Source organism: Lygodium microphyllum, chromosome 21 (assembly GCF_053477565.2).
Source record: "Lygodium microphyllum isolate KBCC chromosome 21, Lygodium_microphyllum_v1.1.10, whole genome shotgun sequence".
Classification (NCBI taxonomy): domain Eukaryota; kingdom Viridiplantae; phylum Streptophyta; class Polypodiopsida; order Schizaeales; family Lygodiaceae; genus Lygodium; species Lygodium microphyllum.
In genome coordinates, this window is record NC_141155.1 from 96,893,019 (window position 1) to 96,965,107 (window position 72,089).

Genomic DNA, 72,089 nt, shown 5'->3' on the forward strand with positions numbered 1-72,089 from the left:
AACGTGCTTTTTATGCAGTGTGCCTTAGCAAGAATATGGTTTGAAAAATGTACATCCTATCCATTCATACATGATTTGAGAAATATGCAATAATGGATCTATGATATGCACCCAATCAATCAATGCTCACATGAAAATTATGGATACACTGAAGAATTATGCCTAGCCTATCTACACATGATTATGTGTCATGCATAATGCAAACATAGTTCCTTGATTATTTAAATCCCTAACCTCACCTCTCAATTCTCAGCAAGAAAATATGTCATGCTCCACTCCACCCATCCAAAATTTCACAATCTATCTAGAATTTATGGTCCTCAAGATGTTGACCAGATAAGAGCAACCCATCTCACAATTGGTGGAGTCCTTCATGACCCTTTGACTCACCCAACCCCCTTACACACTCATCCAGAGGTTCCTAACTTGGTGATGAATATCCCAAATATCGTGTGTGCAAGAAATGTGTGTGCTCAATAACAGGTGCTCTCTCAAGTGTACGTGTAACTACGATTTATTGCGTATAACTGTAGCAGGCCTCATGCCATGAAGTTCTCAATGATGGTGCAAAATGTGCATTCCCAACCCATGGCATGGAAGTATTTGATAAAAAACAAGAAATGACCCCCGAGTATAGTACATCAACAAGTGCAACGTAAAGTGCTCGTGAACCCATAATCCATGTGATGTGCAAGAGTCTCAGCAGCAAGAAAACAAACCTTGTTCCATAATGTTCAGCAGCTACTAACAAAATCCAACTCCAACCTGTCCAAAATATACCAAGCTCCACCAAGGCTATCAAGTTTCATACTCAACAAATCAAACAAAATGACAGAAAAAAATCCTAAGCCTAACAAACGCAAAAAGTCCAACCACAAAAGAACAAAACAAACTATCACGTAGACAACTAAGCTAGCAGAAATCAAACCTAACTACAGTTTGACTAGGGTGTTTTAGTTTTCAAAAAAACACTCAACAACGTGAAGGTATTGGACTATGAAAGTAAGCAAGCAAGCAATGGGCAAGAAGTTTTTCCAATTTCTCGATTTTCCTTCAGTTATAGCCAGTGCAGACTCTTGAACACCATATCCCATAAGTTTGGGACACGTGGTCAAATATTTGGATTTGTCATAACTTGAACACTATAACTCCAAATTGAGCGCTCTATAGCTCAATAAATTCCTTTTGTTAAGCACTTTTCAATGATAGGTTATATCATAAGGTTTTGAGAAACTTATGGGCATGTTATCCGGGTGCCACCTTTTTAGTATTCAAAAAATGGGAATTGGGAGATTCCCAAACTCACTAATATTGTGTTCCTGATGCTTGTAAAGCTATAGTCTCTGATTGCAATGAAACTTGGTAAGAAGGAAGAATAATGTATATACTGCAAACATGTCCTTTAGAGCTTTCCAGCAATGATTTTTGGCATTTGAGATCATTTCGGTCTCTATTCTAGACATGCAAGTAGTTTCAACAACAATTTTTGGATACAATATAGTTTTAGCTATATCGATCATTTATAGATACACAAGTTACAGATTTTAAATGTGTAAGAGTTTAGGTATTTGTGAAAAGCATGATAGGCTATTTGCAAAAACTTAATATCCCTACTATTCTACAAAAGAATTTGGCAAGGTTGTTCAAAGTAAACACAAAGGCCAGAAAGCTATAACTCAAGTTACAGCTAAACTACGTGAAAAGAGAGAACATGTCTAATAATGATTATGCCTCGAAGATCAAGAGTATTGTGAAAGCTCTTGGATCTATTAGTGTGGTAGTTGATGATGATAATATTGTGTGTGTATGCTTAGATGGACTTAGAGATGATCATAAGAGCTTGAAGTCATTTATGAATATGAGGAATGATATCCCTAATTTTGCAAACATAATTTCTATGTTGCTACTTGAGGTGAAGAACCTTCACCTGGATTTCTCTTTTTCTCAAAGCAAGAACAAGTCTAAATAGGTATTTTACTCTATTAGCTGTATAGTTAAGAGATCGTGGCAAAGGCCAAGGTGGTGATCATGGTTAAAGTTATGATGCACAACAAAATAGAGAAGGACAATCTTGATGAAGGAAAAGTCAAAGATGGCAAGTTACAGATTCTAATAGGCAATATAATTTTAGTGATAATAGAGAGTATTGACATTATGGCCTAGGGGGTCCACCTTATAGAACATGTAAGAAGCCATGTGAATTCAAAAGAAAATGTATTATATTTAGTAAAATTTATTGAGTTATATTTATAAAAGTTTTTTTAATTATAATTTAAAATTTTCATAATTTTGGTGAAGTAAAAGGGACCATTTTAAGGCTTTATAGCATATAAAGAAAATGAATTTCTTAATTATCTTTGAGCACATGTTATATAGATAATTTCTTATAGGTGGACCCCCTAGGTATCATGGTCAAAAAGGTAATATCATTAAAATTTTCTTTAAAAAGAAGACTAAAATTAAAAATGAAAAAAGAGTAGCAAGGTAATTATGCATCTTGTAGTAGAAACAATGATGATAGAAGTGAACAGTTGTTTGTTATACAACACTTTATGAATACTACAACTCTTGATGATAAGATATGATACAACTCACCCCATTACTCGTATTCGAAATATTCATATGAGTATATAGGATGTCAAAACTAAGTACTTGGTTGATGTGTTATATGTACCAAATATTACAAAAATCTTGGTTTCGTTAGTCATATGGTAGAACAAGGATTACAAGTTCAATTCATACTTGATGGTTATTATGTAGAAGATTTAAAAATTTATTACAAGTTTATTGCAAAAGGAAAACATGTTAGTAGATTATTTACACTTGATATAAGTCTAGTTGAAATGGATGCTACCATATTTACATGAGGTTTAGGTGTTATGGCTAATATTAAAATCTGGCATGAAAGAGTTGGTCATGTAAATGTGCAATGACTAAAAGATATGTACTCAAAACAGATTAATGATGGCTTGCCCAATCTTTGGGTTGATTGGATGCATAAAGTATATGAATCATGTCAATTTGGAAATTAAGCAAGGCATGTGTTTCCACATGAAAAGCATATGTGCAAGAAGCCACTTCAATTCATGATGCATTCTGATATCTGGGGTTGTATAAAGACTACAACTTTGATTGGTTACAAGTATTATGTTTCATTTATTGATAATCATATTGGTAAAGTATGTGTTTACTTTATGCATAAGGAAAGTGATGTGTTAACTCACTTTAAAACATATTAAAAGGCTTTGGGTGAGAAGGAGATAGGGTCACATATTAAAGGCCTAAGGTCGAATAGAGAGGGAGAATATTCTATCCAATGAGTTTTTTAAAATTTTTGCAAAGAAATGATATACAGAGATAGCATACATGTAGATACACTCTATAGTAAAGTTGAGTTATTGAGCAAAAAAACTAGCATATTGGAGAGATGGCTCATGCATTGATGTCAAAAAAAAAATTTGACCTCATTACTATTCGATTGAAGCACTTGCTACTACTGTATACATTCTGAATAGGATACCCACTATTGCCATATGTGCTATAACACCTCAAGAGATCAAGTATATTGGTAGAAAGCCAAATTTATCCCATTTGAAATTATTTGGATATATTTCTCATGTGCATATTGCTAATGAGTTTTGTAGTGATAAATAGATCTGAAAGCACAAAAGTATATATATTTTGGATATTATCTTGATAATAAGGGATATAGATGTTATAACCCTATTATATGTGAGCTGAGAGCTAGTAAGAATGTTGTTTTTTATAAAATGAGTAGTTGGTACAATAATGTGCAAAATGTAGTTGGGGTCACCATCAATTTGAGGGTGATCTACACTACTTAGATTAAGCATTTTATCTAACCTTTTTAATAAAAGTCTCCAAAAATGGCTATTGAACTTTTGATCATGATCGCTGATGATATTTGTTGGTAATCCATAGAGATAATAAATATTCTCCACAAATATTTGGGCTAAATCAAGAGTACTTTTAACAAAATTTCCTTATTGAAATGAATATACACATCTTATTGAGTCTATCTACTACCACCCAAATGGCATCATGACCACAATTGGTAGTAGGAAGTCCAACAATAAAATCCATAGAGAGGCTTTCACACTTGCCATTAGGAATCTCTAAAGGATGTAAAAACGCATCCGCCTTCAAGGGCTCAACTTTACTTACTTGACACTTTTGGCATTGAATAACATATTTCTCTATATACATATGTATTCCAAATTAATAAAAGTGTCTACCTACATGGGCATACGTCTTTTGCATCTCAGATGACCTACACTATGACTATTATAACACATAAATAATTTGGCATTATGTATCTAAGTATGAGAATACACACACTTCACCTTTGTGAAGAAAGAACCCATCATCAATAGTAAAGTTCTTTCATTGATTAAGATCATCACTAGTAAGAGAGGAGCCATTGTGTGGAATTCACATCTTGTGCATGAGTTGGTGATGGATCCCTTTGTTTAATCACATTCCACACCTTTTCATATGATTGATCATGCTCACATTTGACTTTTGGACATTATAATATATCACTCTTTAATATTGTAAATGTGAGAGTATCAATCTTAGGCATTCTGCTTGGAACATCAACTACAACATTATATCAGTACTTATGATATCATAATGTGTAGTCAAACTCCCAAAGAAATTCAACCCATCAAGCCTTTCTTCCTTTGAAATCTTTTTGGATAGTAAACAATTTGATACTCTCTTGATCAAATGCTACCTCAAACAGAGCTATATATAAATAATATCCCCATTTTTTCAAAGCATAGACAATTGTATAGAGCTCATGTTCATAGTCAAAATAATTTTGTTGAACCTTATCTAGATTTTTACTTTCAAAAGCCATAGATTGACCCTCTTGGAGGAGGATGACTCTAATGGCTATGGCACTAGCATCATGTTCTACCAAAACGGTTTGTGTGAATCAAGTATAGCTAAGATTAGAGCAGTAGCAATAGCTACTTTAAGTTGATCAAAACGATGTTGTTGTTCCTCACCCAAGAGAAAGTGCAACCTTCATCTTTCAATTGATTTTTTATAAGAATAGCTATCTTAGCATAATTTTTCATAAACTTACGATAAAGTCTTGCTAAACCAAGGAATATATATAACTCCTTTAATTTGTAGGATGAGGTCATTGTAAGTTAGTTTAAATCTTTTTTCGATCCATTCTATTACCTTCTTCAAATTTGATAAGCTTGAGGTAGTGAACTTCTGTCTTTAAAAATTTGCATTTAGTTTCCTCGCCGGTCTGCTACAATGGTATTGTGAACTCCCTAATGTTTTGATGCAATCTCACTCTAAAGCACTCATGGGAGCCATACCTTCAATGAGCATAGAAGTTCGAAATAGCTCAATTAACCTCCCATCCACTCAAGGCGATAGCCTCTTTTAGCACCACATTGCTACCTTTAATTAGATCCATGGACTGTTTTTAGTCCCCGAATTTTAGTGAGTCTATTTACACTATTGCCTATCCTTTGACCCTGTGATCCATATACCTACTATTAGCTCTTTTTTGATGAGTCCATTACCTACTATTAATTTCAAGAGCATATTGGTCTATTACCTATTGTTAGCACTAAAGTTGAGCTATCCTATAGATTGTGTCCACTCAGGACCCTTGTCTTGAGAATGAGGGTCCATACAAACCTGTTTTACCATTTTTAAGTGGCACTTATTTATTCCGATCATTGCACCATTGCTACCTTTTTTGTGATTAGTAAAATGTCACTCATGATTAGTGGAGATACTATTTATATTTTTAATAAGAGTTTGACCAAAAGATTTTATTTCCTCTAAGCAAAGACAATTTGGTATAAGGAAATTTTGACAAAGCCTATTTTCTATTATTTTTTCTCTTATTAGATGTAAGAGACTCTTACTTTGCTCTTACTGGATGTTCATTACTTCTTTTTGTTGATTTTACCATTGGATCCATTATCTTTAAATTGGAAAGAGGGGGAGGTAGCTGGTACCTTTGAATAAATGTGTTTGACAATAGCACTAACTTCTGCTAGGATAGTGGTTTTGTGCTTGTTGGGAGGATGAGCACGTAATGATTCCTTTTCTTGTGTCATTACTACTTCCTTAGGATTAAAGTTAAGGTCATAATCATTACCTTCCATTTTTTAGTCTAAGCTAAATTTTTTAATGAATTGAGAACCGCCTACAATTTCTTCCTTGTCGTCTGAGGAGACATCAACTGTGGCATTTTAAGTACATTAGGGATATCTATAGGGAATTTCCCTTCCTCCTTGTCCTTGAGATCCTTCTTCGATGTGAAGTCTTTGAGGTTGGCTACATCAAAGAGAAGAGGGGAAAACTTGTTCCTATATTTTTGTTGTTAATGTCTAGATCTTGCTAGTTTAGGGTTTTTGGGCTTATGATTTTCCACTATTTAGAAGCCATCCCCAAATGTTTGTGGACTTTCTCCCTTTGTAAGTTCTGGAGGTTTGAGTTCTAGGAAATACTTAATGAAATCCTCCTATTTGTAGCATTTAAAGAAAGACTTTAGTAGGTTGTTGTAAATGACTAGCTGATCCACTACGTATTCGCCTAGATAATTAGTGATTACTAGCGTATTTTTGAGTTACTATGTTGGATCTACATGGACGTGTACATGCGGATGCCATCAAGAGTTGACTATGTCTATCGATCTCTACCTTGATATACAACCTATGGGGGCACTTATTTCTCTGAGACAAGGGCGCAACCACATGGACAAGTTTGGCAACTTTACCCACATAGATGCCTTGGTAGGTTTAGGACTATGTGGGCTAAGAGTGGGGGGCAGTTTGATTAAAATGAGTGGAGAGTCTCGCACCATCCATTGTCCTTGACTTAGAACTTTGAGTTCTAGGGCTTCTAAGTCAAATAGAAAAATAAAGTACTTATTGGGGAGGTAATATACCATCCTAGTTTAGGGCAACAAGACACTTACCTTTTGGGCAAATGTTTTGTCCATTCATCTTATGAGGACTGGTAGTGCCTCCTTGATTGTTCAGTTGTGGCTAGTGACATGAGTTGCTTGGGGATACTTCGATTTGCTATTTTTCCCAATTGCAATCTAAGATTCCTCCTTTATACTTGTTATCTCCATCACCACTAGCATCTCCTTGTTGACTGGTTCCTTCTTGATGAGTAGGAGTTCCTTTTTTAGGAGGAGAGCCTTTCCTAACCTTTGATGATGGACAACTAACTCTTTAGTTATGCCTGTGGAGAGTTCTAGACAGGGATGTTCTTGAATGTTCCCTCCCACATAGGATAGACTTCTATTTACTTGAGCCATGTTGGCACTAAAGTGTGGATAAGCCTCCTAATGAAGGTTGCTTTTGGTCACTTTAGGTGAGCTTCCGTTGTTGGCAGTGTTCGAGCTAAATTTTGTGTAAATATTCAAGTAGATAGGAATAGACACATGATAGTAGAATAGCTAGTTGCAATACAATTTCCATTATAACTTATCATTATGCGGGAAGAGAATGAACCAAAGTAGAGCTATGTACCTACATGTTGGAGTTAATGAGCATGTTCATGTGGAGATGACAAGTGTTGGTTTTTTGTGGGGGATAGTAACTTTGGAAAGAGGATCGTGTGTAGTTTTGCCATACGTGAAGGGGAGGTATGTTGGCCGCCTTCTTTCATGGCTGACATGTGGTAACATCAGTTGGTTTCATGAGGGGAAACATTTAGTTCCCTCGATGGAACTAGTCCTAAGGACTATTGTGTGACCCCTATGACACAGTACCATCTCGTTCTCTCTTAGTTCTATTGCATCCTCAAGATGCAGCCAATATTTTCATCATAGTTGCATGTCACTTTAATATAATCTAGATCTCTCTCTCATTTTCCACTAGGAGTTGCATGTTTGATGGTGGCCGAAAGACGTCACATCTCAAGAAGCAGGCATGGCAAGTAGGAAGCTAGAATATGTGAAAAATAAGATGGAAAATCTAAAGAAAACACTAGAGTATACACACCCTATCAGATCATGTAAGCAACTCAGTACATGTCAGTCATACTCTAGGCAACTGGCCTCTAACTCAATTCCTCTCCGAACAATCACTCTCAAGAGAACTTTGACTCGAACTTTTCGTCAAACACACATAAAATTAGTTAGCAAAGATCTTGACATAGCAACAAGTTCTTGTCATCTACATAGCTATCCTCTCTTCAAGCAATGTTTCTCATCTGCCTAAACAAATTGAAAACGAATACTACTTCCTAAACCAAGATCCCATAATTTATACTCCAATGGCATAAGGATGGGCATTTTGGATTCATCATGATGTGTAAGCACAAGTCACATAGGCTCAACTATCCTTAATCATTTTTTTGATAAAATACCATAGTATAACATCTATATATTTTACACATAAAAAACAATGCAAAAAAGTACCACCCATATTGAACAAGAGCACATGATCATCATCTAAGGAATGTTCTAATGAGATATAAGATCATGACGTATATCTAGCCTCTGAATGCTTGGTGCTTGACAAAAGATGTGTTGACTCTATCATTTAGAACTTGAACAAGCCTTGAGTGAGAACTGAGGGGTAATCATGAAGAGACCTATTGTCAAAAAGACTCTCTCAGTTGTTGATGAGACCAGCCTATTGGTGGGACAATTCATAGGTTCATAAAGACTATACCTTTGCCCAAAAATCCACACGGCCACCGTACTGCTATTAGCATCTCCTCTAGTCGGCTCCTACAACCTTCAGTCTTGATCTCCACCTGGAAAACTGGGGCTGACCATGCTTTCTTGTCCTCCTTGATTATGTTGGTCGATTCATAGGTTCATAAAGATTTGACCTTTGCCCAAAAATCCACACGGCCACTGTACTGCTATTAGCATCTCCTCTAGTAGGCCTAAAATTTGAAGGTTGCAACACCCTTCAAAGGGGGTTTTGCCCTTCTAGAGAAGGGTGATATATATATTACCCTTCAAAAGAAAGGTAAGAATTTTAGAAAAATAGTTATATGCCCTTCCAAACTCTTTAAAAAGAAAAGGAGAGGTCCTCTAAGACCTTCTAAATGAAAAGTTGGGTAACCCTTCAAATTTGAGGGTTGTCCTCTAGTCGGCTCCTACAACCTTCAGTCCTAATCTCTGCCTGGAAAAATGGGGCTGACCATGCTTTCTTGTCCTCCTTGATTATGTTGGTCGCCTCTACTATCGTGCTCCTCTTTTGCCCTAGAGTGCACCATCTACTTCCGTCTTAAACGATCTCTAGAAGAAGCCGTAAAAGCCTCCCTTTTCGCTCGAACTACCTGTGATCTCCCTCTTTGCTATTAGCCTTCGATGACATGTCCATAGCATGCACACTTCTTCTAAGAGAAGCCACACCTTCATGCAATCAACTCTTCAATTGCAGCAGTCTTCCTTAGAGCTCAATATTGAGTAGCCATGACTTTTCAAGTTGCCATATGAAACTTATAGCCCCACACCATAGTCGCGCCTCATGCAAGGTGATCCCTCTGCCTTTTTTAGTTCTTCTCGTAAATATCCCCTATTTTTTCTCCTCTTCATAGATGGCTAAGTCCCCCCATGAGGTGCCATACAACTTGATTAGCTTTTTCTCACATGTGCATCCCTTAGGCTAATTTTAGGCTTCCCTTTATCTAATAGTACTTCATTTTTGTAAATCACTATGAACCACTCCCTTTTCTAAGGTTCCCTCCACCTTCCTTTCACCACAAGCACATGGCTTTCCACACAATAGAGTGGCCTAAGCCCTTAACTATAGCTCCAAAGTTAGGAAGACAAAGGACAACGTAATGCAACATGCCTTGGCCACAAGTTATGACTAGGATAAGTTGGCACAGACATGTAGTGTACACTAATTCAAGTAAAGCCTCATTCAACCTTGCTATGACAACACCCTCTTTCTCCTCATACACAAGCATAAACAATCATTCTTTCACCAAGCTTTGCATATTTATGTGCATATACTATTCACTATGCATATTCTACTCACCATGATTAAAGTTTTATTGTGTCCCTCTCTTCTAATGACATTGTCGCACTGTCCTCATTGACACATGTGGAGGTTTCACATAGAGTCGACAATGATAGGCATGACATCCACTCTCACAATTGCTAGCCAATACAATTGGATTACCCTATGGGTAGTAGGGACCCTTTGCAAGCTTAGCTCTTATTGGACGCCGCATTTTCCCAAAGACAAATCAAACGCAAAGCATCTATAAGTCCAAGCAGATAGATGAAACCGATTCAAGCCATGCACTTGATAGTGCATTATTTTGCCTCTTCGTCTACCAGCGTATAAGGCTTCCAATCATATCATGGTTGGAAGGTTTCATATTGTGGCACACAACCGCACGACATCGCCAACAAAAAACTTCAAATTTCCTTTAAAAGAAAAATCGGCTGGTTGTGTACGGACTGCGTGGGGCCCAAGAGAAAGACAAGACTGATCGTACGATGGTCTTGTCGTATTAGCTAACTGGCCAATGGCGGTGGCTGTTTCGATAATGGTGAAATCAAGTTAACGGATTGCACTGTGCCACTGGGGTGGTAGCAGGTACTGTTGCGCTTTCCTCATAGGAACAGAACTGGACTCTCAGGGACGTTGTCGTGACTCGTGACTCGTGAAGTCTTGCTGCTACGAAACAAATCAAACAAAAAAACAAACCATAGGCGGCAAGGCAAGGCCACTGACCACAGGCTATAGACCAAGCCGGATTAACGGATAGCCGCTTCTCGGATACTCTTTTGCCTAGGCGGCGCGCGCTCTCCCACAGGTAGGCCATGCTGGGAGCCTGACCGTTTGCAGAAAAGTGCACGTCAATATTTATCTATTTCTTTCTTTCTCGTTCGCATGTATTTCTCTCTCCGCAATGCGCCCGCGGCCCTGCCCAGTGCCACATATCTTAAACCTAATTTCTAACAGTGACTCATTTATGGTACATCCTTTCAAGTGAATGGCGGCCCACGACTCACGAGAGCGCGCATAATTACGCGGACATACTGAGCTCAGACGAGGGGATCAAAAGTCGAGAGAGAGAGAGAGAGATGGGCCGTGGCAAGGTCCAGCTGAGGCGTATTGACAACACAACCATTCGCAACGTGACCTTCTGCAAGCGCCGCTGCGGCCTCTTCAAGAAGGCGCGGGAGCTCGCCACTCTCTGTGACGCCGACGTTGCCCTAATCGTCTTTTCCAGCTCCGGTATCCCCTTCCATTACGCCAGCCCCAGGCAAGCTCTCTTCAGTCGTTACAAGATAACTTCTCTCCACTGCAGTTCTATGACAGTGTCCTGTTCTCGCAGAGGTATGAAGGAGATTGTACAGCGATACTTGCGTCGCCAACTAGATTCAGCATCTACAGTTCAGTCGCACATTCAAGATCGAGTAAGAGTTTCTGCTGACGATCTCTTCTTGTCTACTCTCTGCTTATGATTTCGTTCATACTTCAAACTGTATGTAGATACTCTTTTTTGAACGTACATTAATTGAACTGTTAGACGTACAAAATTTTTGTACTTGAAGTGCGCAAGGTCGAGGTCAGTACAGACGTAACCTATGCAACTAGCAACTAGCTGGTCCTTGCAGTGTGTCCATCTAGTTCTGTCACACTACATATATTTTTTAAAAATGCGAACAATTGCCTCTAGAAGAGTTTCATGTGAAGCTAAATTACACCCTTATAAGCAAGAATTGCCTCCAAGAGAGTTTTTTGTGAAGCTAAATTATACCCTCATAAACGTGATCCACCCAAACTAGGATGGCATAGATTAGGCTGCCCTTTTCTTTTGGGAGACTTCTTTCTCTGACCTTGATTGAAGAACTTGACCCCATCGATTGAAAGTTCCTTGTGTTATCCAAGCTTATATAAAATGATTCTAAGAGCTATTTGGGAACCTCTTTTATGAAAATTTACAAATGTAGAGACTCCTAATTCGTAATGAAAACCTAAGATTTGATCACTAATATGTTGTCTACAACTATCAACTCTTTCCTTGAAATACATGCATTACGTTCCATTTTGTTTTCCATATGAAGGCTAATAATCTTAAGAAAAGAACACAATCATTGTTCTAGTATGTGGATCCAGTACCAATAATATCCTTGAAACTTTGAAATCCAACGTAGATGTTCATAAAGATTCATACACCCCCTTTCTCAAACATATGTAGCTAGGAAGCAATTAAGCCCGCTGCAACATTTGATTAAGTTGCTCACTTTGAGTCTTTGTGTAATTTTGTTTCTCTCCTCTCTCTAGTCTCTTTTAGTCATGCTTAAAGCAAGTTTGCAATATTAAGTCAACGAGGGAATATAATTTATGGGTGTAACTATTTAATTTTGGTGGATGCCTCCCTTCCCCCCTACTACCCCACTCACTCATTAAGAATACTTAAGTTCTAGTAGGTACCATCTAGGAATCAAAAGACTTACGATGGTACTAAATAACTAATCATTCTAATGTAAAAGTTTTAAATTGAAGTGGCTATGTACTTCAATCTAAAGATAAGATATTTGGGTATGCTATTCATCTTTAGTGAAATATACAACAAGGAGATCATCATTAGTACCATTTATATCCTCTAATGTGAGTATACCACCTATAACAATCTTAGGGAGATGTTTTGTAGCTGAGCTGTGGTCATGAAATATAACTCTTTTTAATGTTGACTACAAAGCTAGCATGAGTCACATTCTAGGAGTGTGTTTTCAATAATTTGCCTATCATAAGTAAAAGTGGTATCAAGGCTTAAGGTGTAGAAGATATGCTTAGGTCTCTAGTTTTGACATTTGAAATAGTTAGCAATCTTTGAATATTCGATATTAGATGCTCACATGATCATTCTCCTCTTAAGATCTATGATAAGTACATGAAGCACATTTCACACATATCCATTTGTGATGATGATAGATTTCCCAATTTTTGTGTCAAGAAGTAGACTGGAGAGAGAGGAAGAGGAGAGAGAAAACTGCAGAAGAGAGAAGAAAGAGTGCGGAAGAGAGAGAAATAAAGTGATGTGCAGAGAGAAAGACTAGAATAGGAGAGAGAAAGATAGGAAAGAGAAAGAAGCCATTGAAGCTGTGAGGAAGATGAGAGAAGAAGGACAGTAATGTACTAATGTGTCAAAAAGATAGGAGAAATGTCCTCTCCATTTATACCAATGCCAATGTGACATGGCATATCATCAATATTATTCACATTGACAAGTGGACTAAAGAGAGAGGAAGAGGAGAGAGAAGATTACAAAAGAGAGAGAAATGGAGTGATGAGGAGAGAGAAAGATAGGAAAGAGAAAGAAGCCATTGAAGTTATGAGCTAGATGAGAGAAGAAGGACAGTAATGTATTAATGTGTCAAAAAGATAGGAAAAATTATATATCCTCTCCTTTTATACCAATGTTAGTGTGATATGGCATATCATCAAAATTATTCACATACTAAATCCTTATTCTTCCCAGCTTCTTACAAGAATAAGTAACCATGGATCACAAACACTATGTCATGTGGCAAATTGATGTTTGATTAACATTTTAATGTGCTTGTTGATTGGTAGATACGGATTATATTATCATAGGTTAGAGAAAGAGATGTTTTCTCAATCTATTGGGATTCTTCTACTGAATGGTTATTGTATTTAACTAAGTAACAATGGCATTCATGACCAATATGAGTACTATTTTTATCATATTGAATAATGATCCTAGGGATTAAAACCTCATTATGTTTATCAAATTGTAGCAGATCATCAATCACTAGAGTACTAAGTAGATTCCTTTTAAAGGGTTTTAGTAAACTAATACGAAAAGGGTTATGGGTTTGCCAATGAGGTGGGATTTCTAATTGAAGAGAATTATCATTAATGTTGTGAACAATTCTAAAACCTCCATAATATCGCCAAGCAAGTTTAATTTTGGGATATTGTTTAATATATTTCAATCTTTATTTCTCAATTTGAAACCATATCAAATCGTTTTCTTTGAATATCATAAATTTTCACTTTTTATTTTCTTGGAAAATGTACCACAATTATGATTGTTGACTCTTATCAATGACTTCATAAAATATTTTCATATGACTATTGGCTAATCAATTAGCTGTATGATTACATAAGTGAATATGGTGGACATAGGTGTAGGTAATTCCTTATCATAGATTACCTCAAAAGAAATTGCTTACATTTATGTCCACCATATTCACTCATGTCCACCTATGCCATCCATAGATGAAACTTTCCTACAACATAGACGAAAGATTCCTTAGCATAGGTGACTTGTTGTAGGAAAATTGAAGTATAGTTATTAGACCTTTGAAGCAAGAAAAGATTATACGCTTGTATGGATAGATGCTTCCTTTAAATTCTAGATATGGCAATCTTTCTAATGGCAAATGAAGTAGCTATATCTATAACTAGAATTTTTTAGCAATGTTATTAAAACTAAAGAGTTTACCTATTGACGTTACATGAATACATTATTTTATTGCAAAAATAATTATTTGTATTCTAAAATTGTCACAATACATTACCAAATTCATCATCAGATGCATATGTAGAATTCATTGAGTCAAAAGTTTGATTTTGAATAGTAGAAATATGATTGAAGTAGACATTCTTGATGTTATCAAGGAGAATTCTGTGACATGATGAAACATTGTCATGAGGTCTATGATTAAGTGTATCGAGATCAACATTAATGTGCTTAGGCTAGTACTAATTTATAGGATGAAAGCTTTATATAAATGAAGCTAATTTAGAAACTAGGAAAGCACATTTTTAATGGGACATTGGTTAGTCTTAATATGAACTTCAAATCCCATAAGATAATGAAGCTTTATATAAATGAAGCTAGCTTAGAAAGTAGGAAAGCATGTTTTTAATGGGACATTGGTTAGTCTTAATACAAACTTCAAATCCCATAAGATAATGTTTCCATATGTCTAAAGTATGCACAATAACTAGAAAATAAATTTTATATATTATTATTTGGTTCGAAACATTCACATTTTAATTTTCATAGGCAATAGGATAGTCATTTTGCATTAACTTATCTATGTTTAATCCAGTAGTGTCAATCTCGACTATAGAGAAAAATTGGTTTAAATCAAGCAATTAAAGTACAAGAGCATGGATCAAACAGCTAATCAAGGTATCAAATGATTTTTATTTGCTAGCCTTCTAATGGAAAACAATATCTTGTGTGAAAACAATGTTAATAGAAAGCTATCAAATCAAAGGTAGTTTCTAGATTCTCTTTATGCTAAATACCAACATATAATAGAAAAACACGATGATAGAATTATTTTTATTAATAAAGATTTTGTTTATGAACATAATAAAAGTTACAAGCATATTTCATAAATCAAAAGGCATTAGAACAAACTCATAGTGACCCAATTGCATATGAAAAATTATTTTATTTATGTTAGTTGAATCCATTCTAATTCAATCATGTCTAGACTTTAAATCGAATTTGATAAATAATTGGCTCCTTTTAAATTTTTGAGTAAATTATTAGTGTGAAAAATAGATATCTATTTTTTACCATAACATTATTGAGTATTCATGTGTTCAAAAGGGTGAAGAGCTTTGTCTAATAAGAGATGTTTTCAAAACTTTAGTGACATGTCTCTAGATTTCTTTTTAATATAGTGGGCTATGCCTATAAGGTGTTTTGTACAAAGGACAAACTCTAGGAAATAATTGTATCTTATGATCTAAGTCTACTCTAGAGGATGGCAATTCTAGTAGACAGTCCTCTATAAATTAATGTTTACATGTGTCTAGGAAACATTGTTGTGTGGGACTAAGAGTAGAAGATTCAAAGTTCTCAACTTGAGTCATATAAATCATGCAAACTTTATTTTGCATTCTAAATGCACATTTAGCCTATATACATATGATTAAAGGAAATAGTTAAAGCTCTAAACCGTGTTTGTAGAGTAATAGTTTGACCATGAAATTCCAGAAGTATTGTATGGGTGTGATAATCAATATCAAGGTTCTATTGATTAAAAAAAGGTATGCCCAATATAAGATCATAATAGTGTAAAACATCTATCAAGAAATCACAAATTTCTTTATGTAAACTATGGTTATCTCCCATCCTTTTATTTCTCATGTATAATTATATCGAACTTCTTGAAAAGAAGATGTAACGTTATACAAAGATTGTGTGGTTTCTAAATGTAGTGTTTTAACCAACATTTTAGATGTGAAATCGTGTGAGCTATCATCAGCATATAGAATACTCACATCAAACTTATTATTAAAACATTTTGTACAAACTAATGCATGTATGGAAATGGAATTACCTGACGATGGTTTTCTTCATTGGCTATCTCTTGTTGAAATGAATCTATTCATCTAATGAGATGTATAGTCTGATACCTCTTTTATATAATTAAGCTCCACTTTGGTAATATTCTTAGGAGACACCTTTGTGTGACAAGTATCACACACATGGAAAGGATTGATGCATTGGGAGTAAAAAACACAAGATTGCTACATTAATATTGGAAGTTTGAAGCTTATCCTTAGCTTTAGAGGCTTTAGTTCTAGCTCCATTTTGAAGTGACACATTTGTTGTACATGGAATTGTGCTTGTATCATTATGAAAAGAATTGAGAGACCTTTTCAAGGGGTGAGCATTACTTAAAAATCGATGCTTCTTTTCATTGTTATTTCAAACAAGATTAGCTATGATCTAGAATTATTTCTCCCTCATGAGCATAGAAGATAGTTTCATAAAGCAAAGAAGTTTGAAGGGTATGCGATTTTGTTTGAACTCCCAACTACAAATGATCTTCATATATTTGATGTAATATATCCTAAATAACATTTTCCAACACGCTACAATATCTCTGTCTTTCCATGGTAAGTGGACCTAGTTACATTTAGCCTATACATGACATTGTGGTGGTAGAAATGAGTCTTTCACCTTGGACTAGAAGTCATCCCATATAGTAGGCTTATCTATGGAGAACATTTCACAAAAGAAAACCTTTATTGAAATAATCGTCAAACTAACTAAGCCATGACAATATAACTTTGGCATCTTTATAGCCACCAATTTTTGTAAATTGAAAATTCATATGGCTAACTCCTTTCTCCTTTTGTGCTTGTTGTGCATTGTAAAAACTATGAAGAATGTGTTGTCAAGATAATGTGTGTGTATGCTTGGAAGACATTAGGTATTTGGTTGTGAGAGTAAAAAAGAGTAGTAATGAATAGATAGATATATAAGATGTTAGAGAGATTCTTAAATTAGGATTAACAATAGTAAGAGATTAGACAAATTCTTGTATGAGAGTAGAGATGATGATAGAGATTACATAGAGTAAAGACCAATGAGAGCTGAAACAACACACATGCAAGAGATTAAAGGCTCAAAGTATCCCGAAACCAATCCTTGATTTAGAAAACATGTTTACAATGAGTCTCCCATTCACTGTCTTTTGTTTCACCCTATTATACCCAAAACCTCGCACCAATTACTAGCTTATACTCTACTGCTCAAATGGAAAAGCACATGGTTTTGTTGGTTCTTAAAGGGGGATAAAACTCCATGTGCCTACTCAAAACTCTCCCAGATCCTTCTTCTCCCCTCCTCTCATCTGGAGTGTTGTTTGTTGCTTGAAAACTACGATCACACACCATTGGAATTTGAGAGCCCTTCTTTTTTAATGACATTTTTCAAAACTTGTTGAAAAGCCACTTGCTCTCTATATGTTACCCTATTCTAGAAGTTTTCTAAACCTTTTAAGGATATCTACAAGTAATAATGTCCAAAATATCAAAAAATAGGCTAAAATTGTTCAAAAATCTTGTCATTTTGAACCATCCATACTATGAACAATAACATAAGAAAGCTAAATGATGATGCACTCGAGGATTTTTCAGAGTGTCCGTATAGTGGCATGACATCCACCCCCTCCTTTGAATGTGCACATCCTCCAATATGTACCACCATTGCATCCACTTGGATCAAACACCCAAATACTGTTAGAGAGATTCTTAAGTGAGGAGTAATGATAGTAAGAGATTAGGCAATTTTTTATATGAGAGTAGAAATTATGATAGAGATTACATAGAGTAGAGACCAACAAGAGATGAAGTAACACATATATAAGAGACCAGAGACTCAAAGTATTCCAAAACCAATACTTGATTAAGAAAACCTATTTACGATGAGGCTTCCCTTCACTGTGTTCTATTTCACCCTGTTATATCAAAACACTCATACCAAATACTAGCTTCTACTCTACTACTCAAACATCAAATCGGGTGGTTCTGTTGGATTTGAAAGGGGGTTAAAATCCCAAGACACCTAATTAGAACTCTCCCAGATTTCTCCTTTTCTTCTCCTCCCATTCGGAGTGGTGTTTGCTGCTTGAAAACTGTGATCACGTGTGACACGAATTCACGTTTCCTTCTTTTTATATGAGGTCTCCAAAAGTGGCCGAAAAGTAACTTGCTTTATACAAGACACCCTCTTCTAGAAGTTTTCTACACATTTTTACAATATTTGCAAGAAATAATGTCCAAAATATAAAAAATAGGCTAAAATTATTCAAAAATCCCGTAAGTTTGAACCATCTATACTATGGACACTAACACTAATTACTTATGTTATATTCACTCTCTAGATTAATAAGAAATACGGATGATGATGCAATTGAGGGTTTTTCACAATGTGTCTACATAGCAACACGACAGTATGTTATGTAATCATCTTCATCTTGGGATACTTGGGTCCATTCTTGTTTATGTTCTTATAGAACATGTGTGACCTAAGTTAAATTATATTGAATTAAGTCGACTTACTACTAAAGAGTAACTTCTAGAAAAGAAAAATAGACTAATTAGTAGATGTTGGAATCCATATCTTGAGATTTTGATGTGTAACTCTTACTAGAAAAAATAGACTTAGTAGATGTTGGAATCCATATCTTGAGGTTTTGATGTGTAACTCTTACTAGAAAAAATTTCTTATCACAACTTGTAAAGATAGTGCAACAACAACAAATAGGCAAGACTTTGAGGTACAAATCCATGATGGTAAAGAAAATTATCACTTTAGACATAGATAAGCTCTTGAATATTCTTGTGTTTTGACAATTAAATGTCAAGCTAAATCAATCACTTGGTAGGTATGCTAAGTGAAAAGGAAGGGCGATAGAGGTCTTGAATGGTTATTAAATATAAGAATATAAAGTTTTGAGTAAGGAGATGGAAACCCTGATAAGATTTAATTAAGCATTTAGGCTTATAAAACATTAGAGGCTATTGCTAGTCACAATGTAATTAGAGTAGTGAGAAAATTATTTTTTTTCATTTTCTTCTGTTTTAGGATGAAGTAATTATAATGTACACCTTCTATAGACATACATATTCAAATTGATAGGTAAAAAATATTTAGTGAGGAGTCAAAGATTGCGCGCAATGCATTTTTCAATGTAGTAGCCTATTAGAAATATGCAAAGAAAGTGGGAGACTAGATATCCACATTCAGTCTAATGTCAATCAATAATATTTTAAACCCATCCAATTATTGATGACCCTCAAATTTGCTCTCTAGCCTTGAAACTTTAACCTCTCTTCTCTTCTCTCTCTCTCTCTCTCTCTCTCTCTCTCTCTCTCTCCAGCCCTAAAGGCTCTCAAACTAGAAAATCTATTTTCTTAATAGGAAAGAGAATGTGCCATGAGAATATGCTTTGAAAAGGCATCCATGGAAGTTAAATAAATTCTCTCCTTTCTAATAAAGGTAAGGAGACTTTGTCGTCATATAGAGAGGAGAAAGAGAGTGCTTATCCTTCAAGGAGATGAGTACAAGATCCAACTAAAGAGGAGAACAAGACATGGAATTAAAAAATGGATATTTGTGTTTGCAAAGTGGGAAAAAGCATGAATCTCTAAGAGTAGATATGATTCTCTATAACAACATGTCCACTAATCGGTGTTGAACTATGATACAAATGCTATTAATCCACCATAAACCAAAGATTGATAGCTCTCTTGCACAAAATTAACACCGTATACACAAGAAGAGAAGAAAATAGAAGGAAGGCATTTGACTCTTCTCCAGTCATAGGTACAATGCACTTATGACGAGAATCCAAGTTCCCATGCTTGAAAGCATCATGACAGAAGCCCTAGAGAAATTCAACCTAAATGCTTATGTTCGAAGAATCATCAAAACTTTCAGTAGCCAAGGCGCTAGCATCCAGCCAAAACCGGAAGGGGGCGAGTCACCAACTCCCACTTCTGAATCTGACCACATAATGCCTGCATCCAAAGCATCAACCATAGGGCTTGGGATGGTACTAACCACCATTATCCAAGAGGTGGGGGGAGAAGTAGAAGGTGAAGAGGAACTGGGGGAGACCTTGAGAGATTGCAACTCCACGAGCAGGATCAATCAAGCAAAAGAATAGTGAGCGAGAGTGGAGAACAAGAGACACCACCTCGGTGAGGTGGGCCAAGGACAAGCCCCCTTCATTTGGATAATTTACTTGCTTTGTTGTTGCATGAGGAAGTTAGGCTTGGCTTGAATAGGATTCTAGTACCTCTCAGAGTAGAGATAATGTATTCTACTTGAGTTAGCAAGCTAGAGGTGGTAGAGCTCATGGAGCTTTTCAAGGTCATGGTGACACTCGAAATACCTCTGGACAGCAAGAATAAAATGCACAGCAAAGTTTGAATGCACAAGACCAATAAGGTTCAAGATTCTTCAAAGGTAGGGGAAGATCAGCTAGAAATAGAGGTGGTTCTTAGCAATCCCATGATGAGTTGAATAGAGATAAATATTGTCATTATTGTGATAGATATGGACACATTGCAAATAACTATCATAAAAAGCAAGCTAACTTGAAAGCAACATGGCAACTATGCATCTTCTAGTAACACTTATGATGATAAGATAGATAAGTTGTTTGCTATGTAGCATGTTTCTAAGGATATGCCTAAGGTGTCAAGCATAATGAAAAGTGGTATATAGACTCAGGTGCATCCAATCATACGACTCTCCATGGTGAGTGGTTTTATGAGATGACTATAGACTCACATGGCTATGTATGCATTGGTGATGATACATAGCATGATATTGAACACACAGGTGTGGTACCATTATTTATGTATGATGGGAAAAAGAAGAGTTTGTACGATGTGTTACATGTGCCATCTATCACTAAGAATCTACTATCTGTTAGAATAGAATCTGCAAGTCAAACTCAATAGAGATGGTTATTTTATAGAAAAGTATGGAAACCGCTACAAACTAGTTGTTAAAGGCAAAAGAGATGGTAGGATGTTCACTTTGGATGCATCTATTCCTAGGTTAAAGGCAACCATATTTGCCCATGATAATGGAGCAATTAGAGAAGTCAAAATCTTGCATAAGCATGTAATGACGAGTCCGGTATGAAGATCGAGACAATAGGTATTCCTTAGGCATAGAGAGAGAGAGAGTGAGTGAGAGAGTAGAGCAGAGGGTGTGCACATTTTTAGATACAATGACAAGAGTGTACCTTTAGGTTTTTAGATAGATATATATATGTAAGTAAAAGTGCTAAGGGTGTGTTCACACCCGAGCACATTTAAAGGCACGAGGGCCTTTATTTCCAATAGCCTCCCACCTAAAGGCACTGTGCCTTAAGAGGAGAAAAGAATCAGCTAAGTCTAGGTATGTACAAAGCTAAAATACATATATCTATCCAACTCTACAGGCAATGAGAAAACTGCTCTGCTCGAAGACCCTTCATGAGAAGGTCTGTAGGATTATCGTCTATATGCGCTTTGACAAGCCCAATGCTCTTGCTATCAAGTACATCTCTAATGAAGTGATACTTCACATTTATGTGCTTTGTCTTTGCATGAAAGACAAGATTCCCTGCTAGCATGATAGCACTCTCACTATCACAATGGAGAACAGGTAACTCTGTGATGCCAAGCTCTCCCACCAGACATTGTCGCTACGCATAGGGTTAAAGGTCACCACAAGGGTTTGGCAAGAAAATTGGACAACATAGATAGAGATGTGTCTTCAAGAGATAGGTAGATTAGAGTAAATGTTTAAAGGTTCAAGAGGTACTTTACGATCAATCACAGGGGTTTGAGAGAGAAGAATATATGGGGATTCAAAAGCTTAGACTCTGAAGATGGTAGAGATAAGAGAAGGGTTGAAGGTTTCAGGCCAAGTTCTTGAAGATGTTAAAAGAGCTTCCAACTGCATGTTCTTAGCAAAGATCACAAGAGTATTATCTCATAAGTTCTAACTCAAATCAAGCTTGTTTTCTTAACTATAAGAGCAATCACCAATTATAAAATCAAGTACAATATGTAGTCATGTATCATAGACAACTGTGCATCCCATCATTCATACATGATTCCATAGCATGAATCAACTTTGCATGATTACATTCAATGTAGACTATTAGGGACAAAAGCTATTGAGTCAACTACGAGGCTTGTAGGGCAAAGAGACTTGCTTCAATAGAACTTCAAATTGAGTTCCTAATAAAGATAAGTTACCACAGCCAAGAAATAAGAGAAAAATCTTCTCTTAATTCAACTCAAATAATCTATGAATGATCTACAAACATTGCCCTGCTATAGTCGCATATTTTGACAAGGTGTCTTCTGTAGAGTAATAAATGAATTAAAAGAACACTACTGTAACTAATTCTCTAAATGTGGCTGAAATATTTCCACCCCAAATCAGCCCAAATATATTCTATAATTCACCTCTGATAATAGCTTAAACTTCCCCTAACATGGTGTCGAAGTGTTTGGTGTCGAAAGTCCACTATTGGGATAAGAGACATGATGGTGAAGGGAGATTCAGGGAGAGGAATAGATGGCAGAGAAGGGGTTTCAAGAATTAGAAGACATATAAGAACACTCCCAGAAAGAAATAGAAAATGAAGAAGAATACTAACTGAGATAAAGCCTCTTAGTTTATTTCAGCATTATGAGAAGATAAAACTCTAATAGACAAAAAGCTGTATAGAATAATATCTTCCTTGATGGTGCTTAGATCGCCAATCTGATGCTTTCATTGGCTCCGAAAGTGGGGTAAAATAACAGCACACCTAGCTAGAATTTTGCAAGATCACTCCTTCATCTCCCCCTTTGACGTGTTGTTCACTACCTGAAAGCAACGATCACTCATTGCACGATTTCGTAAATCTCTCTTTTTACATAAAATCCTCTCAAACTGGCTGAAAGCTACATGCTTTCTTTTACATGTCATCCTAATCTAGAAGTTATCTATATTTTTATAGATTTTTATAAGAGATAATATCTAAAATATCAAAAATGGGCTAAAGCTTGTCTAGAAATCTAATATTTTTGAACCATGGACACTAATACTAATGTCTAAAATGGCTTTGGCTCTCTAAATCAATAAGAAAGCCACACTCTAGATTTTTTTATACGGTATGTACATAGTGATACGATATCCACCCCCTCCTAACCTGCACATCCTCTGGCATGTGCTAAAGTCTTACAGATCTACACTGTCAGAAGAAGTATCTTCTGCGATGTCAATGTCTTCATCTTCTGCCTCTTCTTCTTTCTCCATGTCTTCATGCTCTTGAATTATATCCAAGTCTTCTAACTCATATGTTGAAATTTCTCTTCATTTGAATAGATTGATTCTTTTTGCAGCTATGAGTATCTTTATGCTGGTCCCATCCAATTCAGCCAATGAATATGTGGCATTGTCATGAATGACCTTTACCACATACAGGCCAAACCAATGCTTTACCATCTTCCTAGAAGCACTGCATTGATTATCTAGGCTAGTCTCATAGACAATCACCTAGTCATTTTCTTGGATAGCTCTTGCCCAAAGTTGATGTTGCCTATCAAATCTTCTTTTTTTTTTCAGTCTTGTTGTTTTTAACTTATTAATAGCTACTTTTACATCTTTAAGCCTTCTTTTTAGCTGCCATATGCACAAAGTCAGGAGCTCTTCTCTACTGATGCCTTCCTCCCAAGGTAGAAAACTCCATGTGAGAATAGATTCTTCAATTGGCATAATTGGTTGTTGTCCATGTATAAGTTCAACTCGCATATAGCCAATCACTTTACTGTGAGTAGTCCGGTTAGTCCATAATGCAAAAGGTAGCATTTTAGGCCATTCTTTGATCTTTCCTCTACAAGACTTTGCTAGAGCTTTAAGAATAGGTTGATGTCCTCTCTCACTCTTTCCATTGCCTTCAGGATTGTAGGCTGATGTGAAAGCCAACTTGATAACCAATTGACCAAAGAAGTTGCATGCCTCATCCACATCCATTCTCCTCTATCTGCATTTACCTTGCCAACACAGCCATATCTGCAAAATACTTCTTCAAGCAAAAAGTAAGAAATAGCTTGAGTGGTCTTGGTTGTTAAAGCTTTACCTTCAACTTGATTGGTTAGATCTTCTCTTGCAAGCACTAAATACCACATATTCCATATCCTTGTAGGCATGATTACAAGATCAACAACCCATCTATAATGTATAGACAAGGGATATGTTGGTTGTAACCTATCTCGATGCTTGACCATAGAATACATCTGACACACATAACAGGTTTCAACAAAATTCTCTATATCTTGATACATATTCTGCCACTAGTATTTTAATTTGACTTTAGCAAAGGTTCCCCATATACCTCTATGGGTAGCCCACAGGCTTTCATGAAATTCCTTCATTGCCTATAGTTGCAACCTTTTATTACCTGAAACTCAGACATGAGCTCCTCTCTTCTTATTTGTATACTTCCATAGATGCCCATTTTCAAGAAAGAAACCATAAGCTTTCCTCTTAATATGCTTGAACTCTTCATTAGTCCAAGTCCCTTTCTTCTTCATTGTGCTCAAATATTGGCCGAATCTTCTTCACAGAAATGAACTAGAACTTGTGCAATGCAATGAGCATGCTAGCTTCTAGTTGACCACCCTTCTTCCATAGATAAATCTTTGATCTGTGTTGCCTTATGTTGATTTACAACAATACCTTTTCTTGTTCTTACTGTACTCAATGTTGTACCATTAAAAAGATCAGCTTCACCTACAAGATTCAGCTTTGGTTTATATATGCAGCAACTGAAAAGGTATTTTCAGTAGCCATGGAATGAAATTCAGCAAGTCTAGATTCTTTAGCTTCATCTTCTTCCATCAGCTCTTCTTCATTGTCATATCTTGCACGTGATAGCATGTCAGCAAACTGGATTTGCCTTTTCTACAATATGCTTTAATTCAAGGTTGAGAGATTTAATATATGCAATCCATCTTAGTATAACAATGTCGGGTGTAGAGTAGTTGACAAACATACCCAAGAGTGGAAGACAATTAGTTTCTACCACTATAGAAGCACCTATAAAGTATTCACAATCACACTTTAATGATGTTACAACTCCCCACAATTCCCTTTTTACTTGTGCTTTCCTTCTTTGATGTTCATTGAGAACCTTTTCTCCAAAACGAATCACATACATGCTACCTTCAAGGTCTTCTTGGCCAACAGCTCATCCTATCCCAATGGGACTTGTATCCATAGTAAGAATGATGGGTTGACCATTTGAATAATCAACCCTTTTGAGAGTGGGAGCTGAAATTAACAACTTCTTTAGTTTGCGTACAGTGAGAGTATGCTCTTTCCCCAAGACAATCTTTGGCCTTTTCTTAATAATTGATAGAGATTTTTGGCTACATGAGCAACATGTGGTATCCATACGAGATAGAATACACATGCGCCAAGAAATCTTCTCACCTCTAAAATATTTGTGCACATTTCTTGCATTTTGCTGATGGCATCTATCTTGATTGGTGAAGGTTTACATCCATAGGGGCCACACAGATGTCGACCACTAGGACTTCTTCTACTCTAGAAATCGACTTAGCTCCAGAAAGGGTAAGATGTACCTCTTCTAGCCTTGTCAAAATCCTGTCACAATCATGAATATGGTTAACTACAAATGTCCTACAACCATCTTTATTAAGCTCCTCATTCTTTTCATTGACTTCACATCCCTTGATAGGTACATCATCAAGAAATGGAAGAGTAAGTTGTGGAATAAAGTCCCTTAAGACTTTGTGCATGGCATTCATCATATGGGCTACGGAGTTTGTTGCACCTTGTGGTAGAGTGTACATGCGGACCAATCCAAGAGGTATCTTGATTGTGGTAGAGCGTACATGTGGACCAATCCAAGAGGTGTCTTCATCATCCATAGAATAAATTGCTCTACCTACAAAAGCTTCAGCAAACTCATCAACAATTGGACCCGAACCAACATTTCGGATTGTGATATGATTAACAGGCTGTAGATCTTGAATGAATCATAAGGATCCATTTTTCTTGGGCACGATAAATCATTGATTTGAGTAAGGTGCTGAAGAAGGCTCTAAAATCTTCATTCTAATCTTCTCATTTAGAAGTTCCAATAATTTGGGCGAATGCGCCCTTGGAACGGGAATGGGCTTGAGATTCCAAGGCACATGTGGGACCGTAAAAATGACTATAGGAGCCACAATATTTGGATCCACACAACCTATTTCACTTGGCTGAAATGCAAGAGCTTTTCCATGTTTCATTAGCATTTGCATAAAAGAGTGTTTTTCAACCAACCAAAGGAATGAATTTTCACCTATTTTGAGCTCTTTTATATTTTCAGATGTAAATGTATGACCAATGTTGGAAGGATCATGAAGACTTGGCTGATTTTGTGCCCTATCAGCCACCCCTTTATTTCCAGGAGGCAATGGAACTACCACAGACTTGACTTTCTTATCTACCGTCTTGTATTTTGTCTCCACTTGTGCTTCATCCTTGTTGAGTAAACCAATGTCTTCATGCTTAACAAATTCTTGAATTGCTTGATAAAAATTCAATGTACATACTTCCATAGACTGATTTTAAGCAATCATTCAAATCAAAACATCTAACGTTCTAAAAACCCATAATTTTAATTCCTTGTAACGTTTCCCAACTCCGTACTGCAATTTCGTCGTTGCTTTTTAGTGTTTAAATACTTAATTCATTTTGCGAGTATAACGTCCTTTCTTTCTTCTTCTTTACTAAATACAAATCAGGATAAAAACAAGTACTCTCTGCACTCTAATGTAAACACATACATAGTTCATTTTAAATTTCCATATTTTCCTTTAATTTATCAGTTAGTCCTAGTGGCCCTCCACTCTTCCTTGCAATCATCAGATAATCATTTTTTTAAATTCGAACAAAATATAGATCCTAAATATAGATGCTGAGGCTTTCCCTCATGCCATGAAAATGATTATCTTATTAAGTTTCTTGATATTTGTAATTTAATTTAAGGTTATAATTTTCTTATCATCAACAAACATCATAAAATACTATTCTATCTCTCATTCTTACCCATCCCTGTGTTATATTTCAGCCAATGTGTCAGTGGTAATCAGACAAAAAAAAAAGCCCAAAATATCTTCATTTTTAGCCATCATGTCATAAGTTTTCAGCACCCTTTTTACATGGCATAAATATTTTCTTTCAACTTTAGTCATGACTGGAAGAGACTGATAACATCCCATACTATTGGCTATATATACATACAGATTTGCTAGAGACACAATTTCTGTAGCATAAGGAGGTTCAATATTTTTACATGATGCACTGCTATAGCCTTCTTTTACAGCAGTGCAGCCCGAAAACCCTTGAATTCTCAGGTATTAGGAGGCACAAGATAATCACGCAGCCGATCTCTGTTTCGATGATGGTTAACAAACAAAATAAAAATTTGGATAGCTCGTTCATTATCCTTGCTTTGGAAGAGCCATCTCAAGAGCTTTTGTTTCCAAGCAGGCTTCAGAAATGTAAGGTTGCTCAAGAATGATAGGGTAACTACAAGAGTCTTGAACAAAAAAGTGAAAATTGTCTTTTATGTCTCCAATAGTTACTTGCACATCAAGACATGCGGCATATAACTCTCTTGAAGAGTTGTTTGTAGTTCTCATTCGCCAACCTAGATTAACATCTATGGGCCATCCGCTACTTTCATAGATAACAAGAATCGCTTGATGGGGGGATTTGCTTGAGCTGCTACGCCAAACATACATTGAATACACAAGAGGAAGCTCACTCGAGGACATAAGAAGAAAGATGGAGGCTCAAAACGTTTTCTTGCTAATTTTTTCTTCTTCTTCCACACACTATATAATGTACACAAAGTATAGATAAGATACAACATAAATGAAAGTGACCTTCTAAGTCAAACAGTGCATAACTGACTACACTAATCGACTGACGCTATATCTTTGCCAGCTCTAGGTAGGTATAACAAGCTAAATATAATAAGTGATAAGTCAGTGGCCATGTGAGTGTCATAATGATCACCAATGTACTAAGAGTAGACCTGCAAACCCATCTAGCTAGGCAGTCCATCATCAATGTTTGCACCTATTGAGCTTACTAGCTCAATACTCCCCCTCAAGCTCAACTCTATCTCTGTAACTCCAAGTAAGCTTCAAAACTTTCAAAGCTTCTCTGCACCCAATGCCTTTGTGAAAATGTCAGCTATTTGATTCTGTGTGCTGACATATACCAAGTCAATCTCTCCTGCAAGTACCTTCTCTCTCACAAAGTGGTAGTGCACCTGAATGTGTTTTGTCCTAGCATGGAACACTGGATTCCTAGCTAGTTGCATGCTACTCATGTTGTCACAATGAATGACAAATGGACCATCTCCCTGCATGTCCAAATCACCTAATAACTTTTGCAGCCATAGCACCTCGTATGTTGCCAATAGCAGTACCTCTATATTCCATATACACTTCTTCTTGCAATTTGCCATACAAGAAGGCATTCTTAACATCCATTTGCTACAAAGTCCAATCTTTGGATGCTGCAAAGCAATCGCACACCTAACAACTGCCATCCTAGCAACTGGACTAAATGTCTCTTCATAATCTATGCTATATGTTTAAGCATAGTCTTTTGCAACCAGCCTAGCCTTATACCTGCTAAATGAACCATCTCCATTATGCTTGAGTTTGTAAACCCACTTACAGCCAATAGCTTTCTTACCCTTAGGTAAGGGTACCAAATCTTAAGTCTTATTGGCTTCTAATGTAGCCATTTGCTCATCCATTACTGCATCCCAATGAGTATGACTAACAGCATCCTAAAAAAAAGTGGGCTCAACATCCTCAATTAGTTTTACCATATAAGCATAATGGTGAGCTAGATAAACTTCAAAACCAAATCTTTTAAGAGGATATCTGAGCCTGCTAGATCTACGTATCACTGGATCACTCAATGGAGCCTTTACATTACTATGAGCTCTCTCTACACTTGGTGTCCTGACTGAAGGTATACGCAGTCAACACATCCAAAGATTTGGCACATGAACATATGCAACACATCCAAATACCTTCAAGTATGATGCATCGAGCTTCTTGCGAGTAAAGTATTCTTCAAGAGTCAACCCATGAACTGCAGTTGTGGAGATTATATTCATAATATAGACAGCGGTATGGACAACCTCACACTAAAAATGTTTGGGCATATTCTTTTTAGCCATTAATGCCCATGCAACTTTTGCAATTTGCCTATTTTTTCTTTCTACAACCCCATTTTGTTGTGGGGTATACCTGCAAGTAAATTGTCTCTTTATCCCATGAGTCCTCAAGAAGCCACTAAACTCACTAGAGAGGTATTCTCCCCCTCCATTTGATAAAAAGCACTTCACTTTTAAGCATGTTTCTATTTCAACAGCTGCCTTAAAAGATTTGAAGTGCTCAAACACGTCACTCTTTTCCTTCATGAAGTCTACCTGGAGCTTCCTTGAACAGTCATCAATAAATGTGATAAAGTATATTTTGCTGCCACCAAGAGATACATTCTGTGTAGGCCCCGAAACATCTGTATGCACTACATCACGTATTTTTCTACTCACTCCTCTATCATGCTAGAAGGGTTGTCTTACCTGCTTACCAAACTGGCATGCTTCACTGACTTTATGCAATTCTGCAACTCTAAATGAAGGCAACCATGTAGCCAATCCTCTAAATTGCATTAATTTCAACCTTTGTACATTTGCATGTCTAATATGTTTATGCCATATTTCAATATTTGCGACTACTCCTTTTCCTTTAGCATACATAACAACATCCATTGCAGAAATTCCAACATCTAAAGTGAACATGCGGCCAATTCTACTTCCTTTTGCAACCAACCTGCACTTATCATTAAAGTTTTTTTACAAAATAACGTTTTGTATTGAATTTGACTTGGAACCCCTGCTCTACCATTTGGCCAATAGACACTAGATTCCTTGTGATTGATGGCACATGTAATACGTTTGTTTGACTCTTTGTTTGACCATCATACAAGGACAAGGGAACCTTTCCAATGTGTGAAATTGGGTGACATGAAGCATCACCCGTGTGCACATAACCTGTATTTTGTAAGTCATGCATCTCTCCAAACCATTCAACATGACTGGTCATATGATTAGATGCACCTGAATCGATATACCATGCATCATCATGTGTCCCTTTCATGTAACTGCATTCATCATATGCTGCATAACAAACAAACGCTAATTTTTGTCTTCATTCTGTCATGAAGATGATGCATAGTTTCCTTACTGCGATTTACCTCTGCGAATATCATCCTTCTTAGCAAGCTTCTCTTGTAGAATGGAATCTGCAGCCTTAAGGAATAATTCAATCTTCTAACCTTCCATACTTTGTTGGTCTTCAGCATCCGGTTGTCTAAATTTACTTTCAAACTCATGGTATAAAGCTGTTGCAGCTAAACCTTTGTTGGGTTTGTCAACCCAATCAATGAAACCTTTCTTCATCATTAGGCTAGAGTCTTCTAAGAAGAATTCTTTGCATAGGGATTTTTTGAATGTAGTTGAATCCGCATCTCACTAAAAAAGACCATGGATTCTTTCTTGAAGACCATGCTTGGATAGTGTGGAAAAATAGCAACTCCATGCATATTGCGGTACACCAAAGAAGAGCATTTTCTCAACATACAAGCAAATAGAGAAAATTTGACCATTCAATTGTTTTAATTCCCGCCCAACTTCCTTGAGGGCCTTGATAGTTGTGGAATCAATCTTCTCTTTGTCTTGCCTTTGTTGTTGTTGTTGTAACAATTGGATTTCTTGTTGCTGAGTCTGCTGTAGTATGATGCACACCAACTGTTGTAGAGTATCTCTTGAAGAATCCCCCATCTTGGAGTTCTCTTACATCGACCTTCACGACGGGTTCACCAATGTCACTGCGCGTAGGGTTGAAGGCCACCACAAGGGTTTGGCAAGAAAACTAGATAAGATAGATAGAGATGTGTCTTCAAGAGATCGGTAGATTACAGTGAATGTTTAAAGGTTTAAGAGGTACTTCACAGTTAATCAAAGGGGTTTGAGAGAGAAAAATGTATGGGGGTTCAAGAGCTTAGACTCTGGAGATGGTAGAGATAAGAGAAGGGTTGAAGGTTTCAAGCCAAGTTCTTGAAGATGTTAAAAGAGCTTCCAACTGCATGTTCTTAGCAAAGATCACAAGAGTATTATCTCATAAGTTCTAACTCAAATCAAGCTTGTTTTCTTAATTGTAAGAGCAATCACCAATTATAAAATCAAGTACAATATGTTGCCATGTATCATAAATAACTATGCATCCCATCATTCATACATGATGCCATAGCATGGATCAACTTTGCATGATTACATTCAATGTAGGCTGTCAGGGACAAAAGCTTATGAGTTGATTACAAGGCTTGTAGGGCAAAGAGACTTGCTTCAAGAGAGTTTCAAATTGAGTTCCTAATAAGGATAAGTTACCACTACTAAGAAACAAGAGAAAAAACTCCTCTTAATGTAACTCAAAGCATATATGAATGATCTACAAACATTGCCCTACCATAGGGGCACATAATACTTGTATATTTTGACAAGATGTCTTTTGTAGAGTAAGAAATGAATTAAAAGAACAATGCTGTAGCTAATTCTCTGAATATGGCAGAAGATTTCAGCCCCAAATCAGCCCAAATATCTTCCAAAATTCACCTATGATGATAGCATAAACTTCCCCTAACATGGTGTCGAAGCATTTGGTATCGAAAGTCCACCACGAGGGTAAGAGACAACAGGGTGAAGGGAGATTCAAGAAGATGAGCAGATGGAAGAGAAGGGGTTTGAAGATATAGAAGACGTAGAAGAATTCTCCCAGAAAGAAATAGAAAATGAAGAAGAATACTAACAGAGATGAAGCCTATTAGTTTATTTCAGCATTATGAGAAGATAAAACTCTAAAAGAAAAACATGTGTATAAAATAATGCCTTCATCTATGCTGCTTAGATCACCAATCTGATGCTTCCATTGGCTCCGAAAGGGGGGTAAAATATGGGCACACCTAGCCAGAATTTTACCTGATCGCTCCTTCATCTCCCCCTTTTGGAGTGTTATTCACTGCTTGAGAGCAGCAATTGCTTGTCACACAATTTCTTCAATCTCTCTTTTTACATAAAATCCTCTCAAATTGCCTAAAAGTTACATGCTTTCTTTTACATTTCATCCTAATCTAGAAGTTATCGATAGTTTTATGGATTTTTACAAGTGATAATATCTAAAATATCAAAAATTGGCTAAAACTTATCCAAAAATCTAATATTTTTGAACCATGGACACTAACACTAATGTCTAAAATGGCTTTGCCTCTCTAAATCAATAAAAAAGCCACAATCTAGATTTTTTTACACGATGTGTGTGTAGCGGCATGACATCGTGAAAGCCATAAAGCCTCCTTGTGTGCCTTAGTGGCAGCCACATACTCTACCTCTGTAGTAGTAGACAATGCAAGGCACTTTTGTATCCTGGATATCTAAGAGACTGCTCCTCCTATGAAAGTAAATACATACGTAGAAGTGGACTTTCTACAGGTCCGCATGACTAGCATAGTCTGCATCCCTAAAGCCAACAATAGAAGCCTTCTACTTTCCAAAGTAGATGCAAAACTCCTTTGTGCCTTTGAGGTATCTCATAATACCTTTCATTGCATCCCAATTCTTCTTTCTAGGGGTTACCATGTATCTACTAACCACTCCTATTGCAAAGGCAATGTCAGGATGTGTAGCAACCATAGCATACATCAAACTGCCAATAGCTGAAGCATATGGTAACTTGGCCATTTCAGCCTTCTCATCATCAAATGTAGGGCTATCCTTCTCTGCACTGAGTTTTACATATGGAGGCAATGAAACCCCAATTGTTTTCCCCCCTCCATATTGAAACGCTCCAAAACCTTGGATATATACTCCTGTTGAGATAGATAGAGTAAGTCTTTTGATCTATCTCTGAGTATTTTCATGCCGAGAATGTGATTTGCATCACCAAGATCCTTCATGTCAAAGCTTCCATGAAGACTTTGCTTTAGTGAATCCAAGGCATGAGTATCCCTGCCATCAATCAACATGTCATCAACATACAAAGCCAAGATAATCAAGCTGCCTTCTGCTGCCTTCTTAGTATAAAAGTAGTGATCCACTTCACTTCTATAAAAACCTTGAGACTGCATGAATGTATCAAACTTATGCTACCATTCTCTTGGTACTTGTTTCAACCCATACAAACTCCTTTTGAGCAAAAAAGAAGAGTTATTACCATGTTGGGTCATCATATTTTCTTTTCCTTTTTTCACAAACCCTTCAGGCTACTGCATATATATGTCTTCATGCAGATCACCATGTAAAAATAGTCTTTACATCCTTTTCTATGAGCTCCATATCTTCACCTGCAAACAAGCCCAAAATGGTTCTCAATGTAGTCATCTTGACTACACGAGAGAAAATCTTATCAAAGTCAATTCCATGCTCCTTCTTGTACCCCTTTGCAACCAATCTTGCTTTCTACTTTGGTGAGGAACCACAAGTGACCTTCATCTTGTAAACCCATTTGCATGGAAGTTTTTTTTGCCCTTTAGGCAACTGCACCAAGTCCCAAGTTCCATTTTTCTCAAGAGATGGCATTTCTAACAAGATGGCTTTATATAGTTTCTTGATATCCATTACTTCCTTGAAGCAAGATGGTTCACTACACCTTGTCAACATGACATAATTAGCAACATTGTTTGCACTAGAAAAAAAATGTATCAGTTTGTCTATTAGCCATAGACGATCTCCTAACCCAATGATCATTGTTTACTGGTTGTTGAGCATTTTCAGCTTGTTGTCTTGGCATTTCAGTGTGCAAATCAATATTAATAGCTTGATGTCCTGGATATTCCTGCAAATGTAGTGGCTCATTATCATGGGAAATAGCTAGCTGATCATTTTCAGAATTATTTTTTGCATTTACAAGTTCATTTATAGCACGTATTTGCTGCTATACAACACGTACATTTTGTTGTTCAAAAGGTATTTCTTCTCGGAATACAACCCTACGGACCTCCTTAGTCTTTTTGGCCTATTTATGCATGCGATCTTACTGGAAGATAACATCATTGCTACGTACTTCTTTCCTTCTCTTGGATCCCATAATTTATACCCCATTTCACCCTTCTCACCATATCCTAGGAAAATGCATTTACAAGACTTTGGCTCAAGTTTGTTGCACTTTTCTTGATGAATGTGCAAAAAAGTCTCGCACCTGAAAACTTTAAGGTGAGCATATGAAGGTGGCTTGCCCCACCACGCTTCTTGGGGAACCCCCCAAAGGCTTGTTGGGTAATCAATTAATCAAGTGAATGGCTATCATAACAGCCTTTGCCCAAAAATGATGTGGTAATGCAGCGTGAGACAGCATCGTATAGACCTTATCTTATATGGTTCAATTCATACGCTCGACAACTCCATTTTGGGGTGGATTAAGAGGGGCAGTGAGCCCTCTCTTTATCCCTTTGCTGTCACAAAATGCCTGAAAGGCCTTGGACACATATTCCCCACCATTGTTAGAGCAAAGACACTTAAGTGCCTTATCTGTCTGATTTTTAGCCAATGCTAATAAAATTTTAAACTCGTCAAGCACTTTGTCCTTGCTACGAATAGGGTAAATGCATACCTTCCGTGTAGCATCATCAACAAAGGTGACAAAATATTTCTTTCCCCTTAAAGTTAACCGTGGGATTTGACATACATCTGAATGTACTAACTCTAGAGGAGAAGATTTCAAAGAAAGAGACCTTTTATGAGACGTCTATACATGTTTACCATAAATACAATGATCACAATGCTCAAAATCAGCATAACAATTAAGACAAGGCAAGTAACCCAAACGAGAAAGCACTTTAATTCTTGTTTAACTCATGGGTCCCAACTAGCCATGCCATAAAGAAACACATGGCTGATCGGCCATGGCAACAACATGATTACGCACACTAGATACATGAGGTGGATACAAAGTATCTCTCTTACAACCTCTGGTAATAACCCTAGATCCCTTACAGATCTTCCATTTTCCACCACCAAAGGTGTTATGAAAACCATAATCATCTAGTTGCCATGTGGTAATCAAGCTCTTTTTGAGCTGAGGTACATGCCATACATGCTGAAGTGTGAAGGCAGAGCCATGCTAAAAGTGCAACTGTACATTGCCAATACTTATAATGTCACATGCATAGTTGTCCCCAAGATGGACAACACCATATCGACCCCCTGTATAGTCAGAGAACCACTCACAATGAGGGATGACATGAAAGGAAGCACCTAAATCAAGAATCGAGGTATGCATGTCATCATCATCTGTGTCTGCAAGTAAAGTATGTGTACGAAAGTGTGAAGAGACAAAGAGTACATCACTCCCACTATCACTGTCATGAGTGACTACATTCACCTCTTTAATTTTGACACTGCACTTCTTAGGCTAATTGTCTTTCTTCTCTTCCTTGCTATCATCTATCTTCTTTCCCTTTCCTTTCTCTTTCTTCCATTTGTAGCAATCACATTTAAAGTGACCCTTCTTGCCACAATGATGGCATTCAACATCGTTGCCATGTAATTTACTACGTGCCTTGCTATCATATTTGTTTTTTTGCTGTGATTTGTCCCTAGTATGCAATGCACTGGAAGACTTACTGGATGCATTATTCTACTAATTCATTTCTTCCATGAGTAGAGCACTCTCTACATTAGCATACAAAAGGATCACATTAGAATTGCTTATAGCAGTCTTGAATGTATCCCAACTCTCTGGTAGAGTGCAAAGTAAGAAAGTAGCCTTAAATTCCTCATCAATCATGAACTTCAAGGCAACCAACTAGCTGAAAATGGAGTTAAACTCACTCAACTGAGTAGACATTGCCATATCCTCTTTCATATGCAAATTTATAAGCTTTTTCAGTCAATACACTTTGCTTGCAGCACTCTTCTATGAATATAGTTCTTCTAGCCGAGTCCATATAGCATATGTAGAATTCAAACCTTCAATGTTAAATAACAAGGGATCAAAAATTGATAGCTCGATGGTTGAGCCTGCAAGCTGATTTAACTCATCCTAATCGTCCTGTTCCATATCTGCAGGCTTTGTCCCTTGTGTTTTAATCGGGTTTGCCTACTTCTTTTGCAACAGGATATTGTAGCACTGCTTTTGCCAAACTGCAAAGTTATGTGCTCCTTCAAGCTTCTTTATGTGTATGAGATTACTGTTGTCACTGCTCCCAGCCATGATTTTAACCTAAATGTGACAAAAGAATCAACAAATGTAGCCCCAAACTGTCACCCAAGTGACCAAGGTACAAACAAGTACCAACCAACAATAAATGAACATGTAGAAGCACGGACTTTAGATTTGTAATTAAATTTTTAGAAGCATCAAACCATGTGCTACAACATTTCACAAATTGATTACACCTGTTCAAAGGGAATATACATCACATTACATGAGAAATTCCAAAATTTTAGTTGCAATTTTTGTTGTACATGTACCCACGGGCATAAAATTTGACACACGTGGTCAAAAGTCCCAAAATTTTGTGCTCAAAGCATCAACCATATTTGTATTTTCTTTGTCGTGCACAGAACATGCCAATTTTACCAAAAAAGAGCAATTTTAGTAAAACTCCCAAATTTTACCAAGTGTTGATGTCCAAATTGTTGCATGGAATTGAACTTGCATGTACATAAAATGACCAAATGCTACACAGATTTTACCCAAACTTCAAAAGCCCCAAATTTGACGAGGTCCAATGTGCATCAATGTCGAGAAATTAGATAAATTGTAGCCCAATTTGTGCATGTACATTAAAAGCTCCAAATGTCGAGGACAAAATGTCACAAATTTTTGCAATTTTTGAGACAAATATCACTATTGCATCTTTCTCTCACCAAATCTAGACAAATCTCCAAATTTCCAAGTCCTACGTACACTAATTTCAGTGAAATTGAAAGGATTTCACTAAAAATGTGAAAGACCTGAAAATTCCCAAGTAAATGTACACTGGCTTTGCAATTTCGGAGCTAGATTGTCTAATTCTGCGTTGAGATCCCTAAAGTTGGCAAAAACCCCAAATTTATGGGACTAAACGTGCACAGATTAGCACATTGTGCTTGTGTGCACGAACACCCGGAGGAGAGGAGGTAAAAGCAAACTCAAATTTTTTAAAAAGAAAAAAAAAGAAGGATTGCGAGTCAATGATGTCAAAGGGTTTTCGAAAACAAAGTCATGACCACAAAGGTCCTTGAGAAATTCCAAGACGGAAGATCAAATCGAGACACTTACAAGACGAGACTTTGATGACAAAGGTCCTTGAGAAATTCCAAGATGGAAGATTAGATCGAGACAGTTACAAGACGAGACTTTGATGACAAGGTTTAAGTGTATTACAATTTTGGTTCAAGTACAAGCGGCAAGATGGATTACAAATATAATGATCAATCAAGAGAGTCAATCCTCTCAAGAAAACCACATCAAGATCTATATCAGAATACCAAAGCTTCAAATATGTCACCCAGTCTTCAAGAGAATGTCTTCAACTCCAATAAATGATCAAGGCAAGAAGATCTTCTAATCCAACTGCTAGTATCTTCCAATAAGAGTATCCTCATTGAACTCGCTCTGCAGAGTTTTTCCAAGAGTCTTCAAGGTTTAATGCACTGCTTCAAACTCAAGAGTATTCCCCTTTTTGTAGATAGGCTGCAAGACCTACAATTCAAGAATACAGATTCTGCACACTGTTCTGAAGAGAGCAGAGACGATTGCGAAGCATTCAGGACTCCGCGACACAAAGCAAGGTAGCATTCTCTTTCTTTCTTCTGTATGTCGACTGATTGGAGGAAGTGGGTATTCTGTCTGTGCACATTGCGTGAGTCGAAAGCACTGAGATGCACTCTCTTGAGGCAAGATAGGTTGGCCATTGTGATTCCTCTGACAATGGTGGTTGCAAATTGAGAGGAATCAAACCTTATGAAAAAATTCCGTTGGCACCTGGATGGCACTTATACTACATAGAAAGTGGCAACATGGTTCATTGCAACATCTCTTCCTGGGGTTCCAGTTCTTCCACTCCTTAAGGACTACAGGTTCGACCTGGTATGCTTATAGCAAATCAATAAAAATTTTGGAAGTTCATCCAAGCACGTCTCTCCACCAGGGCTTTGTGGTTCAGGTGGACAGCATGCAGGTGGCCAATTCCAATTCCAATATGAATCCTTCATCCTATTATACTTCTCCTCGCTCTTCTTGTGCTACCTTACTGGATTCTTCTTCTTCATCCGCTTCGAGCTTTGTCCTCCCGATCATCATGCTGGTCAGTCCCCCAAAAGAATCGTGAGCTCCCAATTTAGCAGACCCTCCTTTTGCGTGAATACGCTTCTAAAAAAAAACGCAGAGTCCCCCTTGAATATCGTTGGCTCCCCTTCATTGGTTTTTATTCTGACAATGAACTCCTTCTGACCCACTTCTCCTGCCTTTAACGACGATGATTTTTCTCCTCCCAAAGATCACTTCTTTTTTAGACTTCTCCATTTTATTTGGGTGTAGTGAACTCCTTATTGAGACCTGCAAAGATGTGAGGTAGCCATTGCTCTATGTACTTCCTCAAATCATGATTATGATCATGCTCACCTTCTTTGTAGTTTTTTAAATATCTAGCTGCTTGATCAGCCTTGTTGATCCTCAAGTTAGATCCATCAATTGGTGTATCGATCGAACGAATGAACAGACGAGCACTTCTTCTTCTCTTTTTTCCTCTCCTCCAATAGCTTTACATAGCTAAACTTTTTGTAGCCTTCAAATCTCCGTGTATAATGTTGCTCAGGTGCAAATAGTCCATTCCCTTGGATACATCAATAGCTATTTGAAGAAGGGTTGGCAGTTTGAAGACACCCCGCTAATTGTGAAGATAATCATACACACTTCCACCAAACATGAACTCTCATGTTTCTCCATCAAGAGGCATGCTTCTTAGGATAAGTAGGGTGAAGAGTCTTCTCTAGGCTTGATGTTGAACTCCAACACATGAAGCACGTATGTCTCCAAACCGTGAGCTTCAGGTCTATTCTAGATGTGTCCCTAGTTGTCCACTTGTAGGGCATTCTTGTAATTCTTCTTATCTTAGATTTGGGATTTCTTGTACTGCTTTGATAGCTTCAGCAATCTTCCTTGGCATCGGTTTTTTCAATATTTTTGACACGCACAACACACACAAGCATTCATTCATACACATGCAGAGATAAATGCACACAGATAATATTATTTACAATGGAACGAAATCCCAGCACACACATGGTTTTGAGACAATAACTGGAAAGACACCTACACAAAAGCTAAGGTTCATACACACACAAACACGCAAACCACACGCAGAACAAAATGCAAACACAACGACTAGGTACACACAAAACACGAATGTCACACACACAACCTTTTTTATGGATTCCATACCTCGGATGCGCAGCAGTACGACATCCACCCCTCTGATCCTACGCATCCTTCGGATAGGCCAACTACCCATGATCATTGTCGTCAAGATCCACAATCAGATCAATCTCTTCATTGTCTATTTCCAGTATATCAGCAAGGTTATCTGACATATCATCTGTCTCTTCTACTGGAGTTTCTTCTCGTTACTCTTCTCTTGCAAATTCTTCCAATGCATAATCCTCCTCATCTCTTTTCTTGTAAATCTTGATTCTTTTTCCTGCAATGGGCACTCTAAGCACTGTTCCATCCAATTCTGTCAGTTCATATGTTGCATTGTCAAAGACATCTCTTACTGCCCAAACCATCTTTTCACCATCTTCCAAAGTGCAGTATGTTGATTTTCAAGGCTGCTATCAAAGACTAATACCGAGTCTTCCTCTTCTATTGCTCTAGGCTACAAACGATGCCTATTGTCAAACCTGTCCTTATTTCTAAGTCTAGCAACCTTCAACCTATCGATAGCTAGCTGAATATCCTCTCGTTTTGTCTCCAACTGCCAGATCGGAAGAGCTAAGAGCTCCTCTCTTGTCAAATCCTCTTGCCAAGGTAAAACTGACCAAGTCAAAGCACAAGTCTCAGTCGAACCGGTTTCTGGCCATACATCAACTCTGCGGGCATATATCATGTGGTAACACTGTGAGTTGTATGATCAGCCCACAAAGAAAATGGTAGAAGTCTCGGCCATTCTCCAATCCGTCTTCTACATGCTTTGGCTAATGCTTTCATTATCGGCAGATGGCCTCTTTCACTCTTTCCATTTCCCTTTGGATTGTATATTGTGGTTAGAGCCAACTTGATTCCTAGTTGAGAGAAAAACTCCCTAGCTTCATTTGCATCTAATTCACCACAATCTGCAATGATCTTACCCACACAGCCATACCTGCAGAAAATTTCTTCCAATAAGAACTTACACACTACACTAGTGGTCTTCGTTCTCAAAGGTCTGCCCTCAACATGATTGGTAAGATCCTCTCTAGCCAATACAATATATCTCATCTGCCATAGACCCATCGGCATAGTAACCAAGTCAACTACCCACTTATAATGAATAGCGAATAGGTCGGGTGAAGCTCGTCTCAATAACGCACTATGGAATACATCTCACAGTCTTTACAAGTCTCTACAAAGCGAGAAACATCTCTATACATGCCTTTCCACCAATATTTTTCCTTGATTTTCTCATAAGGAGCCCACACTCCTCTAGATTAAAACATGTACCAAAAACATGGAATGCTCACATTAGTATCTATTTATAATAACTTGGTTTCTAGATGGGACATGTAGACCATAGTTTATTTACAAAGAATACAAAGATAGGTTATGTATTGTTGGTGATTTATGTAGATGAGTTGATCATTACTAGGGATGATGATCATGGCATTGCTGAAATTAAATCTATGTTAGAGGCTCATGTTAAGGTGAAAGATTTGGGAGAGCTGAAATATTTTCTTAGGATTTACTTGTATCTACACCTCAAGTAATTTGGTTGCTACAAAAATAATAATGCTTAGGATATGCTACTAAAAAATGGGATCATGGACTATAAGCTCATGGAAACACCATTGGATCAAAATATCAAACTTATAGTTGATGTTGGAAATGAGACAGAGAATATCACCATGTATAAGCAAATGGTGGGTAACCTAATCTACCTTACTATCACTTATCCTGACCTTGGTTATTCAGTGGGGTTGATTAGCCAAATTATGTAGAAGCCCTATAAACCACATTTGGATACACTAAGAAGGATCATGTGATAAAAGATTTGGTAGATGGACATCAAGAATACATTTTTGAATGGAGATTTGATTGATGAGGTATATATGAAATAGCCCGAGGGTTATATACACCGTTATTACTTGAATCATATGTGTAGACTAGAAAAGGCATTGTATGGATTAAAACATGTGTTAAAAACATGGAATGCTCACATTAGTATCTATTTATAATAAATTGGTTTCTAGATGGGACATGCAGACCATAGTTTATTTACAAATAATATAGAGATAGGTTATGTATTCTTGGTGATTTACGTAGATGACTTGATCATTACTAGGGATGATGATCAATGCATTGTTGAAATAAAATCTATGTTAGAGGCTTGTGTTAAGTTGAAATATTTGGGAGAGCTGAAATATTTTCTTGGGATTGAAGTTGTGTCTACACCTCCAGGAATCTGGCTGCTACAAAAATAATAATGCTCATGATATGCTACTAAAAAATGGGATGATGGACTATAAGCCCATGGAAACACCATTGGATCAAAATATCAAACTTACAGTTGATGTTGGAAATGAGATAGAGAATATCACTATGTAAAAGCAAATGGTGGGCAACCTAGTCTACCTGACTCTCACTTATTCCTGACCTTAGTTATTCAGTGGGGTTGATTAGACAGATTATGTAGAAGCCCTGCAAACCACATTTGGATACACTTAGAAGGATTATGCTCTGTGCCTGAAAGGTACTTGTGATTATGGGCTGTTTTATGAGCATGGAAAGTCACTTGATCTAATAGGATAGAGAGATGCTAATTGGGCTACTTATGCCTATGATTGAAGATCAACTAGTGGTTATGCTTTCAGTCTATTGTTGCTCTTGTGAAATTGCTACATGACTTGGGGATATAGTTGGACAAGAAGGTCACATTGCATTATGACAATATGAATAGTCTACTATTGACTAGCAACCTAGTCTATCATACTAGATCCAAGCACATAGAAGTTCATTTTCATTTCATCAGGGAAATGATACTTGTCGGAGAGATTGATCTACTTCATGTGAAGGCTAAAGAACAGGTAGCTAACATCTTTACCAAATCACTTGGTAGATATAAGTTTATTCACTTCAGAGAGCTACTTGGAGTATAGTAGTTAGCTTGAGCTTGAGGGAGAGTACGTGTTGAGATTCAAGCTCAGAAGTACTTATGAGCAACACTAAAAAATTGTAGTCTAGCTTGAGTAGACATGTGCGTGCATTGAATAAGTAGAGTAGATTAACTATTGTTAGTTGACTATGGTCAGGGATAGTTGATAGATCTATCTCTTCATACTATTGTCACTCAGTTATAAGTGTGGACTACACAGTGTGATGCAATAATCAAAGAATTAGAGAGTACACTACTCCTTTGGTTTTACAGCTTCATGTCTTTGTCTATCGCTTCCTTATTCTTTTGACACTAGTGAGAGGCCACTCAAGATTCCCTAGATACTATTTCACTGGATTGATACCGAGCACTTACTTGGATCATCTCTATTGGAGCTTTCAAGAGATGGATTCACACATATCCTTGGAGGATTTTATGAAAGAACTTGTAGGAGCACTTCACACCTTAGCTATTATGTATTTTCCCCACATGCACACCCACGCCACCCCCTAGTAAGAATATCCCATAGAACAACGAGAGGGATTTATACACATAGCCAAGCAAGCTGAATCTTTCACCACTTACTATGATGGAAGAACGGGCTATTTTTATCCAGATTGGAGCACAAGTTTTACTAGCTATACTAGAACACCATATTGGGAAATATAAAAAATTTCCATAAGTTTGGGACACGTGGTCAAATCTTTGGATTTGTCATAACTTGAACACTATAACTCCAAATCGAGTAGTCTATAGCTCAATAGATTCCATTTTTCAAGATCTTTCCAATGATAGGTCACATCATATGGTTTTGAGAAACTTATATGCATGTTTTTTGGGTTCCACCTTCTTAGTATTCAAAAATTGGGATTTGGGAGATTCCCAAACTCACTAATATTGTGTTCTAGGGACATGATAGCAAGGAGTTGTAGAAGCATTCCAAGAGCCATGAGCCCATACACCCATTACCTACCTAAACACATGGCATGCATATGATATCTCATTATATGAGATACATGGGCACCCGCGTTGCCCTGACCACTTGAGCACAAATCCACGTAATCTACATCCTTTAGTACAACGATGGTTCATGACAACATCAATAGACTCTAGAATGGCTGGGCCAAGGACAATGATGGAGTAGTAGCAAAGCACCTATCACATACTAGAGATATCCTAGGACTCCTTTTAGCCCACCTATTCAATAGTGTCCTATGTGAAGGCTTCCCTAGTGCTTGGTTAGCTAATACAATAATCGAAGTCTTGAAAGCTAGAGACCCCATAGTTTCTACAAACTATAGGACAATCATGGTGGGCCATGTGCTGGCCAAGCTTTATGGATGGATACTAGAGCATGAACTGAGCAAATAGGTAGAGAAGCACCAATATTGATCATGTGGACATGCAAGGTTTAGGAGGGGGCTACTGCACTCTTGATCATATCCTCACACTCTAAGCCATCCAATAACTAAGGTTTCTACATTGAATAGCATTATTTTGATGTCTTGTCTTTATATTGGCATATTCAGCAGGGAGATATAACTCATAGAGGTCCATCAGAGAATGTAGGGATTCACAATTTCACAAATTGAAGCCATTATTTGGAGTCTGAGAAGAAGGCATTAATGATGTCACTGGCCCTTGAAAGAGACATCATGAGAATCATGATGTATTTATTTATAAGGTGGTTGGACTAAGTTGATGAAGAAAAAGAATTAAAATAGAGGGTTTTAGAGTTAAGGGATAAGAAGTTTGTCATTAAATAATAGTGCTGCTATTGAGGCATGCTTTTATTTTATTGCTAAGGTGAATGGAAAGAAAGGTATCTAAAATATTGTTTTACCATGCAGCCACGTTTTCATTTTTAATGCTAAGCTTAGTGGAAAGAAAGGTATGTAGAATATTGTTTTACCATCGGGCCATGTTGTTATATTAATAATGGGATAGGTAGGGGGAGGGATAACAATTGTCTCATGGGAAACTATGGATGCATAATCCATGGCGGGATGGCCCGAAACAAGGATTGATGGACTGAAGAACAAAGACTGTGCAAAGTGATAAGGGAGGGGAGGAGGAAGGGAAGGATAGAGTATCACAGTTGGAGTAGAAGGGAAAACGCTAACGAACTCTGGGAATAATATATGGTATCATAGATAATAGTTGAGCTGACCGTTCCAGGGTCTTCGAACTAGTTGCAAGGCGGTTTAGTAGAAGATTCCCCTCGTGAAATTATCTTTGTTTCATATTAACTTTTGTAGGTATGCTTCTCTCAAGGTTCTCTAAAGTCTGTGGCTTCGTGAAATTTCACCCGGTAAGCCATCGCGAGAGACCGTGAAAACATGTTTGCTGTTACTTGACAGGAGATTCTGCACCTCCAGAGGCAGCTCGATGACCTTCAGCAACAACAGAGGTACCCTGGGTCTTTACTATTATGCAGCTTCCTTTCTCTAGCTTCAGAAATTACAGCTGATCCAGCTCTGTTTCTCGACCTTGAGAAATCAAATTTCAGGCGTTTGAATAGTAATACAGATGGACTCAAGCATCTGTCAATTGAGGAGCTCACGCGACTTGAGCAAACAGTCTCTCACGCACTTCGAAACATTCGCAGCAAGAAGGTATGATGAGCAGGGGGCGTTATTTTCTTCCATCTGCATGGAAAGCTATTCAAGAACACATCGACTTGATCAAACAGATATTGCCTTAACACCCACTCACGTAATCCATTGCATGCAGGACGACATGTCCTCGGAAAGAATAAGTCACCTTCTCAGAACGGTACTAAGTGGGACCTCTTAAGTATATAGGAATGAGCTTCCTATTAAATTGATCTCTAGTTCGACGTCCTAATTCAGTTCATTCTGGCAGGAAAGGGATCTCGAGAGCAAGAATGATGCTATGAAAAAGCAGGTGAAATTTCCAATTAGCCGCTTCGGATGGAGTGAAGTTCATGATATTCGATGATCTTCTTTGCCCAACATCATACATTCGCTATCAATGCAGGTCCTAGATCAGTTGCAAGCGGAGCGAGGGGTTTTAGCAATGTGTCCACCATTGTATGATCAACCTCTCACGTCACAAGAATTGCGAAGAATTAGCATCAATCGCTATAGTTCCGCTTGCGTTGATCATTCAGCAACTCAGGATGAACCTATGCTTCAATTAAGGTGGGCGAAACCTGCCTCATTTCTACATCAATCACGCGTTTGTAGATCACACCAACAGATCATAATTTGTGAACCATATATTAAGTACGTCTGCACAGAGCAAAGAAGTGGTGTTCCTAATTGCCCTTGTGCACGCGTCCAAAACTCAGGTCATTCTTCTGCTTCTTTAGACGGTGCAGGTTTCAAGGAGCTCTAGTACAGTATTTGTTTTGCTTTCAGAAGCGTTTTTTCCTTCACTATCTTACGTTCTCAAACGCATGCTAATTTGACATTTACCTTGATCGGCTGAACAGATTGACCCCGTGCGACCACAACGACAATAACAATGGGCTGATCGGTACAAGCGTTCAACATGCGGCATGCCCTCTTTTCTAGCTTCTATAGAATCGGCATTAAGCAGACAAATATAGTGTATGTACGCTAATCTAATCTCTGAACTCTCCTTTAAGTAGACACAAGTATAGTGCATTATTACCAATAACATTATCTAGCTCCTTTAGCAATCCCTTTGAACGGCCGTGATTGAGCGTGTGCTTCTCAAGCAACCTACTACGTGTAGTTCCGGTATTTTGGTGCAGTATTCACGATGATATGTGATTGCAAGTATAAGTTCTATAAAAAAATGTCGAGTAGATAGTCAACTTTATTCAAATTTATAGAAAATATTGAGGAAATATTTGCTTTGCCCAAAATCTCTTTATTTATGAAGTTGAAAACCTAAATGCGATCAACTATCATAGCTAGAGTCTAAGGTGTGACAATTTGCATGGCAAGGGGACTTGCTTGAGGTACTATGCCAAACACACACAATACACACAAGAGAAAGCTCACCCAAGAATATAAGAAGAGAGATGGAGGGAAAAATGTTTTCTTGCTCATTTTTCTTCATTCTTTCTTCTTCATTGCATAACCAATGCTCACAAAGTATAGATAAGATGCAACATAAAGGAAAGTGACCATCTAAGTCAAATAGCGTATAACTAACTATATTAATCAAGTGATACTATAACTATGCCAGTTGTAGGTACAGGTAACTAACCAAATATAGTAAGCGATAAGTTAGTGGTAATGTGAGGATCATAATAATCATTGACATGCGGAACTATCTAACCAAGCAATCCATCATCATTGTTCGGACATGTTGAGTTTCACATCTCAACACTCCTCCTCAAGCTCAATCACATCTCTACAACTCCAAGTACACTTTAAAATACTTAAAGCTTCTCTCTAGAGCCATTGCCTTTGTGAAAAAGTGAGCTATCTTACCGTGTGTACTAACATATACCAAGTCGATCTCTCCTGCAAGTGCTTTCTCATTTTGTCGTAGTAAAGGATAATTGGACTATCTCCTTATACATGTGAATCATTAAATAACTTTTATAGCCATATTATCTTACATATTACTACAGGAACACCTCTTTACTCACCCTTTGTACTTGATAAAGCAAGCGCTACTTACTATTTATTGCTCCAAGTAACACTTACACTACCAAGGTAAAACATGAACCCACTTATATCATCTTTCTTACAAAATGGTAGTGCACATATATATGTTTGGTGTTATCATGGAATGCTAGGTCCCTAGCTAATTGTATACTACTCATATTGTCATGGTGAATGACAATTGGATTATCTCCTTGCAAATCCAAATCATCCAATAACTTTTCTAGCCATACTATCTCACATGTTACTGTAGGAGTACCTCTATACTCATCCTCTGTACATTGAATTCTATTTGCTATGGCCTTGTCATGGTTATACGTTAAATTCTATCTACTATTCTCTTGAATATAGTAGGGTCTTCTATTTCATCCCTAACATCAATACTAGACTTTACATTTTACTTTAATAGCGTTAAAAGTGTAACATGTTCACTAGTATCATCCAAGACATGTCTTAGCAGTCCGTCGGAAAGGAAGGCTAGAAAGCTCCGCCCGGCACTCCCATGGAATGTTACGGGACTTGCGATCTAGGACGTTCCGCGTCTGCCACGTAGCGGAAGTATTCCGGCCGTTCCCACTTAGGATCGACCTGAATTAGGGTTTTCCTGATTGCTCATTTCCTAATAGCAACTAGCGTCGGACCCAAGCGAACTACTTTACAAAGAAACGCCAGGTCTGAAGCGGATTCACGCTGCACTTGGTTCAAGGAGAATGGGAAATGAGAGGGATGCAAAGCTCAACCTCTTTGCCATAAGGCATAGTCCCATTCTGCTCCCCTAAAACAGTGCAAATCGGGTTAAGATATAACTCTAGGTCAACGTTTTTGTTGTTCTATCCTTTGACGATCATCCTGCTGTTCTTCGTGATTTCAGAAAAGTTCCTGGCCAACCGGGACCACCCAACCATAGGACGGACCCATGGCCCATCCTCCGCACTTTCCTCAAGTTGTTTTAGTTATGTAATTATCTAACACATTAGTTGGACATGTAACAACCAGCTTCTTTAATTACCCCGTTAAGTACTGGTTCCTTCACGTAATCTTATCACGTGACATAGAAAAACAATATCAGACAAGTTCTTTATTAACATTTCATCATATTTATCTTTGAAATACAAGGAGTTCTGCCCGTAGGCTTGTCCACAATCTTCCCGAAGGCTATCCAGCAATCCACAGGGATCACTATTCGAAGTTTCCGCCCGTAGACTAGTATGCGGGCCTCGAGATCCAATCCCGAGTCACATTAGCCTCTTGTGCAGGACCCGGAATACGAGGGATTTACGGCCAAAGCCCCCCTAGCACCCAAGCATCCTCCTGCTCCAAGTAGCGCTCAACAGAGAGACCTCTCGCGGCGGGTTCAGTCCATGTTCCCGGCGCACTCCATGTTCCCAGTGCGGTCATCAACAACCCCCTTGGTTAGGGTCAGGCAGGCAGTCGGGGGTAACTGAAGCTGCCTCTCTTCTTCAGGCCTTCAACTTGAAGTATAGATACTTATTTATTTTGTAATTCATTGGTAAAAGAAGTCAAACAGTGCTCTAAAATCTCTAGCAAGCACAAATATTTCCATTGATCGATTTTTGTTGTTGGCAAACTGCTAAGGAAGGAATCCTTCCTTTCGAATGCATCCAGCACTTGATGTGGGGTATCTTGCAACTTGGCAAGATCCCTTATATTCTGGGTTAGGGCGTACCTTATTAGCCCAACTTGGTCAAACCCTAACGTTCATTGGATACTTCAGTTTCTGGTTTTTAACCTTCCTTACTCATAAGGATATCAAGGTCCTCTTGCAAGATAACTTGCGTAAGGATCCGCCATCCTTGTTGTGAGAATTTAGCCTCTCTTCTTGTGAATCAATCACAAGACCATATGACTTCGTACTTGCCGCGCAAGTCCTGCATCGTACTATGCGATAATGGGGTTACGAAACAATCCATTTCAGTTTCTTTAAGCTGACGTTTATCAGACCTAGGGATTCCTAGCCTTATTATTTTCTTTTAAGAAACTCAGGGACAAACCCTAGTTTCTTTTATGTTTACAATTTGCTGACCCTACAATCAGGGAATGTGGGCAAGTATTTAAGGTATAAACTTTTCTTGGATTTTAATTCATTCCAAATGAATATTTCACAGCATAGGTATTTTTAAGTCTATATTAATTTGGTTAACTTTAGAGGGTAATATCGAGATCACCTCCGCATGATTTGTTATCTATGTGTCAATTTATTTTTCAATCCTAAACTTTATCGATTTGAGGTTAGGTTAATTCAATTAATCTTCCCTTTTCTTTGTGAACAAACTCTTGCTAAATAAGCAATCTTTTCCTTGCTAAGTTAAGCAGTTAGCAACGATAATTTCCTAGAGTTTTATGCATCGTAAGAATCCTTTCATGATTTACATTTTTCATGCATAAAGCTATTTGAAAAAAATTTACTTTTATGCATTATTTATTTTTCATGTTTCATTAAACTAAATTCCTTCGTTGTGAACAACTAAGACAAAATATATCCTATCCCTAACAATTCATCCTACACGATTGAATTACAACGATAAAATTAAGAAGGAAAAAAACCTGGGTTTAGGGTGAGATATCCACATGGATACCGGGAGATGACCCTCCCGCAGCTACTCCTTGGACTTTCTTAGGAAGCATCGCAGTTGTAGTCCTTCGAACGTGAAAGCAGCTTTACACTCCTTTTCAAAATTCCACCGTCACTCCCTTGCACGTCAATACTCTTATTCTCTTTTTCAAGTAGGGGAAAAACCAAGTCCCAAGGATATTTTGGAAAGGCAAGGAACCGTTAAGGGTCTAACCACGAGGAGGGGGTAATAAGACCTTTAAGGCCTTAATTCTTTTGGAAGGGAAAGGCTTACAAAGCCCAAGGAAATGGCCCTATAGGGTTTTACACACGGGGGGGGAAAGTAACAACCCCAAAAGAAAGGGGCTTAAGGGTTAAATATGAGGGAGGAGAGGTTTAAATTACGGGGTTCCAACACCCATGGGATGAGGGGGCTTAAAACACCCGGGGGGAGGGGGGTTTGGTTCCAAAGGCATAAGAAGGGGGCCTTGGGAGATCTTTGGACACAGGAGTGAAAGATATAGGAAGGGGGATCTTGGAGGGATTTTAGGACATGGGGGAGGGGTGTGTGGACACAGGGGTGAAAAGGACTTAGGGGTTCTAAAACCCAAGGGGGAAAGATGAAAGGCAACACAAGGGGGAAAAAGGAGCTCAGGAGGATTTTTAAAAAATACAGAGGGGGAGGGTTGGTTCCAAGGCCCAAGAGAAAGGGGCTTATAGGGGTTAAAACCGGGTGGAAAAGGGGGGGTGAATAGTTTTGAATCCCAGATAAAAGGGGCTGATAGGGGGTTACATCCGGGGAGAAAAAGGGTCTTTAAGGCCGAAGGAAAAGGCTTAATGGGTAAAATATGGGGGTTCTAACACCCATCAGAAAGGGGGTTCAGACATGGGGGATGTGGTTTCGAGGTCAAGGGAATGGGGGCTAATAGGGCCCCCCCCTTTGGAAGCTTCTAGAGCTTCCCACATGGCCAAACGGTGATTGGCGATGACCAGTAGAGCTGTGGGCAGCACGGATTGACGGCAGGGTGATGCCATCCTGGCTCAGCGGCGGCAGTTCAACAGCCCTTGTAAGGGTAGAGTGGCGACGAGGTGGCTTGTCCCTCCCTCCTTCCACTAATTGTAGGGCGGCAGCGAGTCCTTTCGAATTCTGCCCTTTTGTCCCTCCCTTGCACCTACACGGCCTTGTTTAAATAGGAGGGGAGGGGAATCCTCCCTCTTTTACATGGCAGCACGCATGGCCCAAGCACCTACATGGGTGCCAACGTGCTGCATTCCGTGTCCTCCTTCCCCTCCAACGTGACGTCGGCTGGGGGAGAAGGAGGGGGGGAAAAAATTGCTTTTATTTTATTTGATATATTACAATCTCTCCCCCTTAGAGGAATCGAGATGTCCTCATCTCGAGATAGACTGGGGATATTGATGGGTTGAGTGTGCCTTTATCTATCCAAGTGGCATCCTCTTCGGGATAGTCTTTCCACTGGACGAGGCATTCTCTCAAGGTTCTGGATCTTAATTGTCTCTCCCTAACATCTAAGATCCTGTTAGGCCTTAGTTCAAGGACCCCTTGACTAGGCATTACAATTTGTTGATCGTCAAGTACATGGTTAGGATTAGGTACATATTTCTTCAATAGGCTGATATGGAATACATTATAAACCTTTAGGTTCTCAGGAAGTTGCAATTTATAAGCATTAGGTCCTAGGCTTTTGAGGATTTTGTATGGCCCATAATACCTTGGACATAGCTTCTTACAATCTCCTAAGGATAGAAAACTCTTTTTAGGGTGTACGCGAATGAAGACCATGTCTCCTTCTTTGAAGACCCTTTCTTGACGCTTCAAATCCGCGTATGCCTTTTATCTATCCTTAGCTGCTTGTATGTCTTGTCTTATTGTCTTAATTTGGTCATCTATCTCTTCCAACATTAGCATTGAAGCTTCAACCTTTAGGGTTGGATCAGAAAAGTTTAGGGGACTTCGACAATCATGTCCATACAATACTTGGAAAGGGGTCATCTAAATGCTCTGCTGGTAAGAAGCATTGTATGCAAATTCTACCAAAGGTAAATATTGAATCCACCCCTTCGGCTCTCGACAACAGTATGCCCTAAGCATATCCTCGATGACTTGATTTATTCGCTCTGTTTGGCCATCCGTTTGAGGATGGTAGGCGGTACTAAAACAAAGTTGATTCCCAATAGCTTCAAAGATAGCTCTCTAGAAGTGTGATGTGAAAAGAGAATCACGATCACTAATAATTCTTCTGGGTAAACCATGTAGCTTGAATATCTTCTTGATAAACAATCTTGCAATGTCTGAGGCTTTATAGTTTATCTTTACTGGAATAAGGTGTGCAATCTTAGTAAGCATGTCAACCACAACCATGATGGAGTTGTATCCTCCTTGGACTTGGGGTAGGCCTACAACAAAATCCATACTGATGAATTCCCATTTCATTTGGGGAATGTCAAGCGGTTGAAGTTTCCCTGGCATCATGACATGTTTAGCTTTGATACGTTGGCAAGACAAACACTCAGTGACATATTTGAGAACGTCACCTTTGAGCCTCTCCCAATGGTAGCTCTTCCTGACTGCATTAAGAGTTTTAGCATAGCTAGGATGTCCTGTGAAAGGAGAATCGTGATCTTCCCACAATATCTTCTGCTTAAGTGATTGGCTTGCTGGTATACATAGCCTTGTTCTGTAGTAGACAAATCCGCTATTAATGGAATATTCCTAATACTTAGCCTGCAACTTTTGGTTCTGCTCCTTGATAGAGATCTCCTTTAGCATTGATTGGTAGGCCAAATCATGGCATGCTTCCTCTCTAGCTAACTCAAGTATAGGGTTGTTTGGCATAGATACTTTTGTAGCTAGAGATCTGGTTGTTGATGGATTCTGCAAGATTAGGGAATTTAGGAATGCCTTGCGACTAAGTGCGTCAGCAATTACATTCTCTTTCCCTGGTCGGTACTTCATTTCAAAGTCATATTCTTCCAACACTTCAATCCACCAACATTGCCTCATGTTGAGCTCATTCTGGGTAAAGATCCATTTAAGACTCTTATGGTCGGTTACTAGAGTAAACTTGTTACCCAATAGGTAGTGTCTCCAAAGCTTTAGAGCATGGATGACAGCTAGTAATTCCAAATCATGCGTAGCATAGTTCTTTTCATGACTCTCAATTTCCTTGAAGAGTATGCTATTGGACGACCTTCCTGCATAAGTACACACCCCAAGGCAAGAATGCTAGCATCAGTTACTACCTCGAACTCCTTATTGAGGTCTGGAAGTTTTAGAATAGGTGCTGATACCAAACGTTGCTTCAATCTGTCGAAGCTATTTTGTTCGTGAGTTGACCATGCAATGGAAGTCTGCTTCTTTAGTAAGTCCGTTAGAGGTGCTGCAATCAAAGCATAGTTTTTGATGAAGACCCTACACCATCCTATCAATCCAAGAAAGCTACGTATCTCTTTGACGGATACTAGTGTTGCCCACTCAAGCACATCTCTGACCTTGGCTGGGTCCACTGAGATTCCTTCTACTGATACTATGAATCCCAGATATTCAATCTGACGCTTGAAGAATGCACAGTTCTTCATTTTAGCATATAGTTTATGTGACCTCATTGTCTCTAGGACAATCCGAAGTTGAGGTTCATGATCTTCTTCCCGTTTCGAATAGACTAAAGTGTCATCGAAGAAGACAAGCATGAAATCATCAAGATATGGCCTAAAGATATCCTGCATTATTGAACGTGGCAGGTGCATTCGTAACCCCGAATGACATAACTAGGAACTCAAAGTGCCCATATCTTGTATTGAAGGCCGTTTTTTGGGATATCTTCTTCCTTGATCCTTATCTGATAGTAACCTGACCTGAGATCAATCTTGGAGAAGATCTTCGCACCCTGGAGACGATCAAGAAACTCATATATTCTAGGAATAAGATACTTGTTCTTGACTGTCGATTGATTCAACCCTTGGTAATCAATACATAGTCAAAGTGTCCCATCCTTCTTTTTCTGGAATAGTACTGGAGCTCCCCACGGTGAATTCCTAGGCCGGATGTAGCCCTGATCTAACAGTTGCTTGAGTTGTTCCTTCAGCTCAATTGCTTCTCGTATGGACATTCTATAAGGTCTCTTTGCAATTGGCGCAGCTCCTGGTACTAACCTAATCTCATGATCCACTTCTCTTTGAGGCGGAAGTTCCGTCAACTCTTCAGGGAATACATCCGCGTATTCCTTTAACCACAAAGGTCCTTCATGAGACTCTTGCTTCTGATCTAATTTGTTGAGTTTGATCAAGTAAACAGGTAATCCTTTTCTGACTCCTTTTATGATCCGAGATACTTTGGCCAATTGGATTCTCGGCACTCCAGCCTCACCTTGAGTTGTGACAGGAGACTTGACCCTTTCCACAGTGAATGTGGGTACTGTCGTTAGGCTTAAGCCAATCCATTCCGAGTAGACACTCATGGATACCTAAATTCATGACTCTGAATTTGACCGAAGTCTTCTTTCCTCCCAGAAAGAACTCCACCTTAGCAGTTTGCCTGGTACAAGTAACCTCACGACCATTTGCCAATTCCACAAGCAGGGTAGGTGCTTCTACTATGGTTATTTCTAATCTTTTTGCACATGTTGGTGAGATAAAGGAATGTGTACTGCCACAATCAATCAAGGTCTTGAAATCTTTACCTTGATATTCCGACAGTGTTTGAATCACCGAGAATTGGCGATTCGGCCCTTTCTTGTGTAAAGTGGCATGGACTGTCGCTCTTTCGAATTCTGCTTCCATGGTCGGATCTTCCTCTTCTTCTTCTTCGCACATTTGTCTATTGGCAATGCAGGCGGTTCTTCCTCTTCCTCGGGTAGCAGCTCGTTGACCACAGCCTATTCCTTGGAAAGGCGCTTGGCGATGTCCTCTACCAAGCTTGGGACATTGCCTCTTGAAGTGACCGGGTTCATTGCAGGGTAAACATCGGAGGTTTCGGCCATTAATTTGAGTAGGAACAAAGTTGTTGACGTTATTCGTACTTACTTTCTTTCTTTGTCCCTGATTATGACCTTGAACTCTCTTAATTTGAGGTCTGAATGCTCCTCTGTTCGGGTCATTGTAAGACCAAGCTTTGTCACCCCTTGGTCTAGACTGTACCTCTTGAATTATAGGCGCCGCTCAAATGAGTGCATCCTGAAGATCTGATGGACGCATAGATTCGAGACGGGTATTTACTGGTGGATTTAAACCCACACAAAATTTGGACACCTGTTGTGTCATGTCCATCTGTGGTGCATACTTTAAAAGTGAGACGAATTTAGAGTAGTATGCGTCAAGAGTGAGTCCGAGATGTTTTAGCTCGTAGAACTCATTCATCTTCCGAGTGCAATATGCAGGTGGTAAGTATCTTCCCTGCACGACTTTCTTCAACTTCTCCCAGGTAACGGATCCCTCTGTGATCCCTTGATTCCTGCACCATTGCTTCCACCAAAGTCTGGCTTCGCCGGTGAGTTTTAACTTGGCAAGCATAGCCTGATTGGCGGGTGCAGTACTGGCTGCTTCGAAGTAATCCTCCATGGATTCAATCCAAATTTCAGCATAACCTTGGACGAATCTGCCTCTCCCGTCAAACTTGGGTGGCTTAATCTGCTTGAGAAGGAACTTCTTCTCCTGGATTACAGCAGTACTTGATGTAGGTGGCGAATTAGGAACCTGTACCTGGGGTTGTGCTTGAATAAAGGTTTTCTTAACGTTATTATACAATAATTGACATTAACTTATATTACATCTTCAATTCCGCTATCATGTAACCAATGTAGCTATTTAACTTTTTATTAACTCTTATGCACAATCAGATATAAAAAGAAGTCTTTATTTGTATTTATATGGGTATAGTCCTTTTGAATACAATGTTTCATGCGATGATAAGCCAACTGCTACATTTAGTTTGGGGAGAACAACGTTGTATTGCATTTATCTACAAGAACTGTATAATAGTAAGGTTTTGGGTCATGGATCTTCAGGAATCGATAAGTCATTGGAAGTCAGGATATCCTTTCCGTTGGAATCCATACTTCTCATGGCGGCTCAATACTTTAATCCTGTCGGCGAGGATTACACGGGTTACTTCCTCATATACATATGAGTTCATCTCAACCCTCCGACCTCGAATATGTAAAGTTGAATTTACGTGAGCTTCCACGAAAACGAACAGCTTCACGAATTTTAGGTCTTTCAACCACTTGATCCTCTTTAGGTTGGTCTGTAGATAAGCAAATCGGTGGGCGGCTATATAGTAGATTCCTGAAGCACCGGTCCATCTTCGTTCCATATACAAAGGTGATGGATTATAGATCTGCTCCAGGATGTTCATCATCCCAATCCTTTGTCTATAAAGCGGAGAATGCATTGCAGTCATAAACATGACTCGAAATACCAAGAACTTGTTCCACGCTTCGTAATTCTGCAAGACAACATCGAAAGTAAGGAAATGTTTGGACAGCAACAATTGCTTTACTTCATTTCATTGAGATTTCATAAAAACAATTTCGTTGTTGGTCGGCTCTGATACCAACTGTAATGTGTCCACTAGTATCATCCAGGACACGTCTTAGCAGTCCCATTCCGTTCCCCTAAAACAACGCAAATCGGGTTAATACATAACTCTAGGTCAACGCTTTTGTTCTTCGTATCCTTTGACGATCATCCCGCTATTCTTCGTGATTTGAGAAAAGTTCCCGGCCAACCAGGACCACCCAAAACGGACCCATGGCCCATCCTCTGCACTTTCCTCAAGTTGTTTTAGTTATGTAATTATCTAACACATTAGTTGGACATGTAACAACTAGCTTCTTTAATTACCCCGTTAAGCACTAGTTCCTTCACGTAATCTTATCACGTGACATAGAAAAACAATATCAAACAAGTTCTTTATTAACATATCATCATATTTATCTTTGAAATGCAACGCGTTCCGCCCAAACGCTTGTCCACAATCCGCCCGAAGGCTATCCAGCAATCCACAGGGATCACTATTCCAAGTTTCCGCCCATAGACTAGTATGCATGCCTCGAGATCCAATCCTGAGTCACATTAGCATCTTGTGCAGGACCCGGAAGGCGAGGGATTTACGGCCAGAGCCCCCCTGGCACTCAAGCATCCTCTTGCTCCAAGTAGCGCTCAACGCAGAGACCTCTCACGGCGGGTTCGGTCCATGTTCCCAACGCGGTCAACAACCCCCTTGGTTAGGGTCAGGCAGGTAGTCGGGGGTAACTGAAGCTGCCTCTCTTCTTTAGGCCTTCAACCTGAAGTATAGATACTTATTTATTTTGTAATTCATTGGTAAAAGAAGTCAAACAGTGCTCTAAAATCTCTAGCAAGCACAAACATTTCCATTGATCGATTTTTGTTGTTGGCAAACTGCTAAGGAAGGAATTTTTCCTTTCGAATGCATCCAGCACTCGATCCGGGGTGTCTTGCAACTTGGCAAGATCCCTTATATTCTGGGTTAGGGTGTACCCTATTAACCCAACTTGGTCAAACCCTAATGTTCATTGGATACTTCAGTTTTTGGTTTTTAACCTTCCTTACTCAGAAGGATATCAAGGTATACGTCCTCTTGCAAGATAACTTGCATAAGGATCCACTATCCCTGTTGCGAGAATTTAGCCTCTCTTCTTGTGAATCAATCACAAGACCATATGACTTCATACTTGCCGCGCAAGTCCTGCATCGTACTATGTGATAATGGGGTTACGAAACAATCCGTTTCAGTTTCTTTAAGCTGACGTTTGTCAGACCTAGGGTTTCCTAGCCTTATTATTTTCTTTTAAGAAACTCAGGGACAAACCCTAGTTTCTTTTACGTTTACAATTTGCTAACCCTACAATCAGGGAATGTGGGCAAGTATTTAAGGTATAAATGTTTCTTTGATTTTAATTCATTCCAAATGAATATTTCGCATCATAGGTGTTTCTAAGTCTATATTCATTTGGTTAACTTTAGAGGGTAATATCGAGATCACCTCCGCATGATTTGTTATCTATGTGTCAATTTATTTTTCAATCCTAAACTTTATCGATTTGAGGTTAGGTTAATTCAATTAATCTTCCCTTTTCTTTGCGAACAAACTCATGCTAAATAAGCAACCTTTTCCTTGCTAAGTTAAGCAGTTAGCAACGATAATTTCCTAGAGTTTTATGCATCGTAAGAATCCTTTCATGATTTGCATTTTTCATGCATAAAGCTATTTGAAAAAAAATTAATTCTATGCATTATTTATTTTGCATGTTTCATTAAACTAAATTCCTTTGTCGTGAACAACTAAGACAAAATATATCCGATCCCTAACAATTCATCTTGCACGATTGAATTACAACGATAAAATTAAGAAGGAGAAAAACCTGGGTTTAGGGTGAGATATCCACATGGATACCGGGAGATGACCCTCCCGCAGCTACTCCTTGGACTTTCTTAGGAGGCATCGCAGTTGTAGTCCTTCGAATGTGGAAGCAGCTTTACACTCCTTTTCAGAATTCCACCATCACTCCCTTGCACGTCAATACTCTTCTTCTCTTTTTCGAGTAGGGGAAAAAACCAAGTCCCAAGGGTATTTTGGAAAGGCAAGGAACCGTTAAGGGTTTAACCACAAGGAGGGGGTAATAAGACCTTTAAGGCCTTAATTCTTTTGGGAGGGAAAGGCTTGCAAAGCCCAAGGAAAAGGCCCTATAGGGTTTTACACACCGGCGGGGGGGGCGGGGGGGGGGGGGGGGAGTAACAAGCCCAAAAGAAAGGGGCTGAAGGGTTAAATACGGGGGAGGAGAGGTTTAAATTACGGGGTTCCAACACCCATGGGATGAGGGGTCTTAAAACATGGGGGGTGTGTGTGTGTGTGGTTCCAAAGGCATAAGAAGGGGGCCTTGGGAGATCTTTGGACACAGGAGTGAAAGATATAGGAAGGGGGATCTTGGAGGGATTTTAGGACACAGGGGAGGGGTGTGTGGACACGGGGGTGAAAAGGACTTAGGGGTTTTAAAACCCAAGGGGGAAAGATGAAAGGCAACACAAGGGGGATAAAGTGGCTCAGGAGGATTTTAAAAAAATACGGAGGGGGAGGGTGGGTTCCAAGGCCCAAGAGAAAGGAGCTTATAGGGGTTAAAACCGGGGGGAAAAGGGGGGTGAATAGTTTTGAAGCCCAAATAAAAGGGGCTTATAGGGGGTTACATCCGGGGATGAAAAGGGTCTTTAAGGCCTAAGGAAAAGGCTTAATGGGTAAAATATGGGGGTTCTAACAGCCATTAGAAAGGGGGTTCAGACATGGGGGATGTGGTTTCGAGGTCAAGGGAATGGGGGCTAAGAGGGCCCCCCCCTTTGGAAGCTTCTAGAGCTTCCCACGTGGCCAAACAGTGTGACTGGCGGCGACTACTAGCTGTGGGCAACACGGACTAACAGCAGGGTGATGCCCTCCTCGCTCAGTGGTAGTTCAACAGCCCTTGTCAGGGCAGAGTGGCGACAAGGCGGCTTGTCCCTCCCTCCTTCCACTAATTGCAGGGCGGCAGGGAGTCCTTTCGAATTCTGCCCTTCCGTCCCTCCCTTGCACCTACACGGCCTGGTTTAAATAGGAGGGGAGGGGGAATCCTCCCTCTCCTACACGGCAGCACGCATGGCCCCAACACCTACATGGGCACCAGCGTGCTGCATTCCTGATTTGTCGATAGAACCATTGAAAGACCTCTAATAAATTGTTGGCTTTGTGTCTTCCACCTCCATGTCTTGTGTGTCTGAAATATTTTGTTTTTACTTGATAATGTGATTTTTCCATACCTTAGGTTGACTAGATAGATAGAGATCCATATTGTTTAATAAAGTATGGAGCATGGTTGTATACAATGTGCTGCATAGTCAAAAAATAAATAAAGTTATTAAAAAACATTATATGAGTTCGACAATGAAGAAACAAACATATACAAACTTCTTACCATATAGTGAGTAAACTGTTGATCACCCCAAGCTTCTGTCATCACCTTTTTGAAAAGGTTCAATTAGTTTTTAAAGTTTTTGAGATAATCATTATTCCCTTTAGTCTTATCACAATAAAAAAACACTTTGTCTAGTGTTTCCCAAACTTTAGCTTTTCTATTCCGAGCTTGTCCATTATTAGTGTGATCCTTAACTGCATTATGTAGGGATTTCCATTGATTAAATTTAATAGTTCAGCCACCATTTCTCGAGTTTATCTTGCCAAGTCTCCCATGAAAGCCTAGAAACCTTCTAGCCTTCACTCCACCAATAGATGGTTTTTTTGGGACACAATTACCATCCTTAGACTTCTAAAGATCTGGTACAATAACAACATTGCCACCATGCAAACAAATTGCAGAGAGAACTTTTTCAACCTTTGTTATATCATCTGTTCTAGTTGATAATGGCTTCAGCTTCCATGCAAATCCTATATAGAGATGAACAAGCTTTTCAATTATCCTGTAAAGTGCATGAAGTGTACAAATATGGTCATTCGCTAAAGGAATATCCAAGACTAGTTTAAACTCTAGATCCTTATTGTGCCTAGAGGGAGCTCTATTCCAATTGCTTGAGTTTAACTTTGCAGCTGGTGACATGCAGTATAAGCAAGGAGATCTCGAGTTGGCTCCCTTTGATCCATTATACATACATTTGAGTGTCTTTAGGTCACTAGCTATGTGCCACTCAATCGTGTAGTTCCCAAATCCTTCAACAAATAGCTCTTCTCTTGCTTGTTGCCTTTAAATAACATTAGGTATTGATGTTTGATGAAAAACCCAATATAATATATTAAAGTTCTCAGTATCTACCTCAAATGCTCCTAGCCACCATATGTTATATTCAAATTGAACACTAAATGATGTTGAGTGATTGCAATGAGCTGACGAAAGTGCTCTATTCATCAAGGTGATAGAGATTCTCTCCAATTTTTTACATTTCAGAATCTCACTTTCATCAAGTTTAATCACAAATCTAGCTACTCCGTGTGCCTCTGCTCTACTGACAAGTCATAAAATTTGATCATTAAGCATTGTAGGGTGGGCAAGTCAAGGAAAATATTGTTAAATTCATTGAATGTAACCTCCTTTTTCTTGCCCTTGAAGCTAGCCTTGATATGAAAAGGCTCACCTAGAATCCCCATCACTTTGTTATTAACTCTATGTCTGATAGTCCTAACCACAAATGACTTCGGAAGTATGCAATTGCGTACCTGTCCTTGCTTCATATTTGATTGTAAAAGCTGGAAAAGTTGCATATAAGAATCTCGACTGATACCAATACTATCCAGTGTCTTCTGTACTAACTCAGAATCCAAAGAATGATCCTTTACAAACAACTCCAAGCATTGTTTCTTTGTCTTTTTAAATTTCTTCTTCTCCAAAATATCCTTTGAAATTACTGAAGGAAGAAGATGATAATAAAACTGAGCTGCTGTTAAAGAATCTCTTTCACTTGTATTTGGTTGTAGAAGAGATCTAAGCAAAATTAACATCACAAATCAATGCAAGTAATTTAAATAAAGCCATATTTAAGATTTTTCAAGTGAAAAAAAATATACCTTGCTGCTTGGATTCTTTTATGACAGCCTCCTCCTCATTTGAGATTCTCAATATTTTTAAGAGCTCTTTGTCGATTTCGAAGGCCTAATAAATTTTGCATTCGTTGATAAGCTTTGATACGCTTTTCTAATGAATGAATTTTTGTTGACAATCCTCTAGCTTCTGCAACAACTCTATATTGTGTTTCATCAAAAGATGATTCTCTAGTCCAAGGATATCCTTTTCTGCAACAAGGTTAAGTGTATAACCTAAAAATCCATTGTAGCCATCACAAATAAACCTCATTAATAATAAGCTATTATAGAAATGAGGAGTGCTATTTTTGCTAGGATCTTTGGGATATAGCTTTCCATTTAACCAAAGATCAATATTATTCTTTCCTTTAAACCTCAGTATATGTTTCATAGACTCTGTAACCATGATAGATTTTGTTCTCTTTCCTCTTGGTTCATACTCACTATCCAACTCAATATGAAGATAATAGAGAGGTCTTTTATGAGAGCTACATAGATCATTGGATGATTGATCCATAGCTAAGTTATAGAGATCATTGGGTGATTGATCCATAGCTAAGGATATGATTAGAAGCAAGAATGAAAACAAAGAAGAGACTACTAAGGAGGAGAAAAAAAGAAGAGAGAAAAGATGGAGGGAGGCAATCGAGTATCCACCAAAATTCAAATTGAATGTTACTTTTCACTTTAATGAGGAGAGGTAAGATCTTCACTATGACAACCTTGCCAACTTTATGGCAACCTAGATTTCTAGGTTGATGTGACCACGAGAATATCACGACAATGACTTATTAATGAATTTTGATATTTTAACTTACCAAAATATAAACCTTTTAAAAATTATATAAAATGATTTTATTTCTTAAATTGTTTTCTCTCTCTAGGATCTCTTACAGGGCATTTTCAAGACATCAAAACTCCCCTAATGTTGGCCTCTTTCCACTCCCTACGGTGGCAATTGGATGTTTGGCCATATCCAAGGCGCCCCTGCTCTTGTCTCCGCAGTGACTCCTTGGCGCGCGTCATAAGGTGAGACCTCTTGTTATGAAACGCGTCTCTCACCTTTGACCATTCCAAATCATCTGAGAATCGTGAATTCTCGGGATTAAGGTACCTTCTATGTACTGCCCGCAGCACCTCTTGCCACAAACAATTTTTTTGGTGCTTGAAGGGAATAATGAAATCTTTGTATGTGGCATGCACGACACTCCTCAAGTAGGCTATCACTTCCCTCCCCTCAGAGTCATGCAAGATACCACCAACATCAGTGAGACAGAGTAGTACATTTATGGAGGCTCACCTCTCTCATTTCTCGGTGAGGGTGATCTAGAGCCACCTCCTAGGCAACCCCCACAAAACCCTCGACCTCCTCGTTCTCCCACACGACTCTCCCTCCTCCCTCGACGGGCACTACCCTCTACCTCACTTGATGCATGTGCTTCTGCATATGCACATGCTTCGGCTGATCCATGTACTTCAGTTGATCCCTATGCATCAGTTGATCAGTGTGTATGCATAGTGCGTGGAGTACCTGTTAGTGAGGTGTGCCAAAGTTTGGTGTTTGTGCGGCAGTGCTAGGCAAAGATGTGATAGGTGTCCCAGACATCACACTGAAAACCTTGTCTGTAGTGGGAGAGTGACCAAGATAATTGGTCATCTCCTCCATGAATTGCTCCTTGTTTGGAAAACCTCCAAAAAAGCTACTAACACCTCTAGAAAACTCTGCTAAGGTGTTGTTCGTGCATTCCAACTCAGGATCAGTGTTGGAAGATCCAGGATTCTATATCTACACAAGAAAAATCATATTACCCTGTGTAGATAAAACATATTACATGATGCATCTATATCTGTGTCTCTATGTGCATCTGTCAGCGCGTCTATTTCCGTGTCTATACATGCGTCTACACTATCATCTAGATGCGCTGACAAACGCGCATAGTCGGATCATTTTTTTCAAACTTGGTTAAAAAACGCGCAAAAAAACCTCCATAGATGATAGTCTATAGCATGTAAAGAGAGAGAGAGAGAGACAAACAGACAGAGAAAGCAAACAAGATTGAGAGAGAGAAGAATAACTCACCTTCTTTGCTTGTTCCGATGGGTAGCGGCTAGGTTGCAAGCTCCTTGTCCTCCTTCTCCCTTCCCTTGGTAAGTTACTTGAATCTTCTTCTCTTCCTTGCTGTTTGGCTCTTGTTCTTTACTCTTTGGCTCTTCCCTTCCTCTTGTCCTCTTTTTACTCTTATTTCCTTCCCTCATTGTCTTCATGAAGTGATAGATAGACATGATTAGTGATGCCGAGCTCGAATTGCAGAAAGCGCGCAAGAAACGTAGGAAAGCACTGGTTTGAAAAGAAAGCCACAAAATTTTTAATTTTTTTTTAATATTTGCATAGCGCGTCTATACGCGCGTGTAATTGCACAGATAATACTTATTACATGCGCTGACAAACGCACAATAACAATTAAAGTGATTAGATGCTAGCTTTTGGTTGTTTTTGGATCAACATGACGTGACTTTCCTAGTCTTTTAATATCAAAATGTTTGCCTCCATGTTGTAAGTATCAATGCATGCATTTAGGGAATATGACATATATACCAAATGAAATCACATTTGTCCTTATGATCCAAGTATAATTATGTCGTTATCTTCTACTAGTATGTGACTAATTAACAATGTATGAAATTCATGTAAGGATTTTCATAGCCATAAATATATTAATTAGTGGAGTAACTATGTAGACTAATTAACAATGTATGAATATTTACATACAGTTCATCCTTCCTACTAGCATATTTCATTGTGTTTCGAAAGATGTGTGTGATATCATTTACAAGATGGATGAGCTCGCGAGGTATGTATATTTTATACTTATTTTTTAGTTTACATATTACATACATCACATAGTAAACCCGCTTGAATTTATGGATAAAACTAATCATCATTCTCAATTGCATGTTGGTAGATTTGTGAGTTTGAAGGAAATCGATCCAAATACGTTGCAAGAGGCTCGAGTATTGTCCATTGAGGTGGTTTGTTTGGTGGAGGAAACTTTTCCTCACTCCATTTTGACTACTCAAGTACACTTACTCGTACATCTGATTGATGAGATCGCAAATTGTGGGGTAGTTCATGCAAGGTGGATGTTTTTTCTAGAGCGCTTTATGAAAGCCCTAAAAGATTTTGTAAGGCCAAATTATACACAACTATGGAAAGATGATGAAGATTTGAGGATGATCTCTATAATACCTCAAGGAAAAGGAAGGAACAAAGTGGACTCCTCTTTACCACGACTATGGAAAGATAATGAAGATTTGAGGATGACCTCTATAATATCTCAAGGAAAAGGAAGGATCAAAGTGCTAATGAAAGAGGAACTTCGTAAGTTAAATGTATTTTGTGTTCTTAACAGTGAAGTAATGAGCAAATGGGTGACACTATATAAAGAAGCAAGGGCAAGAAGAGTAAGCGAAAGGCAAGCATTTCGTGCTAGACATGGACGTAATGTCCCATATCTAGAACATTTAAGTGCGCTTCCATATCATATTGATATAGATTGACTACATGAAGAAATGGAGAATATGGAAAAAGAGAAGGCAATGGATATATCGCAAGAGGAGTGGGAATACACACGAGGTTGCTTATCAAAGGTGAGACATACTTATAATTAAATTATATTTAGTTATATATGATATAATAATTTCACATATTTCATCTTTAACTAAATCATTAATATGATCTCAACAATGTACTACTAGTGCACATTGTTCAATGTTATTTGGTGTGAAGGCAAATATTTTCAAACTCAACGTATAGATGATAAGAGAAATACCCAAGATTGTGGTATCCTTGCAAACTTCCAAGATACCAATGGCACCATGGAAGGTTATTGTGGCTTGATCCAAGATAATTTGAAGCTTGACTTTAGGCGATTTTTTATATATGTGCTAGATGTGAAGTGGTTTAAATAAGTAGTAACAACGTGTGAGCATTGCACAATTAGACGTCATCCAAGTGGTTTTGTACTGATTGACTCTACAAAATTTCACCAAGGCAAGAATGACACATTCGTACTACCTCAACAATGCGAGTAAGTATATTAAAATCTATTTTATTTTTTTTATATTACTTCTTGATACATTCTCAAAATACAATAAATATCTAAGTTGCTTACTTTTTGTTTTTTAAATGCAGATTATGGATCACCCAATGGTAAACAGTAACCGATGGTGGCACGTCATCCCCATATCTAATCGTTCAAAACCAATATATGGCAATGCTACCAACATAGAGATAGTTGATGACAATCCAACAATCAATGATGATAAAATCAACGATGATGCACATGATCATGCCATGATCGATGATATACATGATGCAGTGCAAGATGATCCCCGCGAGGATGTTCAAGGAAGCACAGAAGAGGATTACAATATGGTTGCAGATGATGATGAAGAAATTGAGCATAGCAATACTTCTGACAGTGGGATAGACTTATTTGTTTCATTGCCTATTGGTAACATAGACCTAGAGGTAGATAGTCTAGCAAGGGCCGATCTCATTGAAGATGAGATTGATCATTCATTGTAGCATATATAATTAGCTTTGAATGATTGGATGTATATTTGTAATACTCAGAAAGAAGTAAAGTTTGTAATGTATTCAAACAAATACTAGCTGTTAAGAGGTTTGGACTTTATGAGAAATAAAAAATATGTGCATTTATTTTCGCATCTATAGGCGCGTTTATAAACACGGATATATAGACGCATTTTGTATACTAGCGTAAATAGACGCACTCATACACGTGCGTATAAACGTGCCCACTTTTTTGCTTGTACAGTGAGTGTCTATAGGGCATTTCTCTTGTAGTGATTCCATACCTTGAACAAGGTCACACTAATAAAGATCAAAAAGCTTAGAAAAATCAGAGTGAATAAAGCAATGATGCCCTATTTTACTGTTAATATCACCAAGAGTTGTAAAAATATTTATAACATCTTCATTTAAAGATAACTAAAAAAATTTACCATTTCGAGGAGCGACAGCTATGGTTTGGCCATCTTTCTTAATGCGACACTTGGTATGGGCAAAATCGACAAAGAGACCAAGATCCACAAGTCTTGCAACTGAAAGAAGATTCCTTTGTAGATCTAGGACACGTAAAACTACACGCAAAATTCTTGTTGAAGAAAGAGTACGGAGGAATAAATCACCTATATACTTAAGAGGTTTTGTCATCAACAAGATAAATCGATTTCTTGACATCAATAGAATGATAACTATATAACAATTGGGAGTGATATGTTATGTTTTCCGTAGCATCAAAATCAATAATAAAAAGAGATCCATCATGACCATGAAGTATCCTTTCTTTCTAGAGAGATGGAATAACTCATACAATTTTCTTCTTCAGTATAAGTGTTATGTGTAAACTCCATATTCGCGATTTTGGGAATTTCCCATCAATATGGGAAAACCAAATCAAAATGGATTTTGTGAATTTGGGGAATTTTATTAATTTGGAACTTGGTGCAATGGAACATATTACTGCTTATGGTTGTTTCCAAGAGATTGAAAAAAACTAAAAAAGATTGTATTAATAAACACCGTAGTTTTAATATCCTTGAAAATATTCAAGGAAAATCTTCAGTCGATGGATTCTTGTGGACTTTCTTTGGCCTTCAATACAACCTTTGGGGGGATTTTAAAATTTTTGGGAGATTTTGTACCTTTCTTCATCCAAGAGAAGACAATGCTATCTATTGTTTCCCATCGTTCAGGATCTTTTTTGTTGCACATCCAATATTTATCCCAAGAATTAAAATACACCTATGCATTTGTAGCATTTTGATGACTATAAACTAGTGCCCAATATTGTATATGTACCTTGTTGAAGTTTTTGGAATTTCTATTTGTATCGACCTCACTTTGTGCAACACCAAGCCATATTGGATATACTGGATTTGAAGGTCTAACAACCACGAAGTCATCTTTCTTAACATCAAGCATTGGTTCAAATGCATGTTTGGGTCGTTTGCTCAGAGGACCACAATAGTGATCATTCAACTCTTCCAATCCAATAAAGTCATCTGCATTATCTACATCTATATTGGCTACATCACTTTGTGTTCTTGGCCAAAAATCTATGAAAAATAATTTCTTTTGGACATTTGGAATTTGAAGAGCGTAGATCATATGTTTCCAATAATCAATCACTAGTGTTATAAACTTTGTGAACTCTACTTTAGGTCCTTGTACATTTGACCATCTTTCCCAAAACTTCAAATAATCTTTAACTCCACTTACTACTTCTTGATGATCCTTAACGTACCCAAACACGGGCAAAAATGTCGAAACACACTTTGGAAGAGTAGGCTATCCTACAAGCTCTCTCTTCCATAATTCAATGCCACCTTCTCTTGGTAACCAGTTTGGGGACTTTGGATACATCTTGTATTGCATGAAAAGTGTATCTCATTGCGTATAAAACCGAAATTGAAGAGGTTTTGAGTGACCAACAAGTGTATCTTTGGAATCACACAAGTATCCCTCAATGTATCTCTTAAAGTCAGGCACATGTGTCAATAAGAAAGGTGTAGGACTTGTCATCTAGCATGATTGAAAATGTTGCATAAGATGAGGAAAAGTGAAGATCATGCTTGTGCTTAGCTTCTCTAAAAATTTGCTGAACATTGCATCAATGTCTTCATGTGTATGACCCACCACGAGAAACCAAAGCTGGATCATCTTGAATGTTCCTCGTGCAACAAGCAATGATAGATATGCAAAGAGATAGTGATTTTCATTTTTTGATCCACAATTATCAAGTTGAAGTAGTAAGTTCTCTGGCAATTGTTTGAAATGATGATGGTCATCCTATGGTGTATTATCTTCCATGCACGATTTATTTTGTGCAACACCTTGATGGTGGTCTAGTGCTTTTCTCGAGTTGAGGGCATTTAGTAGCACAGAGGTTGATCTCGGCATTCCATCTACTTTTAGAACACCATTTGCATACCTATGTATTCGCTCCAAGTTCCTAAAGCACAACAACAATGATAAAAATTTGAAGTTAGGATCATGAGGCCATAGATCAAGTGAGAAATATCCATATCTACCTTCTCCATGTCCATGTGTAATCATGCCTGTTAAGGAAACTGGTAGTTGAGTAGATCTTTCAGTCTCTTTTGATCGAAGCCTTAACCTAGGGATAGCTGTCTTTTGTTGGTCCATTTTATAATGTATGATGCACAAGCTTTTTATCCGGATCTAAAGCTGAGGCCAAGCACCAACTGTAGTATATGTTCCGACAACTTTGTTGCTATAGCATGTGACATTGACGCTTCTTTAGAAGTACATTTCTCTCTTGAAGACACTTTGTTGCTGCAAGTTGCTCTTTGATCTCTTAGCAAATACTACATTTGGAGAACTCACTTTTCTTTGCTAAGGTTACATGCTTGAACTTTGTGTTCCAAATATGATTGAAGGTGGACAACGACATTTGCTTACATCCAATACCACTCAATGTTGTATTTACTTTTGCCCGCATAACTACCTGCTTGTAAACATCTGGGATGACCAATTGTGTCTCCCGTGATCCATATTTCATTGTTCTACTCTTGTATGGAATTTTCTGTACATTCTTCTTAACAAAGTCTCTAAGGATGGCTCTTCCCATCTCTATGTGATCCCAAGCTACTCTTATTACCCCCTTGTTTCCATGCATTTTCGTTGTCACGCCATGCTCAATTTGTGTTTTATACCTATAAAAAGATGTCTTTGGCATTCCATGAATCTCGTACCATGCCCTTCTAGGTGCCACTTGTCCATTGAAGATGAAGTTGTACTTCCTTGTTCCCAAGTAATCAATCCTGCATGATGATTCAAACTTGCCATAAACATAGTTTGTGCGGTCTTCAAATTGCAATCCCCAAAATTATTTACGTAATTGTTGCATTGCTTCTCTATCAGCAATTGACAACACTTTTCTTGGCAACAATCAATCATGAAAACTTGTGAAATGGAGTCCATAGAAGTCCTCAAGTTTGCACCTTTAGGGGCAATAATTCGAGGCTTTTTATTGACCATATAATATGATCTCTTTTGAACTTTTTTTTTTGTAGAAACATAATCTTCATTGGTATCTTCCATGTTTTTGACACAAGCATTTGTAGAGACAAATTGCATGTATGGTTGCTGTTGTAGCAGTGATGTTCCATCATCAAAGGTGACTTATTTAATAAGCCATCTTTCCAAAGTGACACAGTGGAGGTTGTCATCTATGTATGTTCCTGTGGTTTGATCAAGGGCTTTATCTACCACCACACCAACATCTTCTCCTAGCTTTTCAAAGTTTATCACATCATATGGAAAAGCCAATAATATAACCCCTCTCCCAATACACACAGTGTTGCCTCCTGTCCATAGTATCACTCTATGTTCTCTCCAACTTTCACGAATGCTAACCACATCAATATCCTCAGAAGGTAGGACATGGTTTGATTCATAATCATCTCCTCTGTCATGAATTGTTATTGAGTTTGAAACAACCACCACATCTTTCTTTCCCCATTTTGCAAAACCACTTATAGCTTCATGAACCTTCATTGCATCAATTGTTGGGAATGACAAATATGCTGCTACATTTAAACATTTATCAATAGCTGAAATATATCCATCTTCAAGTGTTTCTCCATGGCATGTCTCATTTGGATGTATTGCATGAACTCTCCCGTGTGCAACAATCTGATGATCAACTAGCAAATTCATAGTTTCTCCAAAATAAAATTCGTTATTCATGATGCTTGTACAAGTGAGAAAATGGAGATTTTATCATTTGTATGTAGTCTCCTCTCAGAAAGAAGAAATAGTAATGAAATTGCTAAATACAATGAAGTATCAAATTTCATTAAAATGAAAAAAGCACTTAAACATTAGATAGAAGAGTTCAACTTCCATAATAGAAAGTATTAATGAAAACATCTTACAGAAAGGGGATAGATTTGACCATATGGCCAAAAAAAAACTTTCTCATGAACTATGCCACCCTAAAGTAAATAAGAAAAGTTTATTCTATTATTTTTAGTTGCCCTTGATTTTACTATATTTTATTAGCTACTCTTTGAGTAAGCAAAAACTTCATTGTGTGTTCTCATTGGGAAAAGATATAGCCGATGTTCAAAACTTGTACTGTATCTATTAAATACAAGAACAATGATTAAAATTATTTGTAATGTGCATAGGAAAAGATTTAGCCATCTGGTCAAAAGTCTATTGTATGTATTCCAAACCATAGCAAATATAAAAAATATTTGTGATCCCCATAAGAGAAAACATGGTCAAATGATTGAAACCTTTGTTCTATGTATTTCACATGACAAAAAGGATAAAAGTTCATTGTGGTCTCCATGGAAAAATATGTAGCCAAATGGTCAAAAATCAAGCAAAATACATACAACAAGGATAAAAGTTCATTGTGATCTTTATGAAAAAAGATTTAGATAGATGGTCAAAACTTGTATTGCAACTATTTTACACAACACTTAGGATTAAAATTCTTTGTGATATCCACAAGAAAAGATTTAGCTATATGGTCAAAACATGTATGTATGCATCTTCTATGTATTATGTTATTATCATCATTTGTATCTTGCCATGATTTCATGTGTTTTTATCAACCATCTTGTATTTATTCTATGTATCAATCTTGTGGGTTTTAGAACATTTTACACTCATTTAGACAACCATTTTACACTTAACATTTAATCCATTTGTACAATGTAAATATAGCACATAGTGCTATATGTGGCAAGGCAACAAACTACCCTGTCACAAATTTTTTTTCTCTGTAATCATCGGTATTAGCATCACAAATTTACTATACGCATTACTATTTGCATCGCAATATGTGTAGCAAATCGTTGCTATTGGCGTCCTTATTTGCATCACTTCTGTGACACAAATAACGACCCAAATACCGATGCCAATAGCGACAATTCCATGGAGATGCTAATATCGATGCGTTTAGTGATGACAAGGGGTAATTTTTTAAATGAACATTTTCGTCACTTTGAACATTGGTATGAGACCTGTATCTTGTAGTGTGTGTGCTTACAATATAAAACAAGATCATACACTTAGTTGGTAACAAGACAATATAAAGCTACATTAAAAATATAACTGAGGATCCTTATGATAGAAACCACAATATACTTTATAGGGTCGCAAACATGAACAATGGAAAGCTACACAAACAATATAAATGAGGGTCCTCATGAGAGTTAAAACTTGAATACTCTTTACAGAGCAACATACATATTTCTAACCACCCTCTTGATACTCAATAATTGCAATAGTAAGAAATGATTACAATGTGACAAAGAAACCAATAAGATGCTAGAACCATAAATACTCAAGTGTAGCATATCCATAAGATGTGTCTCGAAGACAACACAAAGAAGACTCGTCAAGTATGAAGAATGGTATAAGAAAACAACTTCCTACATGCTCAAGTCGTGCATATAGATAAGATATGCCTTGAAAACA

The 72,089-nt window shown here is 38.0% G+C and overlaps 1 protein-coding gene across 1 annotated transcript; it reads left to right on the plus strand.

The window, feature by feature from the left end:
* Positions 1-10,928: 10,928 nt before the first annotated feature.
* Positions 10,929-46,599, plus strand: LOC148018319 (MADS-box transcription factor 23-like). Its single transcript, XM_087661789.1, has 8 exons — positions 10,929-11,256; positions 11,329-11,410; positions 45,132-45,181; positions 45,281-45,386; positions 45,505-45,546; positions 45,637-45,678; positions 45,772-45,935; positions 46,229-46,599. The coding sequence occupies exons 1-8, from the start codon at positions 11,075-11,077 to the stop codon at positions 46,308-46,310; spliced, it is 750 nt and encodes a 249-aa protein (XP_087517915.1). The 5' UTR covers positions 10,929-11,074; the 3' UTR covers positions 46,311-46,599.
* Positions 46,600-72,089: the final 25,490 nt, after the last annotated feature.

What these genes read in the sequence shown, in the direction of transcription:
- LOC148018319 (XM_087661789.1), top strand. Translation starts at nt 11,075, where the DNA reads ATGGGCCGTGGCAAGGTCCAGCTGAGGCGTATTGACAACACAACCATT. An exon ending in AGTCGCACATTCAAGATCGA is followed by an intron (nt 11,411 to 45,131) that starts GTAAGAGTTTCT and finishes GTTACTTGACAG; the next exon opens with GAGATTCTGCACCTCCAGAG. An exon ending in TAAGTCACCTTCTCAGAACG is followed by an intron (nt 45,547 to 45,636) that starts GTACTAAGTGGG and finishes TCATTCTGGCAG; the next exon opens with GAAAGGGATCTCGAGAGCAA.